The sequence below is a fragment of the Oryx dammah genome, unplaced genomic scaffold (genome assembly GCF_014754425.2).
Source record: "Oryx dammah isolate SB20612 unplaced genomic scaffold, SCBI_Odam_1.1 HiC_scaffold_19, whole genome shotgun sequence".
Taxonomy (NCBI): Eukaryota; Metazoa; Chordata; class Mammalia; order Artiodactyla; family Bovidae; genus Oryx; species Oryx dammah.
Window position 1 is genome coordinate 30,232,065 of NW_024070203.1, and position 72,089 is coordinate 30,304,153.

Consider the following 72,089-nt stretch of genomic DNA (forward strand, 5'->3'; position numbering starts at 1 on the left):
CTATTGCAGGAGACCTGAGACATGGGTTGGATCTCTGGATTGGGAAGATCTGCTGGAGGAGGACATGGCAACTCACTTCAGAATTCTTGCTTGGAGAATCCCATGGACAGAGGAGACTGGCACGCTACAGTCTACAGGGTCGGACACCATTGAAGCAACTTCTGCACACACAAGGCCACAGGATGAACTGTCAGATTTGAAAAGCAATAAATACAGTGCATTTCAGTTTCCTGGGAAAGATCAAATGTTTTGAGTTTGACTTCCTTTCTACCCCTAAAAAATATTTCAGAAGGAAAAGACTGATGAATTCTTCAGTGATCTTTCTCCTTTGTATATTTTGTTAGTTTTTTTTTTTAAACCGGGCTGTGAAAAGTTGTTGTTCATTAACGAAACTCAGAAAGTAGTCAAATCCCTTTGAAGTTTAAGATAGCATCTGTTCCACTGTCCAAAGAGAATAGAGAAATTAACATCTCCATCACATGGGTTTCGATGTAATTCAAGTTACTACCACCCAGAAGTAGCAGGTGCAAGAATATAGCTAGCTTTGTTTTATGCAGCATATTCATGTTTGTATGTGCGTGTATGCACATGCACAGTAAAGATGAAATTTTACAAAATGCATTTTTTTAAAAGATAAGTTATAAAAGTTTGAGATTAAATTAGAACTGCTCTTCAGGTATATTTTTCTGTTACTGTCAAAACCGTTTAGAGTTCAGTCAATAATAATCTAGGTCTTGTACAAAAAAATAAATCAAAGAACAAAATTAAGCCTTCTAAGAAACAACTTAAAATTTCTAGTCCGGCTAATTAGAAAGAGTATATTTAAGAGTAGGAAATAAAATTCAAGCAGGATGCTTATCTCTCCTATCCTTCCCAATCAAGATTTCAAAAGTTAGAGTATTAAAAATAATCATAAATATTATATTTTAGGTTTGCATATAAATGCTTATTAATTTGTCAGTCTTTTGATGTACAGTTATGGCATTTAAGGGGGAGTGAAGCACATATCAACTAATTTGTGCCATCTAACCTTTATAAGCCATGCCAGTAATGGAATTCCTATTATTTCTGTTTCTGGTTTCCTTAGAATGGAGTGAGAACTCTGGAAACATTTGAAACTCAAATCTCAATGCAGAAACCTTCAACCTTTCTTCTCATCCATACCTAGTTGGATAACAATTATTTCAAACAATTTTAGTTTTACAGATCAATTAATCCCCCAAACACATTGCTTTCTTGTATAATTTACTAAACTAAGTAATCATAATAATAACTATCAAAAATGGAGTAAGGTTCTACTTTTGAAAAGATGGAATAAGCTTCTATTTTTAAAAAGATGGAATAGATATGTTTTTCCCTATTCCTTCTACTAAGTATATACCAAGATAAAATTTTGGAAATTATATGCAAGGCAGGAAAAAAAAAAAGACCTTGAAAGGTCTGTTTTTGAAAAACAGAAAGAATATACATAATGGATAAAAAAAGATTAACAGAGCCCTATGAATCAGTGGGACTGTCACAAATCTGATATTTGTGAAGAGAAAATGTTTAGAACAATTATAAAAATAGAATTTAAGGAAACACAAAGGGAAATAAAGTTTTAAAATTTCATTCAAGCTAATAAACATCTCAACACCAGTTTTCTGTGATAAATTATATATATATTATAGTACCAGTGTTGTGCTGTTCTTAGTCGCTTAGTCATGTCCAATTCTTTGCGACTTCACGGATTGCAGCCTGCCAGGCTCCTCTGTCCACGGAGATTCTCCAGGCACGAACACGAGTGGGTTGTCATGCCCTTCTCCAGGGGATCTTCCCAACTCAGGGACTGAACCCAGGTCTCCTGCATTGCAAGAGGATTCTTTACTGATTGAGCCACCAGGGAAACCCAATGTAGTACCTAGAGCAACCCTTTAAAAAATCATATAAAAGGATACAGTGAAAAAAACTGTAGATGAAACAAAATGGAATTATTTTTTAATGTTTTAGCAAGCCATAAGAGAGAGTGGGAAAAAGAAATACACAAAAGAGGCAGAAAACAAAGATTTAAGTGGCAGGCTTAAGTGCTAACATACCAATAATAACTTTAAATATAAATATTCTAAATATACCAATCACAAGATGCAGATAAGCAGAGTAGATAAAAAAAACATGATGCAAGTATATGCAGTCTATGAGATACTCACTTCAAATATAATGATAAAAGCAGGTTGCCGTTGCTGCTGCTGCTAAGTAGCTTCAGTCGTGTCCGACTCTGTGCAACACCATAGACGGCAGCCCACCAGGCTCCCCCATCCCTGGAATTCTCCAGGCAAGAACACTGGAGTGGATTGCCATTTCCTTCTCCAATGCATGAAAGTGAAAAGTGAAAGTGATGTTGCTCAGTCGTGTCCGACCCTCAGTGATCCCATGGACTGCAGCCCACCAGGCTCCTCCGTCCATGGGATTTTCCAGGCAAGAGTACTGGAGTAGGGTGCCATCACCTTCTCTGATAAGCAGGTTAGAAGTAAATGAATAAAAAAAGATATATCATGTAAATGGAAAACAAAGTGAGAGTGGCTATATTAATATCAGTTATGGTAGCTTTCAAAGCAACAGAAATATCACATACTAAGAGACAGATAAGAAACCATAGTACTCCGAAATGTACATATATTAAACAATAGAGCTTTAAATTCTGTGAGGGGAAAATTAATAGAATTGAAAGGAGAATAGAATTATTCACACTTTTAGTTAGAAACTTCAACATCTTTCAAGAATTGTTGAAATATGTACCAGTTAGAAAACCATGAAATTAACAGCACTGATGACATCAACCAACAGAATCCAATCAACATTTATGGAACATTCTACCCACAAAAAGCAGAATATATTCTTTTAAGTACCCACAGAACACATTCCTAAATGGCCCACATTATAGCCATAAAACAAATCTCAAAACAAAAAATGTAAAAGAAATAAGGTCACACAGAGGGTGTTTTCTGACCACAATGAACTTAAAACTAGAAATTGTTAACACAAAGGTAAGAAAATCACCAAATGTGTGAAAACTAGGCAACACACTTTGAAATAATCCATGGGTCAAAGAGGAACTTTCAAGGTAAATCAAAAGTACACTTAACAGAATGAAAATAAAAATATAGTATAACAAAACTGTAGGATATAGTTAAAACATAGATGAGAGGGAAGTGTATAGTTCTACACTCTTACATTAGAAAAAAAAGATATATCCAAGTAATCATGAAAGAAAATTTTAAAAGTATAGCTATTAATTTAGATTAATCCATATTTTCTCTTCTGAAGGAAAAAAATGTATTTATTTATTTGCCTGTACCTGGTCTTAGCTGTGGCATGCAAACTCTGGGTTGTGGTATGTGGGATCTAAGTCCTTGTTTGGGAATCAAACCCAGGCTCCCTGCATTGGGAATGCAGAGTCTTATTCACTGAACTACCAAGGAAATCCCAATCCACATATTCTTACAATCCTACCAGTTGTTACTTTATTCTACTACTACTACTAATTTATAAATTTAGACATCTAAGAGACAAAAAAGCATATTTCTAATTGCCAAAATGAATAACAAATAAAAAATGTAAGAAATGTGCCTACAATTTAGGAGTAGTAGAATAAAGTAGCAACTTAAATTATCTTTCATTTTCTGTATATCATTCATCACTTCCAAATTTCTGCTAATTCCCTCTAAATTTCTTTTTTTGGCTTGGCTTTCTTTTTTTGGTGAAAATTTGTCTATTTAGGGGAAAAACAGTAAAATCTTTTGTGTGTGTGTATATGTGTGTGATAGAATGGAAATCTGTCTTTTCCAGGTAAGCTTAATATGTGTATTTATATTTATTACATTCTTTAGTAATTCAGATGAAAGAATCTGGCCGCAGTGCAGGAGACCTAGGTTCAATCTCTGGGTCAGGAAGATCCCCTGAAGAAGGGAATGGCAATCCATTCCAGTGTTCTTGCCTGGAGAATCCCGTGAAGAGAGGAACCTGGTGAGCTACAGTCCATGGGGTCACAAAGAGGTGGACGCAACTGAGTGGCTAACACTTTCACTTTTCTTTTGTTATAATTGGACTTATTTTTATCTCTGGTTTTATGTATTCTAGCTATCATACAATATGCCAATAACTTTCACTATTATCTTATAGAACATACTATTTATGTTAGCTGTAGGGATCAACACCACTTTTTTCTCCCAAACTCAAATTTGCATGAATTCTATGATATATATTAAGTGAATAATTGTTTATAATATTTAAAATTGAAACCTTATGAGACAAGCCAGCTCATTGGAAAGGACCCTAATGATGGGAAAGATTGAAGGCAAGAGGAGAAGGAAGAGGCAGAGAATGAAATGGTTAGATAGCATCACCAACTCAATGGACATGAGTTTAAGCAAGCTCCAGGAGATAGCAAAGAACAGGGAAGCCTGGCATGCTGCAGTTGTTGGGTTCACAAAGAGTCGGACATGATTTAGTGACTAAAATACAACAACAATAAATCTTCACCATGTGGTCATTTCACTGAAAAAAATATGTCTGGATGAGAGGATGAATGGATAATTATTTCACCTTGATTGTATTTTAATAGTGATAGAAAACATTTTTAAGCTTGTCTCTACAAAGGAAACAAATATTTGTAAAAGTTAGACTAAGCACAATCTATGCCCATTTGTTTAAATAATTTTTAAAATATAATTATTTTCTCCCACTCATCTTAAATGTTTTCATTTCAAGAAGAAAAAAAAAACCTCTTAGCCTTTCAGATTGGGTCCCCTATTTCAAAATATAAATAGGAGCATTTGGAGAAAGGAAGAAGAACAAAGAAAATTTGAAAGCTGATTTAACCTTATTGGATCAGTCACTTGTAGAGGCTTGATTAAAATTTTATCTATCAAAATAAAAATAAGCTAATAACAGCCATTGCTAAAGATGAATGCTTTGTAGAAGATATTAGACTCTCTCCCTTCTCTTCCTTTCTGCATATATATATGTATATATATATGGAAATTTATATGTGTGCATGTGTGCTAATTTGCTTTAGTTGTGTCCCACTCTTCAGGACCCTAGGGACTGTAGCCTGCTAGGCTCCTCAATTCATGGGATTCTCTAGGCAAGAATCCTGAAATGGGTTGCCATGCCCTCCTCCAGGGGGTCTTCACAATCCAGGGACTGAACCCTCATCTCCTGGGGCTTCTGCATTGCAGGATTCTTTACTGCTGAGCCACTGGGGAAATATATATATATATATGTATGTATGTATGTATGTATGTATGTATGTCAGTCAGTCTATCATGGTCCAGGCAGTATGCTTGGTGCTAAGGATTAATCAAAAAATGGGGTCATTCTAAAGTGAACTACATGTGTTTAAGTCAGCAGGGCACATTTCTTCCTCATCTAAACAAGGTATAAAATTTTCAACAAACCAGCTGGAAAAAAGGCAAAGCAGGTTTTTTAGTAAAATGATTAGTCATGCTCAGGTGTAACTGGTCAGTTAGAGGTCACTGAAGAAACAAAGGTTGTTAGTCTTCTCCAGTTTGTGTTTCCTGGTAAAAGAGGATCCTCCGTACAAACAGCTATTCTAAGAAACCAGTTCCTGACTCAGAGTTCTTTATTAAGATGCAATGGTGGAAAACTGTTATTTAGCTAAAGGTCAGAGTGGCATATTTAAGAAAACACGGTGAGGGGGCTGGAGGTGGCAAGAAAAAGTGTGAGGCTCTTCCTTACTGTAAGTCCCGTGGCCTCAGGTCAATAATTTGTCTTAATGGTAAAATGCTTCCTCTGCAAAATGGATGCAATGGTATTAGTTTTAGCTTCTCATAACATTGCTGGGAAGGAAGAACAAATAAACACTTGTAATATTCACTGCAAATATCTCTCACTCTATTTATTTCATGCCTTACTATTTCTTCTTTTTTTTTTTATGAAATTTTTTTCTGTGTAAAAAGGTAGCATAGCTCTGGATTGGCTCCTTCCAGAACATCTAATCACAATACTGTATTAGATTAGTTATGTAAATAGATATTAACCAGTCATGAATTTACTCTTGAATGCATTTAGTCAATATTTATGAAATATCTGTTGCTTTTAAGGCTCTGTACCCAGTGCTTCAAGAGATATAAAAGCGAATGAAACAATTCCTTTGATATTTTATAGAAACATTAGTTTTAAGAATTTATCATAAGGGGTCACTTGTACCTAGTGGCTCAGACACTAAAGCGTCTGCCTGTAATGCAGAAGACCCAGGTTCGATCCCTGGGTTGGGAAGATCCCCTGGAGAAGGAAATGGCAACCCTCTCCAGTATTCTTGCCTGGAGAATTCCGTGGATTGGGGAGCCTGGTAGGCTACAGTCCACGGGGTCACAAAGAGTCAGACACGACTGAGTGACTTCACTTTTTTGCTTTTTGTATATACCTGAAAAGATCTTAAATGAAGGCCATGTCTTCAGTGCTTTCATAACAGATAAGAAAGAACAGAATAAACTATCAAATAAGAAAGATTGGTTAGATATATTCCCAAAATATTACTAGTATAGAATCATACGCAGTCATTAAAAAGGACTATGTAGATCTCTAAATCATTAACTGAAAACACATAAAATACTTAAATGAAGAAAAGAGTTGCAAAAAGTAAATGCACCTCTTTGTGTAACTTCTGTACATTGATTCAGTTTTTTCTACATGAAAAAAACTGGCACCATTTCTGAGTTTTTACCCTTTTTGAACTCTTTTATGGTGTAGCTTATTTACAGTGAATAAATAAGATTTCTCCAAACCAGTAAAACTATCTTCAAAGAATTGAAAGTAAATAAATGGCATGGGACTAGTCTTCAAAGCTTCCACAACCAAAATTAGGAGAGATTGTATATATAAACACAACTATAAAATTGTTGTTTAGTTGCTAAATCATTTCTTCTGACACTCTGTGGACTGCAGCCTTCCAGTCTCCTCTATCCGTGGGATTTCCCAGATGAGAATACTGAAGTGGGTTGCCATTTCCTTTTCCAGGGGATCTTCCCTACCCAGGGATTGAACCTGCTTCTCTTAAGTCTTTTGCATTGACAGGCAGATTCTTTACCACTGAGCCACCAAGGAAGCCTAACTATAAAATTATAAAGGGAAAAGAATGATATGAAAGATAGGTATGGGTAAGACTCAGCACTCCCAATGCAGGGGGCCCACATTCGATCCCTGGTCAGGGAGCTAGATCCCACATACCACAAACTAACACCCCACATGCTACAACAAAGAACCTGCATGCTGCAATAAGACCTGGTGCAGCCAAAAATTAAAAAAAAAAATAAATAAAAAACAAGAGGAAGGAGAGATAATAAGAATTTTTACACTTGGACCAAGGTGAGAAAAGAGCAGAAAGGACAAACAGACTAAGGTATTGAGATGGAAAAGTGCTGTAAGTTGTTTAAACCAGTGTACTTTACACGGAAAGGCTTGCTGTCAGGCTGGAATGTTCAAGGCAACATCAGACTGAAGCACTGGACCTATGCTGAGCTGACAATGGAAAGTGGTGATATTGTACAATAGAAGAAGGATATGCTCAGATTATACTGTGGAGCAGTTTCTCCTCATGGATGTCCTGGTGCGGTGCCTGGAAGTATTACCCTGACACCCAGGCATGAAGGACCCTGGTACTAAGCCTATTTTCAGGGCCAGCATAAGCTTCTACCCCAGAATTGGAAGTCAGAGGTCAAAAGAATGGTGCAATGGGTGCCTGATTTGGGGAACGATGAATGTGCTTGAATGTGTAAACTGGTATAGTCAATGCATGTCTGCACGGCCCATCACATTATAGGATATAGCCAGGAGTGGGGGAAAACAAACATAAACGGTTGTCAGACCAGAGGCAGTTCACTGGCACCAGGTGGCTGGTGGCTGGTAGTGAGTTTTCAGACTGTGTTTCTGGCACAAAATGCTGAGGCACTGAGAACTCTAAATTTGAAACAGTCCTTGCAAGTTTGTACAAGGGTACCTTTTCAAGGTAGGAAGAGGAATTAATTTATTGAATACTTTGCCCAATTAATTCATCAACATGAAGCATTTAGACATGTGTTATGTGAGCCTCTGTTAATACTTGTGCTGAGTCCTATGAAGGTTGGTGGTCAGGGTAGATGAGATCGCAGGTGGCCTCAGCTTGCAGCAGTTTGAAGCAGGGTTTCGGTTCCCAGCCAGACTGAGGTCAGACAGCCAGAAGTAGAGCGCTGAATTCTAGCCGCTAGACCACCAGGGACAGGGGTCAGTGGCAAGGCCCTGGCCTGTCAGCTGTGTAGAAATGAATTCCCACATAGAAACAAAAAGTGGTTGTGTGTTTATTAGGAGGAAAAGAGCACAGTGCATGTGGACATACACAAAGGTGGGTTCAGAGAGGGACAGTCTCGCCCTAATGGTAGTTTGAATTATATTTATGGGGCATTTCTTCTGGGTTTCCTTTGGCCAATCATTTTGACTTCTCTGGTTCACAGTCCATATTTGATGTATCTCAGGATCCTCCCATGTGTGCTCATGCATCTCTTAGCCAAGATGAATTCTACTGCAAAGGTCTGTGGGTGATGAGCCTCCCTTGGCATAACTTCCCTTTGACATCCAAGAAGCTTTTCTGCATATGTGTGGTCAGCGAGGTCTCTTGACTTTGAGAATGAGAAATCTGTGGTCTGGGCAGGGCCTAACCTCTTCCCTTAATTGTCCTGTTATTCTTGTCATGGACTGTCAGTCTATAGGGAGTGAATGTCCAATCACTTTACCCTGGGCAGGGAGGGAGTCAGCTACTGCCTGCCTCAGCATCACTTACTATGAGGTGATGCCCCTTTTCTTTTGACCTCCAAGGAGCCTTTCTGCACATCTCTGGTCAGGGAGGTATCCTTGAGTTTGAGAATGAGGAATATATATTCTTTCATCTCTTGTCTGGGCAGGGCCCAGCCTCCTGCATCATCCTGATTTTCTGGTGTTTCTGCTATTATGGAGTTTCTGACCACAGGGGATAAACTGTTCAGCCTGGGGCCCATCCATCTCCTGCCTTAGATGGCCCATAGTAGATGCTCAATCAACTTTTGATGAATGAATAGTCGGTAACAATGAACACAATGATTCCAAATGAGGAGAGATGACAGACAGATGACAAATTGGCCAGAATTTCTTAGACAGAATCGTTATATTTCCAATTCAATATAGTCAGTAAACAGCCTAAATTCAGTTATTTGGAAGAGAGTTGGGAAGTCATGCTCAAGTTGTTATATTTAGAAATATCTTTTATTTTATTTAGGAATTTAAATTAAATAAAGATGTGAAAAATAACAAATATATCCCTTCTCTTTGCTCTAAAAACAGAGGTATAAAGATTTATTTTCAGTTAACTATTTATTTTTGGACACTCCTACCAAAGAAACTCCTTGATTCAATCTGGCCTGAATCACTGACTCATTGTGTGTGACGTGGGGCAATTCATTTGACCTCTCTTCACCTCAGAGCTTTTCAGCTGGAAATATAGGTGTAAAGCAAGAATGTGCTGAAAACCAGATGCTCCATCTAAGTAAGCTTCCTTGGGTAAATACATTATGCAAAAAAAAGAACATTCAACTCTTTCAAAGAAGTATTTTAAATTTGGCTTTTAATTCTTCAACCTAGGGCTTTTTATAATTTAGGTAAACTCAGTGAACGGTCATATACCTTCTGAACTATATACTTATGGCTGGTATTCAATGAGTACTTTAAAAGGATTTTCTTTAAGAATTAAAATCGAAGTCTGCAGCTTTTACATCTTCAAAAAGATTTGACCAGCTTTTAAAATTTTTGAACTCTGAGCATATTCTAGAAGTACACTAGCAGAAAGTCTTAACCTGAAGAAGAGAAATTGAACATCTCTATGACAACGGAGGAACAAGTTCTTAAGCACTTTCTTTTCAACAACACCGGTAATTATGGTTAACTTTTATCGCACAATTATCAGAATCTGCCTGCAATGTAGGAGACCTGGGTTCGATCCCTGGGTCAGGAAGATTCCCCTGCAGAAGGCAATGGCAACCCACTCCAGTATTCTTGCCTGGAGAATCCCATAAACAGAGGATCCTGGTGGGCTACAGTCCATAGGGTTGCAAAGAGTTGGACACGACTGAGTGATTAATAGGGTATCAGAGTGTTATGGGGATAATTTTATTTACTTTCAACATGAGCTTCTAAGGTAGGGTTTTAGTAATCTCCCCATTTTACATAAAGAAAGAAACTGAGACCTTAGAGAGAGAAGCAATTTGCCCAAGACCACACAGGTAGTAGCTGCGTGGGTGCCAAAAACACATAGTTCTAGTCCAAGAGGCCTCAGGTCTGTATGTGATATTGCCTCACTTGTGGTAGAAATCACTAGGTTAATATACCAATGAAAACTTACTGATTATACAAACCTTATCATGTTCAAGACTATCATAATGTCATTAAATAAAGAAATTCTTTGGTATTCACAATTTGATTGCATTTTGCAAAAGAGTTTTTGCTCTTTTGTTTCCCAAGTACAGTTAAGACCAAAAACTGAATTTTAAAGAGCTATGTGTAAAAAGCCCAAGAAACTCATAAAGCAGAAGTTCCCAAGCTTCAAAGTACATAAGAATTATCCAAGGATGCTTTCAAAATAGATTCTCAGGGTGTGTGTGCTCAGTCACTTAGTCATGTCCAAATCTTTGTGACCCCTTGGACTGTCTGAGCCTGGCAGGCTCCTCTATCCATGGGAATTTTCCAGGCAAGAATACTGGAGTGATTTGCCATTTCCTACTTCAGGCAACCTTCCCAAGCCAGGGATCGAACCCATGTCTCTTGTGTCCCCTGCATTGGCAGGTGAGTTCCTTACCACTGTGCCACCTGGGGATCCCTGATTCTCAGGACTCACCACTATAAACTCTGGTGAACTGGGTCTGGAGTCTGGACACGGACATGTCTGTATTTTTAAAAGCAGCCAGGTTACCGCAATGGAGGCTGACCTCAGTTCATACTTTGAGAAGTCTAAGTTACTTGTCACCTCTGATTCTTGGAACCACCTGGCTTTTCAAAATAAACAATGAGGCAACTTCCCTAATTGCTTCATTAGAAGCCTGGCAAATTCAGTCTGAACAAATAACAGGTGCTGTCTACAAGAGACAAGTCAAAATAGGTTCTAGTTTCTTAGCTTAAGCATAGTTAAATAGATGGCACCCCTCCATACTAAGTTCTCAGATCCACATGGATCTGGGTTGAACTTTGAACTATTAAAATACTGGAAAGCAGTCCTATGGGAGAGATCATTCCTACAAGCCGGGAGAATGTAACTCCTTTGACTAGCGTGACAATGGCCTGCTTTCATCTTCAAGTTATATTTAAGCCTAAGGTAGGGAGGATGTGACTAAGGCAAGGCAAGATGTCCCATTTCTTAATGGCATTTTGTAGGACAGAGAGTGCAGTGCCAGCCTGCAGTTACCTTTGGAATGATAATTCTACTGATTGGGATTTGGAGCTTACACCTCGCTTGGACAAAGGTAGGAAGTCTCACTTTACTGAATTGTTTCAGCATTTTCCTCCTGATAATTTCAGGCACTTGAGTTAGAAGGCAGTCTTCTTACTTCAAAAGCTTGAATTAGAATTTGGGCTTTTGTTATTGTTGCTGTTGTTCTCTTAAAAGTATAAAAGTATAGACTCAGATTTCAATTCCCAAGGAAAGGCAAATGATGTATTCTTTAAAAATCTTCTATTTCCAGTTTCCTATTACCCTTGGATGACTTTCTCTCAAATGCCTGATTTCCTTAATTTGAGATTTTACCTTCCCTAAATTGATGCATGAAAAAAAAATTACTGTGAATTACTAGAGGAAGTAAAAGGCTTGTTTAGTTTTTTATCCCTTTGTCCTTTTAAAAAACTTTTAAATATATGATATAGTTGCTAAAGAATTAAAGGTTTAGGGTATGTATTATAGTATTTACAAAGACCCAACAACACTCCTGTTGGACAAGGACATTTTAAATTTGCTCTTGAACAGATTTGGGGGAAGGCAATCGGTGAACCCCTTGAAATTGTATGGACATTTTTGAGCATATATTCACTTTTCTGAGAACAGTTATTTTTTCCCCCCTTAATTATATATAAAAAGAAATTTCCTCTACCTAGAAGACTTTTAACTACCCCCTTTAATAAGAAATACATTAGTTTCCAGAAATTAAGTAAATCTTCAAGATTTTTTTAAAGCTGGAAATATTATTAAGCTTTTCAGGAAAAAGGTGAAATGCCACCCAATATTCAAAGAAGATAAGTTAAACAATGTAGCTATATTTTCACAATTACAACTATTAGCAATTGCTTGTGAGCACTTCCATTTCAAAATCTCCTTAGTCATTACAATTAAGACTATTAAAATATCAAAGGATAGTTAGATTTAGACTTCCCCTCAACTATCTCTTTCTGCTTTTATTGTTTTGTCATGTAAAATATAATCCCTTACTGATGGAGCTGTTTGTATTTAAATTGAGAATAAACAGTTCTGTCCTTTTCTGTAATCTGGGTCAGAAAATGCAAGTAATAAAAATGTCCTTTAGGTTACATGAAACAACTCTGTCCCCCTCTAATCTGAATCCCATATGAGCCAGGGGATAATTCTTAAAATTTAAATAGTCCAATAACATGAAAGCAAAGCTCTCATCTATTTGCTGCTTTAAGATAAAGTTTTAAAATATAAGGTTTTCTCTTTTTTTTCTTTTTCAATAATTCATTCAGATGGTTGTATTTGGATATTGTGACGCCAATCAAATCATAGTCATTCGTCTCAGATACTTTTGAATAATCTTTTAGACTAAGCCACATAATAGTTTAAAGCTAGTTTCCTTATCCATGGAAAGGGATAGTGAAAGAAGATTATAAAGAGAATATCTGATGAGGAAAGGGAGTTTTGTTTCTTTTCTTTCTTTTGGGTAATCTTTAATGCACAGCTTTAATAATACTCAAAATCTAATTTAAAATTATCAACAACTGAAAAATTATTATTCTGCCTGATACAGTGAGATCTCCAAAAACTACAATGAGATTTAAAGCATCCTCTTCTATATATTAGTGAATTAATCTGTTCATTCTGATTTCCTGGGTGTCTAATAGATGCTTCAATATCTCCCTGTACCCACAAGTGAAAAACCTGGTCTTACCTTCAAAATTTCATCTGAATTAATCCTGGAGCCTCAAGAGTTCAGCCTTGGAATTAACATTAAAAATATGCAGTCCAATTTCAATGAACTACTGGAAACCTTCATATTATCTAAACTGGGAACTATTAATAGAAAACTAAATTCCTGATGGGCTTCCCAGGTGGCTCAGATGGTAAAGTTCTATCTCTGGGTCGGAAAGATCCCCTGGAGATGGGAATGGCTACCCACTCCAGTATTCTTGCCTGGAGAATTCCATGGACAGAGGAGCTCATTGGGCTATAGTCCATGGGGTCACAGGACAGACTGAGTGACTAACACTTTCACTAAATTCCTGAACAATCTTTTTCTATCTTTGCACAATACAGAATCTTACAAAATACTACCTTTTATGAGGCTGAGACATATTGTTTTAATTCCCTTTGGCTCATAGAGAATATGCTAAGACTCATATGTATATGCCAGCATTGTGAAAGCTTTCCATGGCTGTTAGGTTCTCTGAATCCTTCCTGTTCTCTGAAATATCATTCTGAGCATTGCTGTTTCCTATAGGCATGCTTCATATGACAGAATTACTATTAATATTTCTCTTCCTGTTGCAGGAAAGAGGACCTTTTCCAGGGCCTGAAAGTGGGCTCTTGTCTAACACTCAGAAATGAATTGTCCAAGGAGACACATGTGCTGACAAACAAGAGAGTTTATTGGAAATGGCACCTGGGTGGTGAGCAGTAGAGTGAGGAAACCCAGGAGAACTGCTCTCCCAGTCTTGGATTTTATGGTGATAGGACTAGTTTCTAGCCAATCATTCTGACTCAGAGTCCCTCTTGGTGGTGCCAAGATGGATGCCAGTGAGGATTCTGGGAGGCGGTCGGACATGTGGTGTCTCCTTTTGGTCTTTTCTGAACTCTTCCAGTTGGTGGTAGTTTATCAGTTCCGTGTTCCTTACCAGGACCTCCTGTCATAAAACAACATACACAAATGGTTTCTAAGGTGCCTGGCCAGGGTGGGCCAGTTCCAGTCAATGTGCTTTGCCTAATATTCCCACTGGTAGATCTCTCCTCAATGTGAAAATTTATTTATATTCTTAAAATGAAACAGACAGATTTATATACTGCTATATTTGCTATGCTTACTGTAAGCTGGCATTTTCCAAAGTGTAATCTGAAGATGCTTGGGTACCCCAAGACCCTTTCAGAGGACCATCAAGATCAACACTATTTTTAAAATAAGACTAAGAAATTATCTGCATCTTTCACTACATTGACACTTACACTGATGGTGCAAAAATAATGGTGAATAAAGCTGCTTATACCTTAGCATGAATCAAGGCAGTGGCATTAAACCATACTCTCAGTCCCACCAGTTTTTGTATTCTTTTCCCCCACACAGGAAAAAAAGAAAAAAAAAATTTAAGAAAGTTCTTGAGGGACTTTCCTGGTGGTCTAGTGGTTGCTACTTCACATTTCAATGCAGGGCATGTTCCCTGGTTGGGGAGCTAAGATCTCTCATGCCTTATAGCCAAAAATCCAAAACATAAAACAGAAGCAAAAATGCAGCAAATTCAATGAAGACTTAAAAAATGGTCCACATCCAAAAAAAAAAAAAAAAACTTTAAGAAAGTTCTTGATAAAACAGTAAAAAAATTATTCATTTTATTAAATGTCAGTCTTTGAGGGTATGTCTTTTTAGCATTCTTGGTGAAGAAACACCAAGCTACCATGTTTGTCTGGTGAAAAAGCTGTGATTGAGCTGTGAGCTGAGAGGGTCACGTTTATCCTGGCATACCATTTTCACCTGAAAGAATAATTCACAAGCAAACTATTATTCAGACTTGGGTGTTTTGGAAGATATTTAATTTTTTTGAAAAATAAGTGAACTTGCCACTGTGATGATAATGATTGACATTATTTGATGCTAGCGAAAATATATGAGCTTTTGAAAGAATATTAGAATTTCAGTAAACTTTATTTGCCACCATGACCATGATAGCTTCCCAATAGTGGAAGACTTTTTGGAGAAGGTTGGTGGTGATTCAATGGTTATGATTTTTAAAATATGGAATAATGAAATATACCAACAGTTGGGAAATTTATATAATTTAGTGAGCTGATATTTTATAAATGACTGATACATGATATCACAAATTCATTAACGGTTGTAAAAGATGCATTTACGGTGTAAGATAAACCAGCAGATTTTAATTTGACAGGGTACACAAAGTTCATTCCTGTTGTTTCAGATTCAACATTGCCATTTACCTTTATTTAAAACATTTTTTTTTTTTTTTGGTTCCTCTAGGTCTTTGTTGAGGCTCAGGCTTTCTCTAGTTGCAGCCTGGGGGCTTCTTTTGTTATGGAGCATGAGCTCTAAGGCTTGAAGGCTAAACAGTTGCCATTTGCAGGCTCTCAAGTTGAGACATAATTGCCCTGAGGCATGTGGGATCCAGTGTGTCCCCTGCATTGGAAAGTGGTCGGGCTTCCCTGCTTGCTCAGTGGTTCAAGAATCTGCCTGCAATACAGAAGACCTGGGTTTGATCCCTGGGTTCAGAAGATTCCCTGGAGAAGGGAATGGCTACCCACTCCATATTCTTGCCTGGGAAATCCCATGGACAGAGGAGCCTGATGGGCTACAGTCCATAGGGTCGCAAAGAGTCAGACATGACTGAGTAACAGGTACACTTTCTTAACCACAGGACCGCCAGGGCAGTCCTTGCAATTTACTTTTAAAAAATTACTCTTTGAAGTTTTGACTTAGCATCAAAGAACAACAACAACAAAAAAGCTACACACAAAAAAAAGCTTCTGAAAAAAGCTATTAAAATACTCCATTTCCCAATTACACGTCTGTTTGAAGCCAGAGTTTTAAAATGTCAATCGTTAATTCAAGTAACAGTTGAATGATGAAAATCCTTTTTCTTTTTCCATTAAACTGGATAGTAGAGAACTGAAAAGATGGACTACAACACCACATTTCACAAAAATATGTTATTAAGTTGACTAGTCATTGTGTGTAGTACTTTAAATGAATTAATATTTTTAAAACTCTTTCAGTCAGCTTTTCTTTTTTAAAATTTATTTTATTCAAGTATAGTTGATCTACAATGTTGTGTCAGGTTTTATTCCTAACATGCTAAATATTGGTGCCTATAACCCACATAGACATGTTTGTTGAAGTCCTCAATAATTTTAAGAGTATACAGAGATCCTTTACCCCAAAATGTTTGAGATTCTCTTATGCAGAGAATTATGAAGGTAGTCAATCCTTTTTCTGGGGAATTCCCTGGTGGTCCCCTGGTTAGGACTCTGTGCTTTCACTGCCAAGGGCATGGGCTCAATCCCTGGTCGAGGAACTAAGATCCTGCAAGAACTTCATGGTCAGTCAGGTCAGTTGCTCAGTTGTGTCCAGCTCTTTGTGACCCCATTTACTGCAACACACCAGGCTTCCCTGTTGATCACCAACTCCCAAAGCTTACTCAAATTTCATCCTCTGTCATCCCCTGCTCTTCTGGCCTTCAATCTTTCCCAGAATCAGGGTCTTTTCCAATGAGTCAGTTCTTCACATCAAGTAACCAAAGTAATGGAGTTTCAGCTTCAGCATCAGTTCTTCCAGTGGATATACAGGAGTGATTTCCTTTAGGTTTAACTGGCTAGATCTCCTTGCAGTCCAAGGGACTCTCAAGAGCCTTCTCCAACACCACAGTTCAAAAGCATCAATTCTTCGGCACTCAGCTTTCTTCACAGTCCAACTCTCACATCTATACATGACTACTGGAAAAATCAGAGCCTTGACTAGACGGACCTTTGTTGGCAAAGTAATGTCTCTGCTTTTGAATATGCTGTCTAGGTTGGTCATAGCTTTTCTTCCAAGCAACAAGTGTCTTTTAATTTCATGGCTGCAGTCACCATCTGCAGTGATTTTGGAGCCCAAGAATATAAAGTCTCTCATTGTTTTCATTGTTTCCCCATCTATTTGCCATGAAGTGATGGGACTGGATGCCATAATCTTAGTTTTCTGAATGTCAAGTTTTAAGCCAACTTTTTCACTCTCCTCTTTCACTTTCATCAAGAGGCTCTTTAGTTCTTTGCTTTCTGCCATAAGGGTGGTATCATCTGCATCTGAGGTTATTGATATTTCTCCCAGCAGTCTTGATTCCAGCTTGTGCTTCATCCAGCCTGGCATTTCACATGATGTTTTCTGCATATAAGTTAAATAAGCAGGGTTAAAATATACAGCCTTGACCTACTCCTCTCCTGATTTGGAACCAGTTCTGTTGTTTCATGTCCAGTTCTAACTGTTGCTTCTTGACCTGCATACAGATTTCTCTCCATGGTAGAATTTCACCTCACTTCATGGAAGAGTTTAAAAAAAAAAAAAAACCCTTGTTATGGAAACTTTGTCTCTCAGACATATAAACACTTACTTTGTGTTGTGAGAGGGAGGAGATCAGTAACAACTCACTGACTCCAGTAAATCTGCTTCTGAAGTTTTTTGCTACATTATCTTGCATAGTTGAAAATGTAATAGATATAGGTTGTATGAAGCTGGCTTTAGAATATCAAAACCTGAAAACATCTGTCACTTTCTGGTCCAAACAGCTTATGTTTAAAATAGAAAGCTAAACTTTAAATTAATTATCAAATGTTATTCAGTTGGCCAGGATGAGATGGATGGATGGATGGCTTCACTCACTCGACGGAAATAGGCTTGAGCAAACACTGGGAAATACTGAAGGACAGAGAAGCCTGGCGTACTGCAGTCTTTGGGGTGGCAAACAGTTGGACACATCTGAGTGACTTAACAACAACAACAGCTTGTTTGTGAACTGGACTTCATGTCTTTTAATTTGTTGCTTATGAATCAGTATTAGTTGGCTAGTAGCTGTAATTCAGGCCTAGGACTCAGAAAGGAATTTCAGTTAAATGTGAAGGTTTGGGGTATATCTAGGGACACCCAGAGGAATTTAATTTATGAGTCAGTGATGGGACAGAAGAAAGCTGAAGTAGGTCCAATCAGTGAGCATAGGATAAAACTTTAGTTAATGCTTATCAAGAATAGAAATGCTTATAAAGAATAGAAAGCAAGAAGAAGGGCACTAAAGTTTGTTTTTTTAAAAAAATATCCAGATTGGTTATATTAAGAATCATTGGGTTACATTCAGAAGCTCTATCTAAAGGAGAGGTAACACATTAATCTTCTAACATTGGATTGGCCAAAAAGTTCAAGTTTTTCCCTAACATCGTGCAGAAAAATCTGAACAAATCTTTTGGCCAAGCCAATATAACTTAATACATTCTATCTTCATAACCCTGTAATGTAGGTATTTTCTCCACTGATCAGCTAGGTAATAAAGGTCTAAAGAGGTGAAATATGATTCCAGGATTATACAAATGGATCCTATATCATGTAATCTTGCATCAAAAGTGGGATTTGTGAGGTCTTTCTTATTCTGAATCCCCTAAGAAAGTCTGTCAGTTAACAATATTCTGCCTTCAAGGAGCTTTCTCCTCTGACTTTAAATTGTGCTATTCTTTTCCCTCTCTTTTTTGGGGGAGTGTTGTTAGGCTCGGGGGAGACTGATAGAAATGCATGGATGTATAATTAGCTTTTATATCCATCTAGTGTTAGGAGACATTTTACTTTTGCTTTATGAATCATGAATTACAAGTAGAAGGGGACAAATAACAAGTGTATTTTTGTTTAAGAAACTCAATTTTACTAAATGCTCTCATTGCTCGAACTCTTAGCACAGAAAAAAACTAAATGCTACCAAGGAATAATCAACAACACTGTGTTATATATAATATTCATGGAAATTTAGAGCTGAGGTTGTGTTCCTGTGGGGTTCTACAGCTAGATACTTGACATCCCGCAATTTCCACCCTACTCCTAAGTCCGTTTAATTCACGTTATGTGTAAGAATACTTAGGTTAGATAATATATTTTCAATCATAACTCAGCATTTAAAAACAACCATACAACTACAAATCACTAATTCTTATTCAGTGAGATGAAACTGGGCTCTGAAATTTAAGCCAGTTTCTCACGAGTTGACCACCTAAGACAGAAGGCTGCAAAGTTTGCAGGAGAAAATTAGAAAGTGGGTTTCCCCGGCGCGTTGTAGAGTCATCAGGCCAAGGTAATACTTGCCAGAGGTGTGACCGCTGTGTGTGTGAGGGGATAGGCGGAAATGCGTAGTACTTTGCAAGTCGGCCCCTGGGGACTGGGTTGGCTGACACCAGGTACGGCAGTAAAATTCTTGACCTCTATTCACAGCATTCTCCCCCCACCCCGCCCACCACCACCACATCCTGCGGGACGTGTTGAAAAAGCATCGCTCCCAGGTTACTGACTTCTCCGATTTGACTTGTTCGTTATTATACAAGATACGTGATAAGGAGCAATAACCTAGCTTTCAAGGCCTAGTCGGGTTCGAAGTAAGTCCACATCTCAGATGAACGTTGGAAGGAAAAAGAAATCTCTTTTATCCTATAATAACCGGCGAAATCTCCCCAAACCGAAATAGTTAAATTGTAAACTCACTTTCATTTTTTCCTAAACAGTGCCACCTACTGTCCATTTGAAGTCATCGGGAGGCTTTTGACGAGGACCAAAAAGAAATAAAGAAAGGGGGAAAAGGAAAGGACAAAATTAACCCCCAGCCTTGGGGCCTTGGAAGAAAGATGCGAATAGGCCATCACGAAGCAAAAATAAGTATTTTGACTTGTTATCTTCTTAAAAGTCTCTCAAGAAGCAAAAGCCACTTACGCAGCTTCCTTAGACACGGCCCTTTTTTTTTTTTTTAGCGCGCTATTCTGGAGTTCTCTAGAGGACGACTTTTATTTTGTTATATTTTATTTATAATGCTCGCTGCTGGCGTATTTTAATGTTAGGGGATCAGGTTAAAGAAAAAACATAATTATTTTTCTACTCTTTCGCCTACCCAAGGCGAAACTTCTATGTAAAGGAGAGTTTTGACACTTGACATCAGTTCAGAAACTTTTGAGTTGGAGGGAAGAAAGGGTTAACCAGTGGGAGACCAGTCACTGATTTTTTAGAGTTTCAGCCGGCTTTCGGAGGCTCCAGGTGTACACACACACACACACACACACACACACACACCCCAGCTCTCCCTTCCCAGGGCCGTTACTTAGCCTAAGGGCACCGTTTGGTCTTAAAGCAAATTACTTAAACAGATCTGGCAGTGCATCGCGAAGTGGGAATCCCTGTAAGTCAGAAGAGTCAGGGATGTCTACGCAGCCTGGCCTCCCTGCTCCTCCGCTGGAGGAAAGGAGGGACTCAGGTGGTGGGTCGCCTGTGTGCACAGCATTGCTCTGCACACGTTTGCAATCAAGTTAATTGAATTCATTGGCGTTTAGAACCGGCCTCTAGCTCAGAGAGAGCTTTGAATGGCCAATTTCTCTCGCCCTCTCCCCCTCCCCGCCTCCCGCCCGCCCGCCCGCGCTCCCAGTTCCCTCCCCTCCGGTTTCCCAGTCCGCACCTCCCTTCTCCACTCCCCTCACCCCTATTCCCTCCTCCGCCCTATTAAAACACCCACCAGCTCACTTGTTAAGACCCCCTTAAGTTGGAGGAGGCAGAAAGGCAACAACCGCGAGGAAGGAGAAGTCAAGACGTCTGGAAAGAATTACCCAGTCCTGGCTTCCAGCAGCCCATTGAACCAGGGACTTGAACCAGCCCCAGCCAAAGACATTCTCCTGATTCTACGCTTCCTGGGTTCTGCTGACTTTTCACCAGGCTTTTTTTTTTTTTTTCTCTTTAATACAAAAAGAGAGCAGAGACTTTCCGATATTAGGGGGAAGGAACTAGAGCATAAAATAAAATAAAGTTAATTTATTTTCAAAGCACAGATAACATTTTCTTTTAAGAGTTAGAAGACTGAAGTGCAACGGAAATATTAAAAAATACTAGTGATTTTATTTTAAGTAGGGGAGACCTAAACATTTGAGACTCCCCTATCCTTTTTAAATGTTGTTTTTAAATTTTTTATTTTTCTTGGCCGGTCGTCTCAAATTCATCTGATCTCCTATTACCTCAATTTTGGAAACTGCCCGCCACCGACCCTTCAGGACCACACAGACAGGCTGAGGACAACTTTATGACCAAGAGCTGAACAAGGTACGTTACACTGGCGCGATTCGGTGAACGGTGAGGGTCCTCGAATAGGCCAGGGAGAGGGAAGTCATTACCCCACGTTAAGAGTTAAACCCAATTTTAAGTCAGTGATCGACAGAAAAGTTTGAGGTCTGAACATTTCCAACAGGCTGCAAATCAGGGGATATTTCGGGTCCCTTGCAAGCTTAGTAACCTATCTCGGGGCTTGTCCCATCTCTGTGGCGCTCGCCAGAAATCTGCTGCCTTTATGGGAACACAGGTAACCTCTTTGCCTGGGAAAGGCTGCACTTCCCGGGATGTACTTTTCCATTCCACATCTTCCGGAGCTGCCGAGGGGCTCCCGAGCTAGGAAACAAGCATCTCCACTGTGTAAGGAAAATACATTCCCCACTGCCGCCCCCTTCCCCCTTCCATTCTCATCACCTCTCCCTTTTTTCCCACACTCTGTGTGGGGAGAAAAGCCCTGAACAGCCTAGCGCGTTTTCCTTCTAAGTGGGAAGGGAGCCTGTTTCTTGGAATGCAAAGGGTTAAAGCGATCGCGGGTCCCAGTTCTGGCCCCAGGGAGGGAGGGTCCTTCGCCACCTCCGCGCGGCTACCGGCCTCGCTCGGCCACTCCCCTTTTTTCCCCCTACACCCCCTCCCACCTCTTTGCACTCTCTGCACCCCATTTAAGTGTCAGAGTGGGTCTATCTGGGCTCAGCCCGGCTCCGGAAGCCTCACTACGGCCAGGGGTCCCCGACCCAGGCAGTGGCACTGGGAGACCCGAGCGGGAGGAGAGCGCGCATCCATACAGTCGGCCGCCGAGCTCCCCGGGGGCAGGGCGTGCATGGGGACCGTGTGTGGCGCGCAGGCAGCTGCATCGTCCCGGGAGCCAATTCCGACGTGGCATCGGGCACGCTGGCGCCTCTTTCCGCAGCTGCAGCGGGGGGCACAGTCGGGTGGGGGCTTTGGGGTGCCGTGCCCAGCGCCCAGCCCCGGGCTGGGGATTGGGGGTCCACTGGGAGCCGGGGGTGAAGATGGGAGGCGAGCCAGAGGCTAGGTTGGGATGGGTAATCAACACCTTGGGCGGAATTCGTCAAGCTGGTTCCCGCCCAGCGTGAGCGAGGGCTACAAAATGGGTCCCTGTGAACAGGAGGGCGGGTCTGAAAGGAGGGTCTGTGTGAGGGCGAGGACTGGGAGGCGAGAGGCTGTTCCTCTGGCCCAGGATACGCAGCCGAGGGGAAATGGCTCTGAAGGGATAATTAAGTCTGGAAAGAGGGCCTGAGAGCTGAGAGGCGGTGCCTGGAGAGGAGGGTTTACAAGACCCGGGTCCTATTACACAGGCTTAGGTGCCAGCTTCCCGCGGCCACTCCCTCCATCCCCCAAACGGGCCGCGCTAAGTACTTGGAAGTCACCAACCCCACGCGCCTCGGGCCCCAGCGAGCTGCTGCAGCCCTGCTCCCAGGAGGTGGGTGTAGGAGCTCTGCCGGCTCCTCCCAGCCGGGTTCCTCACCCTTGGGGACCACTGCTGCCTGGTGTCTCCCGAACAGCTGCCCAGAAAGGCTGCACTTCTACAACCCACGTGGCTGGCCTGGGATTGCCTTTGACGTCACACCCAGGGGGGAGGTGTGACGCAATAGAGCGGGAAGCTCCGATTGGCTACCGGGGGCTTTCCCAACTGGCGGTCTGAGTATATATAGACTTTCAACTCGGCCTGAGAGCAAAGCCAAGCAAGTTGGTTGTTGAGCTTTGCTGGGAAAGGGAGGCGACAGATAAGAACAACTTCAATGTCCACTGTAGATTTCAAGGTTCTTTCCGGCAGATTTCTCTTTTCAGTTGAAGACATATGATAATGTACCTTTGAAAGTTTAAGAAGGATTATGATTTTTTAAAGGTCATTTTAACAAAATATTTTGGGGGTCAGCACACATTCAAACATGCCAATGATGAAAGGCTAAAAGTTAAAATGTATATTTGTGTAGAATTGGGTAGAATAAATAGTTATGCCCATAAAACTGTTTGTAGATACAATTGAAAATGTTATAGAATATGTTTGAAAAGAACTCCTAAATTCTAAACTTTGTCCTTTCATTCCAATATGCACAAGTTGAATCATTAAACTGGTTTTCACTGCATTTTTCCAAAGGCTAAATTAAATAAGATTGTTCTGAGTACCGAAATACTGTTTTTAAAATGCTTACTATATTCCAGCGGAGGTTTTCCAAACATTTTGGCTATTCTTTTAAATTTTCAATAGTTTGACTCTTTAAAGTAAGAATTTTAGTATATATATTATGTTGTGAATGAAGCAATATTGGGACTAATGATTCAAAATTCTAAGACATTTCTGGATTATAGCACTATAATGAAGATATAATTTCTCCTCTTTTCTTTTTATCTATATAATAGCTGAGCTGGGTGAATAGAAAAACTTTTTGTAGAAGTGTGTCAAATGTACATTACGGAGTTACTTGTACTGTACCTAGAACTGGATCCTTTGTTTTCAGAGAAAGCTATGGCAACTGTAAGAAGAATTCAAGGTCTTAAATCAGTGACTAGTACCAAATCTGAATGCCACTCTCCTCCAAACAAAGATGGTGTTTAGTCACCTACCTTCTTGGAAAACAAGAATTGTGCAATGAATGGGTAACAGACTTACTAGAAAGTAAGGCATATCGAAACTAATCATTGTTGTAAAGTCTGTAGAATAGTCCCACAATATTGAATTTCAAATTTTTTTTTCACACATGGATTCCTTACCAACTGAGATTGTTTTAAGAAATATTTCTTGAATTGTTAAATTCATACCTTCCACTGATTCATTTATTTTCTATGAGGAAAGGCCTTATTTATGGATCACTGGGAGAGACCGTTTAGCAAAGTTTTATTACACAGTTGTATTTTTAATCTAAGAACAAGTAGCATATTATTAACTTCTTGGCTTTTATATAATGTGGGAGCTATAAGTTAATGTAATTGGAGAATAGAGCATAAGCCCCACAGTCCTTTTACAGGTTCTGTTTTTACCCATGTTCATCCAGGCTGTGCTCCACTAACAGGCTGTAAGGATAGAACCTGTGGCAGCTTGTATGACACTGAATGGGGGGACAGCTCCCTGCAGAAAAATCAGTTTCATCACCCCCAACTTGGTTTTAATCCTTTCCTCTGTAGCAGCAGTCTGCATAGACTAAGTATTATCCCACTGCATATATCTTAAATTCAATAATATTTCGAATGTTATCTATGTGGAGTTCATATACTGCTGTGTTCACAACCTAGAAAAATGTCATTGAGTCAAAGTAAATATAACTTCACACTCTTAAATTTTTCTTCAACTTAAATGTAAAATATTTAAATATGAATGTCTCTTAGAAGCACACAACTGTACTGCAATTTATTTTAAAAATGAACAAGATGTAGCACACATCTAAATGGAATGCATCATAGGAAAAGCATAGTCAAAGAAGTTTTTAAATAACCACAGTGTAAGGTAAAATGCAGTCTGGCCCGTAAAAAAGTAAAATAATAGCTACTATTTATCACCTGTTTAATATGTATCAAGCATCGAGGTAGATACTTGATATGAATTGTATCTAGTGCCCTGCCATGCCCCCCAACAAGAAAATTTTATGGGAAAAAAACTTTGCCTCAGAAAAGTAAAGTAACCCACTCAAAATCACAGGGTTACTAAAGAGAGTGAATGGAATTTAATCCAAGATTTCTTGACTATAACACCCTTAAGCTGGACTATGCTACAGTTGGACTAGTAAAGTTTTGTGAGGGTTCAAACTGAGGAGAAATCACATCTGATCGAGAAAGATCAGGAAAGATTGCATGTAAGGATTTGACACTGGTATATATGGCCACATAGGAGTGAGGATTTCATGTCAGGTCTTTGTGTAATTTCCCCCCTTTGCCACAGTGAATTTTAGGATGAAGCTTGCTGCTGCTGCTGCTGCTAAGTCGCTTCAGTCATATCCGACCCCATCCCTAGGATTCTCCAGGCAAGAACACTGGAGTGGGGTGCCATTTCCTTCTCTAATGCAGGAAAGTGAAAAGTGAAAGTGAAGTCGCTCAGTCGTGTCCAACTCATAACGACCCCATGGACTGTAGCCCACCACGCTCCTCCATCCATGGGATTTTCCAGGCAAGAGTACTGGAGTGGGGTGCCATTGCCTATTCGGGAACAAATAGACAATTGGGAGAATGGGCATCTTAGGAAGCCATTGATCAACATGGTACAAAAGCAGAGAAATCTGAAACCTAAAGTTCTGGATCCAGAGACAACTCAGATGACAAGGTCTTTGAAAGGTGTTTTGCTAAACCCCTGCAGAATTAGCTCCAGGGTCTCTGCTAGAAGAAGTGCAGTGGTACTGGAAAAGACAAAGGTCAACTTCAAAACCAGAGAAGAAGAGCAGGTCAGAAGGGGAGAAGGAAGGGGTGGGTCAGGTGCTCCAATGTGAAGACTCCTGGGAGGCGTCATCTGGGTACTTCTCTTAGGATTTCTAGCTGAGGACAGTAGGAGAGGCAATGCACCTGAGGGATGTGTATCTGTCCAAATGAAGTCGTGAAAGTTTTCTTAGACTTTAACCTAATGATTACCAAACTTTGTTGCAATTAGTGTTACTTAAGGAGATTTAGAAACTCCTGACACCCTTGTAGCACCCCATGCCAATTAACTCAGAATGTTGCGGGAGCCACACTTCTGTAATTTTTACAGATTCCCTGGGAATTGGATATACATCAATATTTGGGAACCACTGCTTTTTAGCCTTTTGTTGACCATCCTTTCTAATCCACCATTTGCAGGCAAACGGCCAAAGGCAGAATATGTCTTGTTACAAAGAAATACATTTCCAGATGTCTTGCTAGTGTCACCTACCTAAGTTAGTATTTCTAACTCTAATCATTCTACATATGACTTGATCTATTTCTTCCTCCTCCCACATTAAAGAGTAAGGAAAACCTATGTTCTAAAACCTTTTCTGCTATTAGATGTGACCTTGAGTCATGCATTCACTAACCATATTAAAAAATATATCTCCTCTTGTCCTTTGTGCTTCTGTGTGTTTAAATATCAGCTGTAAGTGAAGGGACATTGACCTGGTCTGTCTTTATTATATTTTGGACTATAATGATGCATCCTTTGTGTCAGTCCCTGAGGTCAGTCTATTTCCCTCAGTAAAGCTGGTTCTAAATGTGCCTTATAACCCTTTGTATTGAGATCCTAAGCAAAACTCAATACTTTGTAGAAATAGAAAGTGCAAGTCACTTTACAATTTGAATTATGTTCCTATATGTTAAGATACTAATGCCATTAATATTCCATTGACTCTATAATAAATATACATATTCCTTACCAGTAATCCTGCAAAAAATTATCATTCCCATCTTGCAGATGAGGAAATGAGGCTCAGAAAGTAGAGACCAAAAGGAATTTACACTTAATATTCATCCTTGTTCAGGTGACTATGTTGAGGAGACTACCTACAGTGCAACCTATATCCATCCTTCTAGACACTCAGCTGTGGGCAGCTGTGGGTTAAAATCATTAAAATGAATAAAGTTATCTATACCACTAAACATTTTTAAGTTCAGAGGTATCAATTGTCCAAGGACACATGGCTCATTCATAGAACCCTCAAGTGGTTTGTTGAATAGCTAATACGAGGCAGAGGGAGCTTGGACTTGAATCCATTTCTTCCCTGTCCTGCTATCCTTTCCACTATGTCAAAATTATCCCTTGTTAAGTAACAAACAACAACTTAAAGGGACGGAGAGTCAGGCTGTGTAGGTGATTACTAGTAGGGTAGTAACCCACAGAGAGCTAACAGCACTGAGCTCTAACTTGATAGTTTCCTTTCAGGTATTGAAATGAGATCCATCTTTTAATCTCATAATTAGGTGAAGTCACTATGATTAGCTCCATTTTAAAGATGAAGAAGTGTTTCCCAGCTGGTGCTGGTGGTAGAGAACTCACCTGCCAATTACAGGAGATGTAAGACGTGGATTTGATCCCTGGGTTGGGAAGATGCCCTGGACAAGCTAATGGCAACCCACTCCAATATTCTTACTGGAAATTCCTATGCACAGAGGAACCTGGCAGGTTATAGCCCATAGGCTGCAAAGAGTGAGACACAACTGAAGCTACTTAGTATAGATGAAGAAAGTGAAGATGACAAGTATTATGTAACTTGTTCAAGGCTACCCAACCTTTAAAAGAAACCACTGAAAAATAGTTGGGAGTCTATTCCAACTCAGTGTGATTCCAAAGGCCAATGTATATGGGTGTGCACACTCAAACACACACAAATGCATATACTCATTCACGATCATTAGCATCAAGACACAAAGCAGTGTGTAGATTAATGGACAATAAATATTGTAAGACTACTTACAATAGAGGTTAAGTGGAAAACTACTTATAGTTCAAATGGAAAAAAGATGACCTCATTATCCCTTATACCCCAAACTTGACCCCCAAATTCATCAGCTTGCTCAGACTGCAATTTACAACTTCAGGATCATTTGCCTTTTCTAACTTTTTTATCCAGAGGTCTTCTAGAGCTGGTTGGATACTCCCCGCCCCTGCCTCCCAACCTTTAAATAGCTGGGCAAGAAATTACAGAACTGGTTTTAAAAGAGTGAAAAATCTGCTGGATGAAGGATACCCTGAGGGCTCAGCATATTCACTGCCTCTGCAGCAAAGACAGAGTAAGGCCCTGTGCTCTGTCAGGCTACACTGACTACTTGAGACTAAATGAATATTCACTTATTTAAAATGTATTTATTGAGTGCATACCTTGTTTTATGGGCTTCTAAGAGCTTCCCTGGTAGTTCAGACAGTAAAGAATCAGCCTGTAATTCAGGAGACCTGCATTCAATCCCTGGGTTGGAAAGATCCCCCGGAGAAGGGAATGGCAACCCACTCCAGTATTCTTGCCTGGAGAATTCTATGGACAGAGGAGCCTGGCAGGCTACAGTTCATAGGGTCGCAAAGACACAACTGAGCAACTAACACTCGACACAGGTGGTACAGTGGTTAAATACTCTGCTTACCAACACAGGAGCCCCGAGACTTGGATTCCATCCCTGGGTCGGGAAGATCCCCTGGACAAGGAAATGGCAACCCACTGCAGTATTCTTGCTTGGGAAATCCCATGGATGGGGGAGCTTGGTGGGCTACAGCCCATGGTATTTCAAAGAATCAGCCATGACTTAGAAACTAAACCACAACCACCCTGTTGTATAGCACAGGCATATACAGTTGATTGAGATAAACAAGGCCCTGTAGTCAGGAGTGTTCTTAGTGTAACATAGAAAATTAAGTAGAGTCGGGAGCAGGCGTTAGGTGAGATGAATTGGGATTGGGATTTACATATGTGCACTATTGATACTATATATAAAATAGATAACTAATGAGAGCCTACAGTATAGCACAGCGAATTTCACTCAGTGCTCTGTGGTGACCTAAACAGGAAGGAAATCCCCCAAAGACGAGATATATGGATATGCATAGCTGACTCACTTTGCTGTACATTAGAAGCCAATTTAGCATTGTAAAACAACAATACTCCAATAAACACTAATTAAAAAAATAGAAAATCATGCATGGTCAAAGGAGATAGTGACAGGCAGTGACGAGATGTCAGGGAGGAGGAGTTACTTTATTTTCATTTATTTTTAATACTTCCTTTTATATTTTCCTTTTTAAATTTTTTTGTTGGAGTAGAGTTGATTTACTGGGGGAGTTACTTTAGAAGGAGCAGTAAGCTAGGACCTCTCAGAAGAGGTGTCACTTGGCCTAATGTCCACAGCCTTTCCCTGATGTTGACTCGACTCTTTAGAGTTCACTTTAGCTTCTCCCTGATCCAAAATGGAAGCCCCCATAATGAAAGCTGTGGGAACTTAGTTCTCACCACTGCACTAGGGCAATGAGAGCAGTTATTCTCTCTCATCCACTGTTTGCTCTCTGGTTAATAGAGGAAAGTCAAAGGGAAGGAATGATGCCCAGTGCAGCCCAGTGACCTACGGAGTCCCACTTGGGGTCTATGAGCAAACAGCAAGGTTTATATCTGCTCTACAGATGGGACCTATGGCACTGTCTCCCCTTGAGTTTCTAAGTAACACTAAGTACACACTGTGGCTATAGATGGACTTTCCTGGTGGCTCAGTGGTAAAGAATCTACCTGTAATGCAGGGGCCGCAGGAGACTCAGATTCTATCCCTGGGATGGGAAGATCCCTTGGAGGAGGAAATGGCAATCTACCCCATTATTCTTGCCTGGAGATTCCCATGGACAGAGGAGCCTGGTGGGCTACAGTCCATGAGGTTGCAAATAGTCAGATATGACTAAAGTGACTTAGCACGCACCCATAGCTATATATACTTGTGTGTCGCAATCAACTGTGTACTCCTGTATCCAAAAAACAGGTTTAGCACAAAGTAGGTATTCAATAAATGCATTTTAAACAAGTGAAAAATCCATTTAGACTCAAGCAATCAGTGCAGACTGGCAGAGCCTAGGGCCTTCTTCTGTCTTTGCCTTTGTTAGAGTAAAATAGGATTTTGACTGTTAGCATTAAGAACAGCACTGCTGTTGCCTAAATGGAACCAGCAGCCAGTTCCCTTTGGCACCACATCTTTCCAGGTTCCTTTGGTTGTAGCCATGTAGGAAAATACATGAGCCTAGAAATCTCTGGGAATTGGCTGTTGTATCTGTTCCTGAGTGCATATCAATACTCATTTTTCTATTACAGCTGGAAAACGGTTTTCAAGTTCTTTTTTAATCTTTCCTTATACAACACGCATATTAACCAGAAACAAAAGAACACCACCTAATTTTTCATGAAAGTTCAAATCTATTCAGCCAATATTCACTGAAATTATGCCATTGTGTGAATTGGGCAAGTTTTGTGATTTGGGGCAAGTTACTTAAATATTCAGTCTTGGCTGCCTCATCATATGTATGTGTGATTTATAACATGAGATTAACAGTATTTTATATTTACTGTTAAAATTAAGTAGGATTGTTCCCTAGTCAAGAAAACAAAACTTGACTCTATGCCTAGAGCTTAGAAATGATGAATTAAAAATCATTGACATTACAATGATGCTAATGATATTTATGAATAAAGTTACATCTATCATTCAAATATTTTCTGAATACCAACTGTAAGTCCAACAATATTTTATGTCCTTGAGGGACATTAGTGAAGATAATTATATATATATGTGACTCAGATGGTAAAGAATCCATCTGCAATGCAGGAGACCTGGGTTTGATCCTTGGGTCAGGAAGATCGCCTGGAGATAGAAATGCAGCCCACTCCAATATTCTTGTCTGGAGAATTCTATGGATAGAGAAACCTGGTGGGCTACAGTCCAGGGTGTCACAAAAGAGTCAGACACGACTGAGTGACAGATAACTAACACATACAGATACACATTGTATATATATACACACACACATATATAATCTGTTGACTTGGAGTGTACATTATGGTGCACCAAACTGTTTTTTAACATTTGGTTTGGCCCAGAATTCTGTGCAGCAAGTTAAAAATCAATAAAGTCTAATAATGGGCAAAACGAAGTTTTATATTTTCAATATCTTGGGGAGGCAGATTTCTAAGTCTTTCTATCCGCAAATGATCTAGGATGAAACTAACCATATTTTCCAGTTTAGCAATAAACTATGTGTCTGACAAGGAGGGTTTGCTTATGAAACAGAGTGTTTGAATTGGGGATTGTCTCAGAAAGTCTCACACATATGGTGCCCATATCTCTGAAATTATAAAGAAACACATCCTGTGTGTCAGTTCCTGAGATCAATCTATTCCCTCAGTGCAGCTGGCTCTAAGTATGCCTTTTAACCCTTTGGGCTGCACTGAGATGCTGCTTGTGTCACACTAGGCAGCAACCCAGACTTCCCAGAAATAGATTCTACTGCTGCAGTTTACTAGCAACTTTTCCCAGGCTGCAGAAGGACATTCTGTGGACTTCTATGATGTAAGAGGGTGTTCCCACTTCAGCAGCGGCCAGCAGATGCTATGTGAACACGCTCTGTGTCTACATGTGCTGATAAAAGCAAGGAAAATGTGAATAATGGAAAAGAATGGCAGGCAGTTCTTTTGCTGGCTGTGGTGATTTGAAACACAAGCAGAACACACTTCTGAGCTTCTCCCAGGCAGAGTGTTTTCGTCCCCTTGAAATTTCTCACTCTCGTGAGAATGACTCATGTCTTGGAAAAGCCAAGTTCCTAGTCTGGCGCTCCCAGCACCTTCGCCATTGGTTAATGTACACTTTGGGGAGTTTTCCGCATCCGGCCAGTGGTTTCAATTAACAAGGGATGCTGTGCTCTGAAAACTCAGCATTTCACCATTGTCCAGCAGCTTGCACTTTCCATCTGTGCCATGATTACCTTTACCAGGCCCACATGTTACATATTATGGTGTCCTATATAAGTGCCAAAAGTGGAATGCACGTTTGGATTTTTGTTTTATTTCTAGCTTCCATGTTAGCTGATATTTTAAATTGTAACACTTGGATTTTGTTCCTGATTGTTGTCCTGTGAAGGGTCCTTGACAAGTATCATCTCCAGTTTAGCAAAGGAAAATAATGTCTACAAGCTCAAAGCCTGGTCTCCAGTCTGCTGTGCATTGCTTGAATTGTAATGAGCTAGAGACACTAAAGCCAATACTCGTAACAGGCACACAAACACAAACTCAGAAATTATTTCTTGTGAACGTGAATCCAAGGCAGTTATTTCTGATTGATGGCATCAGTGACTGATTTCCTTCCCATGTGGCAGTTCAAGGAGCAAGCTCCTCCTATCCTTGGGCTTTGCAATCTCCAAGGACCTGTTAATATGTACATCAAGATTGTGAAGGGAAAAAGAGATATTGCAGCACGCCCACTGTATCCCTTAAAAGCCCTACTGGAAATGGCACATTTCAGAATTCCAAAGACTGGAATGCCATGGCCACATCAAGCAGTCTGCTCAGGAGTGGAAATACAGTTGGTGAGCAGTCACAGTAAATTATCCTAAAGCATAATGCACTCAGGACCACCTCAGTGATGACCACAGGGCCTAGAATGTAAATGGTATCACTTAGGGTTGAGTGATGTGATGGCCACACAACTAGTAACAACCAAGATGTTAACAGATTTTATGTCAACACTCAGTTTTAAGTCTTAATGTGGAATAGGAAAATATAAATAATATATCCAGGAAGAGATTTTTCAGAGATAATTACTTAACCCAAGGTACTTTTGAAATAAATTTACTTAACTTTTTCAAAAACCAGCTGAACTAAAGGGAAAGGTTAAATATCAATTATATGCAAATATGACAAAACCCCTGAAGTTGGTGTAAATGATTGAAGGTCATACAAATTATATCCCTCGTTAGAGTTCATCATTGGAAGGGGAGGAAAAAAGAAAGACTTCAGGGGGAAACCTATGATATTCTAATAAATATAGACTTGGTCTTTGGCAGGAGGCTCTTAAGATGCTTGGCATTTCTTCCTACAGATTTAGAGATGTCTTTTGTTAGGTTCATGAGATGACTTTTGGAATAACTTCCATTTTTCTTGCCCAGATAAGTGGAGAGGGGAGACAAGCTAGAGATGGAGTTGAATTGCCAGTGGTCAATGGTATAATTAATCATTCTATGTAATGAATTCTCCATAAAACCCCAAAGAAGAGGGTTCAGCAAGCTTATGGGTTAAGGGACATGTGGCAATCTGGGGAGAGTGACGCGTGGAAATTTCCCCAGACCATGCCCTGTACATCTCTTCCATCTGCCTATTCCTAAATTACATCTTTTTATATTAAACCAGTAATCTGATGTATAAACATGTTTCCTGATTCTGTGAGTCCTTCTAGCAAATTAATTGCACTCAGGAGAAGAGCTCATAATCCTATGAGTTTTAACTAGTTTGTCATAATTGCGGGTGACGACTTGGGCTTGCAACTGACATCGGAGTGTGGGTCTGTGAGGGGCCAGTCTCGTAGGATGGAACCTGTGGAATCTGATACTGCAGGCATATGATGCCAACACTGATTTATTTGTTGGACACCCAGCAGGTGTCCAGAGAATTGTTTGTGGCATGTATAGGAATGGGATCCAGGAAACAAGACCAAGCACCTCATCTGTGGTCATAATTGGAGATGCTTTGAGGAATACAAAATGTATGATCCTCTTGTACTCACATTCAAAATATTTCAGGAGATTCGTAAACTGGGGAAGAGTACAAAACTGGATATTATTAAGAACTGAAATGTGTTTTTAAAGTCTAAGTTGTTAAAGTTCTTCAGACAACAGAAAATTTACCTGTTACATTAAGCGTGATGCTATTTCTTCTTTAATTATATAACTTATTTCTGCAAACATTTATTGTGTTTCAGTAAAGTTCCTGATTACCAGGTTCTAACTGGCTGGTGTGGATGATGGATGAAGGAGACAGTCATCTAAACAAAGGACTGAAATTTGGAATTTCAGGAGCTTTGATAAATGTCTGTGTAGGATATCTATGCATAAGGAAGTTTTAATGGCAACAGAGATGTGGGAGATAATCCAGTCTAAATGCCTATATTTTACAGATTTAAATTTTTTAAAATTTTATTCTTTATATTTATTTATTTGGCTATAGTTGTGGAGTGTGGGATCTTTGATCTTAGTTGCAGCATTTAGTACCCCCACCAGGGATCAAACTTTGCCCCCTTGCATTGGGAGTGCAGAGTCTCAGCCAGTGGACCAGCAGGGAAATCCCTAACAGATTTTTCAAGGCTGAAGCCGAGAGAGGAAAAATGACTGGCTCAAAGTCACGAAAACTGATGGAAGAGCTAGAACTGTAGAATCCATGTATTTTTATGTTCAACCTCAGCTAGCTGCATGGGAAAGATGTGAGTTGAGGGATTTGCATCAGAGCTGAGATAAAATAATACATAAGAAATTGAGCAAGGCCTATGAATTTTGAACTTTCACTGGTCAGTATTATGAGTGAAGGAATATGATGGTGCAAGAGTGCCTTGCTCACTAAAAATATTAGGTGTTATGCTTAGCTATGACTACACACACAGAGTACATCCTTAGGTAAATGGTCTAATGTACTAAAAATGATGCATCCATGTATTTGTTTCATACATTATAGTTTTCTTTTTTTTTTAATTTATTTTTATTTACTTATTTTTACTTTACAATTCTGTATTGGTTTTGCCATACATTGACATGAATCCACCATGGGTGTACATGCGTTCCCCAAAATGTTTCATACATTATAGTTTTCAATGGTACAATGCACTACCATCTCATATGATGTTTGAAGGAATCCTCTGAGGTATGCCAAAAGGACATTCTTTTTCTTTTTTCTTCAACACTTATTTTTCCAGATCATTTATTTGGCTGTATCGAGTTTTAGTTGTGGCATGTGGGATCAGTTCCCCAACCAGGGATCGAACCTGGGTGCCTTGCATTGGGAATGCAGAGCCTTAGCCACTAGACCATGAGGGAAGTCCCCAAAAGGACATTCTTATTTCTTTTGCCAATGAGATGCCAAACTGAGATGCAGAAAGTCACTGAACTAGTTAAGTGAGAAACTCAGGGTCAGAGCACTTGGAAGCAGTGCTCCCTGTGGTACCTTGTATGTAAAGAAGTGTGGGACAAGAGTGGTTAACCAAGTGTATCATGTGGTTATTTTTACAGATGCATTGTGAGAGATTTCTATGTATCCTGAGAATAATTGGAACCACACTTTTTGGAGTCTCTCTCCTCCTTGGAATCACAGCTGCTTATATCGTTGGCTACCAATTTATCCAAACAGATAATTACTATTTCTCTTTTGGACTGTATGGTGCCTTTTTAGCATCACACCTCATCATCCAAAGCCTGTTTGCCTTTTTGGAGCACCGGAAAATGAAAAAATCTCTAGAAACCCCCATTAAGTTGAACAAAACTGTTGCTCTTTGCATTGCTGCATATCAAGAAGATCCAGACTATTTGCGGAAATGTTTGCAATCTGTGAAAAGGCTAACCTACCCCGGAATTAAAGTTGTCATGGTCATAGATGGAAACTCGGAAGATGACCTTTACATGATGGACATCTTCAGTGAAGTCATGGGCAGGGACAAGTCAGCCACTTATATCTGGAAGAACAACTACCATGTGAAGGGTCCTGGAGAGACGGATGAGTCACACAAAGAAAGCTCACAGCATGTCACCCAGTTGGTCTTGTCCAACAAGAGTATTTGCATCATGCAAAAATGGGGTGGAAAAAGAGAAGTTATGTACACAGCCTTCAGAGCACTGGGGCGAAGTGTGGATTATGTACAGGTAGGTCTCCACATCTGCCAGGACAAACATACATTTAAATAAAGCATCTTTTGTATCTCTCCAGTCATATGCTATAGCCCATCTTTGTCCCTTCTGGACACAGTACTTCTTTCAGTTCATCTGAAAACAGCATGACTGTTGAAAGAACATTCTGAAAGAGAGAAAAAAAAAATATTGTAAAACGGTTAAAACTATCTATGAAAATGCTTACTTCTTGCAATGTGATTGGTTGCAAGTAAAGATTATTTTGAACAGGAGACCCTTCCCTCTCTTCCCCTCCCTTACCTTCTCTTCCCCCTTGGTTCTGCGAAATCAATTCCAACATCATTTTCCACACTCTTAAACTCTCCAGCGATGTAAGAAAATACTGTGTGCCCCAGCAGAAGGAGCTGGAGAAAATCTGCAGGACTGAAAGAAGGCTATAAAATATTTTTCACAGAAGCTAGGCAAAGTGGGGGCAATGAAAATTTTAATTGGAAAGTATAGAAATTCAAAAGTAAGACACCAAGAAAAAGAAAAGAAAGGGAGAAAAGGAAAACAAAAACAAGACCAAAAAAAAAAAAAAAACAACGCCAACCTTCTCAGAACAAAATCTAAGTCATGTTTATTTCACTCCCCAAACAGCATTACCTCACTCCTTGCAACTTGACCTTTGAAAGTGTTTGTGATGGTGTTTGCTTGCATGAAAATTAGACAGGCTGTGTCTCTTCATTAATTTCCTGACTGCTGACTCGGGGGCTTTTTCTCTTCTAGTTCTCACCGGAGCTTGCTTCTTTAGAACATTAGTAGGGCTCCTATGAGTTTTCTAATTGTAATTTTCTGCAGATATTTAAGTTAGACTTTGTTCACAATGATACTGAGAAGGGAGAAATTCTCTGACTTCAGATATATATTTGACACTCTTCCTCTTTTAAACATGAAAGCCTTGCTTTTGGAAGATCCATCATATATTTCAGGGCAATTTATCAACACAGAGTGATGCCCATTGGGTCTCTGAGTAATGGATCGGGAATGAGCACTGGACTCAATTCAGTCAGCTGAGATTCTAGTCCCATTTATTAGTAGCTGGTTGACCTTGAGCAGGACCACCTCCCAAATCTCGGTTACCTGGTTAGAAGATAGCAATCTCTCAAAGGATTTCAGATAATTATTTCAAATTATGAATCCAAAAGGGCTTAGCCAAAGTTGCTGATAATGGCATTGTTCATACTATTAAAGCATTTGCTGTTAATCATATAAAAAAGAATACTCTATTAACAGCAAATGCTTTAATAATATTATGTAGTCCTTATGCAAATTGTAGTAATTTCAATTGCTAATTTACATGTCAGTTGTTAATTTCACTAATAGTTGAATAATTTGAAACATTTCTTCAGTTTATACCATCTGTGTAAATCTCTCTTCTAGGGAGTTGATTTCAACCCCCAAGTGTCTCCTATTTTCTAAAACTTTTGCAAATAAGGCTGATTTAGTTAACTCAACATTTTACATACATGACCAGATGAGAGGATAAGATAAAACTTTTACAGTAAGGGATGGCTAGGGACTTTACAGAAGATGTGAAGAATGAAGCTCTGGCCCTAAAATGAGAAAACATCTGTTTTGATGTTTTGCCTTTAATTCTAGTTAAAACAATTTACGTTTGTCCTTTCTAATCAACACGTCATTGTGTAGTTTTTCTTCTTTTTTTTTTAACCTGCTTCTCCCAAAGCCCCTTCTCCCATCATTTTGTTTGGAATTTTGTTTGTATCCTTGGCAACTTGACTTGGGCCTGTCCAAGAAAAAATAATACAAAATTTAAAATGTTAGAATAGACTTTTTGCTGGTGCCCTAATCAGGCTTGAGAACTTTCCTTCCTTCAGCATGATGTGTCCAGGTAGACTGACCCTAGCAACAGCTGTTAATTGGACCCTGAATCCTCCTGAGCCTTATGGTCCATTCAGAACACTCAAAGGAAGGTGAAAAAATCTTTTGGAATTCTGAAACCAGTAAACTCTATCTTGCCATGCTTCATCAGATCCCTTGCTATTTTAACCATTTGTGCCCTATAAAAACAGAAACTGTGTGAAAGTCACTCTCATATAGTATTCTTATCCTTTCTTCTGACTGACCCAGGGTCCAAGAATTGCAGAGCAGAAGCCCCAGGAAGACCAAGGGGGAGGGAGTTGAGGTTTTTGGCTCCTGAGCATTCCAAGTACTTGGATGTGGAGTTCAAGTTGGTTAGGAATGGAAGGAAGCAATGTTCAGGTGCTAATACACGAGAGAGAATGGGGACTAGGGAAAGAAATTGACCATCTGCTCATACTTGCTAACCTGGCTGGAGAACACTGCTTAAGTGTGCAGAGAGATGGCCAAAATGACTGGCTTCCAGTTGCAGCTGGATCCTCGGCACTCATCAGCACTCTTTTCACTTGATCTTGAATAGATGTCTTGCTTATTCCTCTCGTATCTGTTATTTCATATCTCCGTCACTCTCCCAGGGCCTTACCCAAACTCCTCCCTGCTTAACTACAAACAGATGATTTTGCCTCCTACAAAAGAGATTGGCAAAGGCATGGGCTTTGAAGCCTGTCAAGACCTGACTGTCTTCTGCTTATAATTTCAAGGGTCCCCAGCCTCACTGCCTATCTCAAGGTTAACCTTTCTACCTGTACTTCTGAGCTTTCTGGGTTAGCTCCCTCTGGTCTCTTTCAGAACAAGGCTTTATTAGTTATCACCTCTTTATATCTCAAATAATAAGTGCCAACGTGGAATTTTTAGGGAAGCTGTAGTCTAAGACAAGCATGGTAGGAAATTCATCTGTGATTTTAGTGGCTGCTTCCAGAGATGAGAAGATAGAAAAGCAGCAGAAGAAAAATAACAGAGAAAATAAGGTATAGGGAATGAGAAAAAAGGAGAATAAGGAAGATTTTCTTAATTTTCAATCAATGTATTTTCTGGAAAAACTTTCAAAGATGTAGAAAAGTGCAAAAAGCAAAACTAAAATCATCTGCAACAGAGATGGGAGAGAGAAATTAGGAATTTGGGATGAACAGATAACCTACTATATATATATATAGTATATATAAAAGATAATATATATATATTATATATATATATATAATAAAGACCTCCTGTATAGCATAGGGAACTATATTCAACATGTTATAATAATCTATAATAGAAAAGAACCTGAAAAAAAAAAAAAAAAGAAAAGAACCTGGAAAGAATACATAGGTATATATTTATAACTGAATCACTTTGTGGTATACCTGAAACGCTGTAAATAAGTTATATACTTCAATGAAAAAGAAAAATAATCTGAAGCAAATACCTGACCCATGTATAGATTATCAAATTTAATATCTTTCAGCATATACTTTTCTATTTTTCCTTATTTTAAAAGCAATTTTGAGATTATTAATTGCCTTTTGTATTTACTGAAAAAATCAGAACTTTTAAAGTATCTTTTGACATCTAGATTTGATAATCATCTCTCTTTTCACTGAACATAGATATAACCACATAAGTAGCTACCAGTCTATGTGACAAAGGAAAGAAAGAAAAAAAAAACAGTATCATCTGATGTCTCTATTAAAAATTTCCCAGTTTAAAAAAATACAATAAGTATGAGCATTTTCCCAAAGGGAAGATTATAGGAAGCAATTTTATTATTAATTTAATTTGGCAATACCCTTGCTATCCAACATTTCTTTGAGAAGGAGAATAGAAAGATTAAATCATTCCTGATAGTGGAGTTGACCCTAATTGTTCATGGATTCGGTGTTTGCAAATTAGCCTAATGAATAAAAATGTATTTATTACCCCAAGATCAATAGTTGCAGTGCTTTTATGATTGTTTACAGACATGCTCAAAGTGGAAAAAAAAAAAGAGTCACCTGATGTAAATATTTCCAACTGAGGTCAAACAAGATTATGCTTAGCCTTTTTGTTTCAACTTTTATACTGTAAACAAGCAACTTCTTTAGTCTCTTTAATAACATGCTTTTCATATTTCTGTGCTTTTTGTTGGCGATGTAGCTATTTAAATGGTCCTGAAGTGAAGTGCTGTCTAGTGTTCTGAACAAAGGCTGTTAACCGGAATGCCCTGGCAGGCCAGTGGTTAGGACTCCTCATTTTCACCACCAAGAGTGCAAGTTCAGTCTCTGGCCGGGAAACTAAGACCCCGAACTGAGTTATGGTGCTGTTGGACATGAGTTCGATGTGAACGAACCAACAATATATATTAAATAAGGTGACGCAAATAAACACAAATAAAACAAGTTTAGGAATTGATCACTAGGCAAAACTGTTGTGATCAGAGGCTTTGAGGAACCTAACTCTTCTGTACTTCTGCTGGAAGCAGTTTCCTGATGTATGCTAATTCATTGTTCATGGAAACTTTGTAGTGCATAACTACCATGGATAATGAGAATTGACGGAATATAACATTTGATTGGTTCCTATTTTCTGAAAATTTCTGTTGGGCCTTGTTGAGAATGTTAACGCGACTTTATGTTCTTCATTTAAGAGGATGAAATTAAGAGCACATTGACATAAGAATGGGGAAATCTGAATTCTTGATTTAACTGATAACTTGCTATGGGCCTCAACTGGTACAACAGATGATTTCTGAGATCACTTCCAGCTCAAGACTCCAGTTAGGGCTGTCTTAATTTACCAGCAACCTACCTATGCTTTGCAAGAGTATATCATTAGACTTTTCTTTTCATTTTTAATCTACACTTTTCCCCAAAGTCAGGTTCTTGAATGTAGTCTCTTATTTAAGGCCACCATTATGCAATTTCCTGATTCCCTTCTTGAGAATGGGAATTCCAACCACTTGTAATAAAGGGTGTTTCCTGGCTTAAGTCTTAGAGGTGACAACATTAGGTTTCTCATTTTCCAGCTAGCTTGTCACCTTTGCTTTTGCACTGTCTGTAACTTTCACTCATGTCTAAACTTTCCTGAAAAAGACAAGAGAATAACCAAATGACTCCTTTTTCACCTTAAATAAATATTCTGGGGTGCCTGAAGGCAAATATTTTATAACAGTTTGGGTAACATATTCTACCAAAGAGCAATAAATAACAACCAAATTGTTTAGGTATCTGATTTAGAGGCTTCCTCTTGGTTATATTGAGATCTTTTACTGTAAACCAGATTACCGTAAGAAAGAATTTTCTGAGGGCATTTATTTTTTCCTAGATTGGTTTCATAGATTAATTTCAAAATGTCTTTTCAGTCCTAAAATTATTAGATTTTATGATTTTGTTTTTGCCACTCACAGCCTGCCATAAACTGCTCTCTAATCTTTTTCCTTAGCAGACAGCCCAAACTAAGGACTTTCATGGTGCCTGCTCAATAATCCAACTTGTTTAACTTAAATTTGTTGGACGTTGGATTAGGCATTAGTTTCTGCCCTCTGAGTGAGTTTTGGCTTATTTACAGCAATGATAAGAAGGACTCTTTCCTTCACTGGACTAGTGTTCTTCCTTTTTGCCTCTGGTTTTAATATTTCTTTATTTGGCTGCATTAGGTCTTAGCTACAGCATGCAGAATTTTTGTTGGTGGCTCTGGGACCTCAGTTCCCCGACCAGAGATCGAACCCATGTCCCCAGCATTTCAAAGAAGATTCTTAACCACTAGAACCCCAGGGAAGTCCCAATTTATCACTTCTTTTTATTGAGCATTTACTATGAGCTAGCCCTTATAAGTGCTATACATACAGTATCTAGTTTATTCTCCATTACAACACATTGCTACGTGGATTGACTTATCCTTATTTTTCAACTGAGAAGTGGAGACTTATAAAGGTAAGGTAAGGAGTTTAGGCTACAAAGCTAGTACCAGTAAATACAACTGGTCAGTGGTGGATTGAGACTCCAGTTTGTCTGATTCTAAGGTTTTGCGTGACACTTTCTTTGCAGTAGTATGTTTACTCTGGCATTGTATTGTTATGAGTTCAGGGGCCTAACACTGTCTTATGTTTGCTAGTGAATAACTGCTGGGGAATTTCAGAATTCTGGCTGACTTCTTTCAGGCAATGGCCTGAGGGAAACAGGGTAGGAGGGTCTTTCCATTTACTATGTGGTTAAGTTGTCGAAGGGAAAGTAGTAGTGGGATCCTGACCAAAGGTAAATTTCGAACATAATAGCAATAAATAGTATCGCTGCATCCAGGTTAAGATGAAGGGTCAAGGTTAAGAAAGGGTTGAGCCTTATAAGCAGACAGAGGATGAAGGCAGCAGCAACAGTAGGGGTCTGGATTTATTTTCAACCTTGTTTCCTCATTGAAGACAGGCTGAAAAATCAAGACTTCCTCTTGCTGCGTAACTCTCAGGGCCCTTTGAAGTGGTTTAGAGCAAGCAGATATGGAGAATCCACCAGTCAGTCTGAAAGGAAATATGTTTTTTTTTAAAGGTGAAACATGGGGAACTTGGCCTTTTAGACCTGAGTCAGAATTTGAAAAGACATTTGATAGAAGATGTAACAGGAGAGTTTTATTTAAACTGTGGTGAGGTAGATTAATGTTACGTGAGGTACGCTAGAGTGGATTTATAGTCTGATAAGTTATGAATAGACAATGTTAGTCTATACCTATTATAGATAATTCCAGGCATTTAACTTTGTTCACTGTGGTAAGAGATTCTTAATATATAATCAATTTTCATGTTCCTTTTAGAGATTCTCTCTATCGAGTTATCTATTTGTGGTAAAGATTGCTATGCTCTTTTACTTACAATATAAAAACGTAAAGGTTATTATCCTATACAAATGAGTTTAAGCAAATTCCGGGAGATAGTGAAGGACAGGGAAGCCTGGCGTGCTGCAGTTCATGGAGTCGCAGAGTCAGACACTTAGTGTCTGAACAATGAACAATGAATGGTATACTTCCCTATGATCCTTTGTAATCACAAGGTACTTTTCTATTTGGTGTCTGACTCCACTATGACTTACTGAAAATCGTAGAAGTGAGATATAGGACTCACTATTTAATTGAGGCTTCTTGATTCTGAGGATATTTTGCTCTTATAATAGGCAAATATTGGCTAAAGAAGATCTAGTTTATTAATATTTTATACTTTTTATGCAGTTACTCTTACTAATTATAACACGTGGAGATGGAGGAAATCTTTTTTAAAAATCTACTAGAATTAAAATCGAGGCTTAGAACATATTTTATCTCAACTTAAAAAATTTTTTTATGACAGAGAACTCTCCTGCAACCAATTATTTGAGGCCCAGGGTTGGTAAAGTTTGCTTGTAAAACACCTGATAGTAAATTTAGGCTTTGCACACCATATGGTCTGTGTTGTAACTGTTCAGCTTAGCTGTTTTAGGGTGAAAGCATTCATAGATAATATGAAAGTAAATGTGTGTGACTGAGTTCCAATAAATCTTTATTTATGGACACTGAAATTTGAATTTCATAGTATTTCCATGTGTCACAAATTTTTTTTCAACTATTTAAAAAGGTAAAGATCATTTATCTCATAGACCATCCCCAAACAGGTGGGAAGGCTGACTTGATTCTTAGACCTTAGTTTGCCAACTCCTGTTGTAGCTATGCAGAAAGGGGCAGCCCTAACTCTTGGTTTGAGCATGGATGGAGGGGAGCCATGGCCTTCTGCACTTTAACTGATGATTCTGTGGTTATGACTGAGGTAGCTGGTTCTGCCCCATAACATCTTCTTTCTTCACATTTTCCATTCATTTTAATCAAAATTTGGTGACTGCCTTGTTTCCATATCTCCCAGTGCTTATGACTGGTGATCATGTAATTTAAACAAATCAGGAAGATACATTCAGGGTGGACAGAAAGGCAGTTTGATTTGTGCTCAGTTTCCTGTGTGCAGATCATGCCCTGTGGTTTTCCCCAGTGTGAAGTTAAGCTCTTCATGAACTGGTGTAGTTTCCCCCACAGCTTCTAGCCCAGAGCTAAACAGCCAACCTTTGTGAAGTTATACACTTGTTATTAATGGGTGAAGAGACAGCTAGAAATTCTGTTTCTACTAGACTGGTTTCAAGAAGGGCTAGAGTTACAGCCTTTCAGTTCAGTTCAGTTCAGTCACTCAGTCGTGTCCGACTCTTTGCGACCCCATGAATCGCAGCAGGCCAGGCCTCCTCCCTGTCCATCACCAACTCCCGGAGTTCACTCAGACTCAACGTTCATCGAGTCAGTGATGCCATCCAGCCATCTCATCCTCTGCCATCCCCTTCTCCTCCTGCCCCCAATCCCTCCCAGCATCAGAGTCTTTTCCAATGAGGCAACTCTTTGCATGAGGTGACACACAAACAAATCAATAGTATTATGTCCATGAACATACTTGCTTTCACAGACTGTCGTAGATGGTGGTTTTCTAGTTGGCACTCTATCATCAAATAACATCCAGAAATTGAACTTTATAAAGAACTCTTTAATCCCACTATAACAAACCCCTCCCAAGGGATTTCTGAGAGCTTTCCCTTCTGACAGTTAAATTCACCATGTGAACAATCTCTCTCAGAACTTCTGGCACTTTGCTGTTGGAAATTGGGGAGGGGGAGGACCAATTTAAATATGCAGAATCTCAGAAGTTTGGTTCCACTTTGGTCATTTCAGAGAGGCAGTTCCCTTGGCTTGTTTCTGCTCACAAGCAGGAGGAGTTACCTAAACATTAATTCTAGATTGCCACCTTCCTGTTGTTTTTAGTCTTATTTTTAGCTTTCTGGTTTTACCTTTCCCAGCTTGAGTCAATAGAGGTGGGTGTGGCCATAAGCTCTGGATGCTGAGAGGTTGAAAGTTGGGTTGAACTTCTGCCTTCACTTTTTACTACTCTAGTGATTGGCCTGCCAGGCTTATAACCATATATTTACAAAACAGTGATAAACAAGGCAAGAGAGTGGAAAAACATTGCTATTGGAAGAATTTGTTTAGGTTTCTGAGGCTTTGGATGCTTGGGTACAAATTCAAGTATTAGCAAAATTCTGTTTTTTTAATGGAATACTAATGCCTAGCTGCTGTCTATTTTTTCCTTCTCTAAAATAAGTCAGACCATGCTGGACTAAAATAGAATGCACCCCCACTCACCCAAAAGGGGCAAGAAGTTATTTAGAAAATGCATGTTTCTAAATAGGGACAGTAATATAAAAATTCAAAAATTAACTTTCATATAGCTAATTGAATTTAGAGAGGTGATTTCATTTCTGTAATTTTGGATACCCTATATACTCCTTAAATTATAAGTTTCAATAATACATTTAAATTGTTTTTACCAACATATTTGTTATTAATATATATTAATTTTTCAGAAAAATCTATTAGTAAAATTAAGCAACATACATTTTAAAAAATTTTGATATTTCCTAGTTATATATGTGAGGGTCTCCTACAATATACACATAGAAAATCCCTTTGAACTCAAAAGTGTGTGTATGCTCAGTTGCTCAGTTGTGTCTGACCCTTTGGACCCCATGAACTGTAGCCTGCCAGGCTCCTCTGTCCATGGGATTTCCCAGGCAAGAATACTGGAGTGAGTTACCATTTCCTTCTCCAGTTAACTCAAGAGTTCATGCTTCTTTTTTTTTTAATATAAATTTATTTATTTTAATTGGAGGCTAATTACTTTACAATATTGTATTGGTTTTGCCATACACCAACATGAATCCGCCACGGGTGTACACGTGTTCCCCATCCTGAAAACCCCTCCTACCTCCATCCCCATACCATCCCTCTGGGTCATCCCAGTGCACCAGCCCCAAGAGTTCATGCTTCTAAAAATTGTTTTGCTATTTTTTCATTCACAACTGGTATATCAAATTCCTACTATTTTTATAAACCAGTTCAGAGAACTGTAAAAATACTGGCTTTTGATATAAATAAAGAGACTAAGTCTTGATTAAATTAATAAATGTAGCCAGGCAACATAGAAAAACAATGGAACTGCAGCTAACACTCTGGTCTCTGCCAATCATGTTGTTTATTGCTTGGATGGGGATATGAAACTGGTTCATGGTGTGTCAAGTTTGATCACTTTATATCTTCTTGGGCCTGGCTGAGTCCTCCAGAAAAAGATACGATGTTATTAATATAATTAGAGAGGTGACAGCTCTTTCCCTACTTCTGATTTTCTTTGATCATGTGGAAGAATCTCCATCTACAGGTATAACATACCTAATTCCTCCCTAAGAGAAGTGACTTAATCTGGTTGGGAAGTATGGAAGGTATAAGGGGTAGCCTAGCTCCTTTCTTCTGGGAGTGGGCTACTCCGAAGGAGCCATACCTTTCAAAGAGCCATTAACTGTGTCTTCAGGAGGAGACTGGTCCCACTTAGGTGTTGTTCAGAATTGATACATCAGTCTAATTCTAGGGAACATAATTATAAAACTGGCTACTGCATTGATATTAGCCCTATTTTCCGTATCAGCTTTATGAGTATTCAGGTAATATTTTGGCTTCATATCTCCTTTATTCTTCTGTTTCATTTTTCAATAAGTTCATAAATCAGCTTGGAAAGAAAAGTACTATTTGTAACCCTGCACCTTTGGCCTCATAGAATCTTCTGTGAGCCATTCTTGGGTATAGGCAAATTCTAAAATTTCTTGAAGTTGTAATTGGTTTGCTTGCAAAATTGCTTTTGTTTTTTTGGCCTGTATAAAGTTTGTTTTTCAGAATAGCAATTAGCACTTACAGAAAAGCTTAAGATAATTTACATCTCAGTCGGTTCAGTCGCTCAGTCGTGTCTGACTCTTTGTGATCCCATGAACCACAGCACACTAGGCCTCCCTGTCCATCACTAAATCCTGGAGTCCACCCAAACCCATGACTATCAAGTCGGTGATGCCATCCAACCATCTCGTCCTCTGTCGTCCCCTTCTCCTGCCCTCAATCTTTTCCAGCATCGGGGTCTTTTCCAGTGAGTCAGTTCTGCACATCAGGTGGCCAAGTATTGGAGTTTCAGCTTCAACATCAGTCCTTCCAGTGAACACCCAGGACTGATCTCCTTTAGGATGGACTGGTTGGATCTCCTTGCAGTCCAACGGACTCTCAGGAGTCTTTTCCAACATCACAATTCAAAAGCATCAATTCTTCAGCACTCAGCTTTCTTCACAGTCCAATTCTCACATCCATACATGACAACTGAAAAAACCAGAGCCTTGACTAGACGGACCTTTATTGGCAAAGTGATGTCTCTGCTTTTTAATATGCTGTCTAGGTTGGTCATAACTTTTCTTCCAAGGAGTAAGCGTCTTTTAGTTTCATGGCTGGAATCACCATCTGCAGTGATTTTGGGGCCCAGAAAAATAAAGTGTGACACTGTTTCCACTGTTTCTGCATCTGTTTCCCATGAAGTGATGGGACCAGTTGCCATGATCTTAGTTTTCTGAATGTTGAGCTTTAAGCCAACTTTTCATTCTCCTCTTTCATTTTCATCAAGAGACCCTTTAGTCCTTCTTCACTTTCAGCCATAAGGGTGGTGTCATCTGCATATCTGAGGTTATTGATATTTCTCCCAGCAATCTTGATTCTAGCCTGTGCTTCCTCCAGCCCAGCGTTTCTCATAAGATACTCTGGATATAAATTAAATAAACAGGGTGACAATATACAGCCTTGATGTACTCCTTTTCCTATTTGAAACCAGTCTGTTGTTCCATGTCGAGTTCTAACTGTTGCTTCCTGACCTGCATACAGGTTTCTCAAGAGGCAGGTCAGGTGGTCTGGTATTCTCATTCAGAATTTTCCACAGTTTATTGTGATCCACACAGTCAAAGGCTTTGGCATAGTCAATAAAGCAGAAATAGATGTTTTTCAGGAACTCTCTTATTTTTTCAATGATCCATCAGATGTTAGCAATTTGATCTCTGGTTCCTCTGCCTTTTCTAAAACCAGCTTGAACATCTGGAAGTTCACGATTCATCTACTTTTGTATATAAAGAGCTAGATGAATACTTAATACCTTTAAAAACTTAATTTTCCTTTCTGATGGAATATGATCTGCTAAGTCCAGATCAAATGGACATCTTGTTTCAGAGTTATACAACCCGCCTTAGAAGAACTGCTTTCCTGTCTTAATTACTATATTAAAATAGAGAAAAATAATTACTGTTAAACATGCCTGTTATCAATACTGCCATAGGAGTTTTCCATCATCATTCAGACCTGAGAAATAAGATATCTAAAAGCTTGATTTAAGGCAATTAAAAAGAGAGGGAGAGACATATATGGTGACCAACCCAGGGTGTTTTCCAAGACCTGGAAACCTAGAGTGTTACCAGGGATATGAGACTTTTATTGCCAAAATTGAGTACATCCTTGGCGAACCAGGAAAAGCTGACCACCTTTCATGATATACCTAGATCATTAGTTCATTTGTTCTTTTTAGCGATGTCATTAGCTTAAATACTGAGTTTGCAAGTTCTTTGTATTGGCCATCATATAACAAACTCACATCCACATGATACTCCCTTATTTAGGCCTTGTGACAATAGGCTGAAGGCATAATATATATATGTCCAATTTTGACTACATGGAGCATGCTCATTGTCTTATGTAACTCATTTCTTACTTTCTTTGCAGGTTTGTGATTCAGACACCATGCTTGACCCAGCATCATCTGTGGAGATGGTAAAAGTTTTAGAAGAAGATCCCATGGTTGGAGGTGTTGGGGGAGATGTCCAGGTGTGTATAGCTTTGTTTTCCATGAGTCACTTTTAGTAGCATCCTTAGTCATTGATTCTTTGAATATATATTTATTATATACCAGACTATGTGCCAGGTGTTGTTTCTGGAGACTAAGACACATTAGAATGTGTCTTGTACCCACAGTACTACCTCTGCTACTATCTAAATTGAAGTAATTTATGATTTCTTTGCTTAGCTGTGGGTTGTAACACATGTATGTAGTAGCTGATAAATTACATAAAATATAATGTAAGTGTGTAATTTTTGCTGTATCTTCTTAAGCCGTAACTTAATGTTCTGGTGAAATGATGTTGGAATTTAGTGCAAGGATTAAGAAATCGAGGTATGGCAGTGGGTAGTTTTTATTACTATACCATATACCCATATACCTCTATATTTAAAAGCTGAGCGATATATGACTGGTCAAAAATCCAAATCAGGAAAACTAAGGAAAAAAGAGAAACTGCAATTCAAATTTACACTAGAGAGAAAGTCAAAGAAGTGTATTTTCCAGTATTATTTATTTCCCATTATTTTCCAGCAATGGAGAAATAATAAGTGAAAGAAATATTAATGAAGGTGATTAACATTTATGGAATAAGAAAACAATATGTGAAAATATATGAAGATTAAAGTGAATCCTTTGCAAAAGTACAATTAGATTTTAGGAAAAAGTGAGAAGCACAGGAAATTTTGACTTTAAATGTAGGTATTATGTTGCTGTATAACCCATACTGATAATGCTTGGTAGTGAAGGCAAAGAAAATGAACTGGAAGGACAAAGAAATACCCTGGTGATAAAAAGGAAGCATACAAAATCCAGATTAAAATGGAACAAAATTGAGACAGAGGAGGAGAATTAAGAAATATTGCCCCCCTGCAAAGCTAATAATTTTAGTAGCCTTTATGTAGAGCCTTATTTCAGGATTCCAGTTTTGAGCTGAAGCCAGAGAAAACCCTTTCATCACTAGCATTGCTAAAACTGAAGAGGAAGGAGAATAATAGGGTTGGATGAGTAAGAAGATGGGACTTAAAAACTTCAAATGTTGGATGGTAAGAAAGTGACAGAATAATTTAAGGGGTGAGAACTGAAACCTAAAAAAATCCCAGTGTTACAACAAGAGAAAGAAAACATAACAAAAGAGTACAGGGAGTGATGAAGTAGAAAAAAGTTATTTTCAACAAGTCTTAACACATACACACACACCACTTATTAAGTTAATCTAGTAATACATGAAGAAAATAAAGGAAAATCATGTTAAAAAGGAAAGAAATCAAAATAGAAGAATAAAAAATCAAACATGACTCTAGGTAGTAACCTCACAATAGTGCAGATTTTGTTGGTATTTTTAGCTGGGGATTCAGTTTAGTTGCTCAGTTGTGTCTGACTCTTTGAGACCCCATGGGCTGCAGCAGGCCAGGTTTCCCTGTCCATCACCAACTCCCAGAGCTTGCTCAAACTCATGTCCATCGGGTCAGTGATGCCATCCAACCATCTCACCCTCGGTCATTCCTTTATCCTCCTAACTTCAATCTTTCCTAGCATCAGTCTTTTCCAATGAGTCAGTTCTTTGCATTAGGGGGCTTACCTTTATTTACTTACCTTTATTTTTCTTGCAGATTTTAAACAAGTATGATTCCTGGATCTCCTTCCTCAGCAGTGTGAGATACTGGATGGCTTTTAACATAGAAAGGGCCTGTCAGTCTTATTTCGGATGTGTCCAGTGTATTAGTGGACCTCTGGGAATGTACAGAAACTCCTTACTGCATGAATTTGTGGAAGACTGGTACAATCAAGAATTTATGGGCAGCCAATGTAGTTTTGGAGATGACAGGCATCTAACGAACCGAGTGCTGAGTCTGGGCTATGCAACGAAATACACAGCTCGATCCAAGTGCCTTACTGAAACACCTATAGAATATCTCAGATGGTTAAACCAGCAGACCCGCTGGAGCAAGTCCTACTTCCGAGAGTGGCTGTACAACGCGATGTGGTTCCATAAACATCACTTGTGGATGACCTATGAAGCCGTCATCACTGGGTTCTTCCCTTTCTTCCTCATTGCCACAGTGATCCAGCTCTTCTACAGGGGTAAAATTTGGAACATCCTGCTCTTCTTGTTAACTGTCCAGTTAGTGGGCCTCATAAAGTCCTCCTTCGCCAGCTGCCTTAGAGGAAACATTGTCATGGTCTTCATGTCCCTCTACTCAGTGTTATACATGTCAAGCTTACTTCCCGCCAAGATGTTTGCAATTGCGACAATAAACAAAGCTGGGTGGGGCACATCTGGAAGGAAAACCATTGTTGTTAATTTCATAGGACTCATTCCCGTATCCGTTTGGTTTACAATACTCCTGGGTGGTGTGATTTTCACCATTTATAAGGAATCTAAAAAGCCATTCTCAGAATCCAAACAGACAGTTTTAATTGTTGGAACGTTGCTCTATGCATGCTATTGGGTCATGCTTTTGACACTGTACGTGGTTCTCATCAATAAATGTGGCAGGCGGAAGAAAGGACAACAGTACGACATGGTGCTTGATGTATGATCTTACGTTTGATGTTTGCAGTTGCAGACACACAAAACCTTAGCTCCTCTAGGGACTGTACGGCATTGTGGCGTCAGATAACGCCACCAAAGGAGACATATCGCTGCTGCTGGGACTTGAACAGACATTTGTATGGGTTTATTTTAATTCTGCCAAAGGAAAATGATACATCAAGAAGAACAACTCAGATTTAACCTGATATTTCTATGAAAATGGGAAGATTCTTTGTGTATGCACTTTTTCCTTACTGTACATCCGCCTAACAGTGTTTTGCCCTATATACCTCACTAGCCATGCTTTATGTGGGTTATCATGGAAGAAAAGGATTTTGGAAACTCAAGGAAAAGTTCTTTCAACATATACAACCTAACTTATGGACTGTGTTGATAGCTAATTTTTTTTTAGAATGATTTTTTCTGTTTAATTCTACCAAATGAAATGCCAAAGGAAATTTTACAGGCCGTTGGCTGTGCTGTATTTTTATATAATTGTACTGTGTTTTAAAATTTTTGTATGCCAATTTTAAAACAAATTTTGCATATTTTATATTTTACTCCTCTGCCAAAATACACCTGTTTTTCCTTTTTTTTTTTTTTAAATAAAATAGGTTCTTAAAAAATTCCTACTTAAAAAGATTTCTACCCAAAATGTGAAGCTTGGTTGATGTTGTTCATGATAGAAAGAATAAAATGTTTCTCTCTCTACCTTTAAAATTGAATAGTTTATTTCTGTGAAAAAGTGAACTTTCAATGTTTTAACTTTTCAAAAAATTTCTTTTAGAAAAGGCCAATATACATGTCACACTTCGAGAGTAGAAATTCATAATTATCTATACAAAGAAGTCATTGAAAATCAAGGCCAAAGGGGTAGGAAAGTGCAATTTTTTCAAAAAATTGAAAAAGGGAATGTTAATTCTTGAAAGAAAATACTAGGCATCCAGCAGTGGACAAAATCTGGTTATCAAAGATAGTCTTTGGACATTCTCACAGTATTTTCCCAGGCTAAGTAAAGAGGAATGTGGGAAAAATTATCTGTATAATTTGGACAAATACAATTCAGTTCATCTTTTGTTCTGTGACCTGTATTCACTGGATTCTGTCTATATGTGGAACATACTTTACCTCCCTTTTTTCCTCCCAGGTTGTTAGTTTACTTTGCATGTCAGTATGAGGTTTATATGGGTGAATGGGATAAAGTATAAGGATAAAGCATATAAATTCAAAACCAGCAGAATCAAGCTCCAGGTGTCCTCTTTAACTTGCTAGGGAAGATATTTTCTGAATTATACAGATAATTGCTTCATCTCTTCTGTTCTTGGCCTATATAAATGTGTCTACAGAGTAGACATGATATCAAGGTTTAATAGTTGTATCAAGAATAATTGACACATAAAAAATTGAGGGATCAGGTACCTTCAGCCTGGTTAATTTAGCTACTCTGAGGCCTCAGTTATCCAGTTTGACTTTTGGCATGACCCATCTTACCTTGTAGCTGGTGCTGTGTAGACCCATGTTGAAAAAAACAAAACAAAACACATGCAGAGTCGCATGAAAAGCATTGTGATGAAGCAGAAATGTGGAGAAGTATTCGACCATGTTCTTCCTAACTTTCTGCTTCCTTTTAATACAGACATCTATAGTCCATCCATCCTGCCTAAGAAAAAACTGCACATTCTACCCTCAGAGTACAAAAAGGTACATAACTTCTACAACGTAGACTCTCACTGATTGGAGAGCTTGTGGGAAACAAACAGACCATGCCATTAAATGAGACTAAAACTTGAGTTTGCCTTTTTAATTATTTATGTTCTAAGTTAAGCTTGATAACATTCAGATTCTCTCATTCTTATAAAAGATTGAATTAATTGCCTGTATTTATTTTAGCAATTATTCAATGTATTTCCAGTATAGGATGTATAGTATAATTGAATTTTTTTGTAAATAAAATATTTTTGATAAGATTATTGCCTTTTTTTCTAAGGGAAGGGGGAATTCAAATAAAACAATGTTTTATTTTGATTGTAAGGGTATGGATTTAAGAATGGGGTATATAGAAAAATAAACATTGTTAGTCAACAATAAGGGTCATTTAATGTTATTAATCAGAAGGCAGAAATCTCTAGATTGATATGGTTGGGAATCTAGAAAAATGAGAGAGACAGTCCCAATTAACACGACTTTGTCTTTCTTGAATCTTCTTTTTCTGCCTTGTCCCTGAAAAGAGCCCCAATTTAGACAGTTGTTTTACTATAGTAATCTATCATAGTGGGGAAAAAAAAGTTTCAGAGACGTCATAGGCAAGTTTGTTATAGCATTATTTACAAATAATAACAAAATCTTAACATAATTTAAGATTTAATAATGTGGGTAATAATTAAATGAATTATGGCATTTCCAAACAATGGACTATAATTACCCATTAAACATAATGTTCCTGGAGAATATGAGGCTGTTGAAGAAATGTTACATTTAAAAATACAACCATTTTGTACAATAATACCCTGATTTTGTAAAAACAAAAATGTTAAAACATGGTTATCTCTACTCATGGGAATATGACCGATTTATATTCTGTATACGTTTTCTTGTATTTTCCAAGTACCTTAATTATGTATTGCTTTTATGATCAGAAAAGGACAATAAATGTTGCTTTTTTTCAAAAAGTGGGTTGGGGCATCTAATAACATTTCCTGGTTTGAGGAGCTTTAATAGTAATCCATTTTACCACTTATCCCTCAAATTCATCTTATTTCCCAATTCTTTTTATTATTTGCTTCCTAAGAATCCTTCATTACCTTCATACAGTTACATGAAAGAACAAAACACTATAGCCATTGAACATTCCTGCCACTCTGAACACCAACATAGTGATGGTTTTGTCCCAGTAATTTGCTGATAAATGTCACTGGTGCTATACTAGAGGTTGGCAATCTTTTAATGTAAAGCACTAGATAGTATACAAGGCAGACTTTCTTGGCTATATGGTCTGTCATGTGACTACTTACCCCTGCTTAAGTGAAAGTGATGTCGCTCAGTTGTGTCCGACTCTGCGACATCATGGACTGGAGCCTACGGGGCTTCTCCGTCCATGGGATTCTCCAGGCAAGAATACTGGAGTGGGTTACCATTTCCTTCTCCAGGGGATCTTCCTGACCCAGGGATCGAACCCGGATCTGCCGCATTGGAGGCAGATGCTTTAACATCTGAGCCACCAGGGAAGCCCCTTACCCCTACTATTGTAGCACAAAAGCATTCATAGGCCATATGTAAACAAATTGGTGTGTTCCAATAATATGTTTTATGGGCTTCCCAGGTGGCGCTAGTGCTAAAGAACCTGCCTGCCAATACAGGAGACATTCAATCCCTGGGTCAGGAAGATCCCCTGGAGGAGGAAGTGGCAACCACTCCAATATTCTTGCTTGGAAAAATCCCATGGACAGAGGAGTCTGGTGGGCTACAGTCCATGCGGTTGCACAGAGTTGGACATGACTGAGCAACTAAGCACTTACCCAGAACCATATCTATTTACAGTTGCATCCACTTCCTCAGCATAAATTCTTTGAAATTAATGTTTTTATTTCCCAGATGTGTACTGAGGCTTTTTGCCTTTTCATACTGTTCATGGGGCTCTCAAGGCAAAAATACTGAAGTGGTTTGCCATTGCCTTCTCCAGTGGACCACGTTTTATATTGAGTCTGCTTTTTGAGAGAAAAATAAAAAAAACAAGAACAGAAGATAGTGTGAGAAACAGGAGTGTACAGAGAAAAAGTTGTTTAAGATGCAGTTGCAACCAAGGCTCCAGCCTATCCATCAGAGTTTCTAGAAATGGAATGGCCCTCCAGAGTTGTCCTAAATTTAGACAAGGGGACCATGCTTTTGTTAATACCCTTCTCCCTTCATATCAATCAGTAATTGGGTGAAAGGTGTTCTGGGGTGGGAGACAGGAGAAAAGACTCAGCCATGGGCAAGGAAGCTCACTTCAGCAGTTGGAAATTCCAGGAGAGTAACTCAACTCATTTAACGGCAGTCAGTACTAATTGGTCTGTGTCCAGTCATGTCCGACTTTGCAACGCTTAGCCCGCCAGGCTCCTCTGTCCATGGGATTTTTCTAGGCAAGAATACTGGAGTGGGTTGCCATTTCCTCCTCCAGGGGATCTTCCCAACCCAGGAATCAAACCGGCATCTCCTATGTCTCCTGCAGATTCTTTGCCACTGAACCACCTGGGAAGCCCCCAGTACTGTTGGAGCACAAGTACCTCTGTCCTAAAGCAGAGAAATAGGAATTGCCTTTCCTAGAGTGTACCCATTAAGAATCAGATTCCTAGGTAGTTAGTGCTTCTTAGCTAATAGACCCTAGGTGGACCTTAAGAATCTGTGAAAGTGAAAACACATTAGTTGTGTCCAACTCTGTGCGATCCCATGAACTGTAGCCTGCTAGGCTCCTCTGTCCGTGGGATTCTCCAGGTAAGAATACTGGAGTGGGTTGCCGCGCTCTTCTCCAGGGGATCTTCCCAATCCAGGGATCAAACCTGGGTCTCTTGCATTGTAGGCAGATTCTTTACCATCTGAGTCACCTGGGAAACCCTAGGAATCTATACATCCAGCCACAGTGATTCTCATGTACTTTGTGCTTCTGTCTGTTTTGGCAAAAAATGATTCTGATAAAGGTTGAAGTCAATGTCTCAACTGGAAAAACACTTTTCTTAATATTCTTCTTCTCCCCATTCTCCATCAAAATTTTCCTGTTCATCAGAAGACCTTCTGCTTGCCAGATTACCCGCAACGGATCACTTAAAAAATATATATATATGTATGTATGTATAAATATTTGGCTGTGCTGGGTCTTAGCTGTGGTGTGAAGGCTCTAGTTCCCCAACCAGGGATTGAACTTGGGCCCCTCTGCACTGGGAGCACAGAGTCTCAGCCACTGGACCACCAGGGACGTCCTCACAATGGATCTTTAGATTTAGGACTTCTCTAACACTTGAGAGTTCCTAAGTACAAGGTCCTTTCATTTTTCCTTACATTGCTTCTCACTCATAATTTTTTCTACTTTTTTTTTCCCCTGAAGAGGTTGTAGAATAATGCCGATTACTCCAAAAGACAGTAAGCCTAGCTCTAACCAACTTGTGATAAAATATTGCAATTTATTACCAAAACTTGGGATGAAATTCCAGGGTCTCCTGGAGGTCTGTCACTTAAACTCTTGGCTTTTCTTGAATGAAAATTGAGTAAGTAGTTGTCCCAAGACTTGCTCTGTAAAAATATGCTTTATGACACAAGAGTAAGCATGGTGCCTCCAGCTGTTTTCTTCAAAGCCCAAATGTGGAGGGTTATTTGTGCCTATAAAGAACATTGGTACTAAGATTGGAAGTCCAGAGTCACAACCTTTTAGGTGAAGTTGGAGTTAGAGAGATTGTCTAGTCATTGTCATTCTTTATGTTCACATCTTCTTGTATTTCAGAAGAGTAAACTAAGGATGCTGTGGACTCTGGATCTGAAAGGAGGAGCAAAGTAAATTTGGTGCCATGGCCTAGACCTACATTTAGGTTTTCTGAAAATACAAATCCAAGAATCCTCTCTACCAAGCTAAGTAGGCATAGGCAAAGGTAACTCACAAGTGCAACAAAGAAAATCTGTGCCTCTTCTCTTATTGTGGAGCAGGAGAATCCTCTATGGAGCAAGACAGCTTAATCAATTCCAATCCCTCTTACTTAAGAAAAGAGTCAGGATAATCCTTTCTCAGATACGATAAATCCTTTTTCTAAAGAGTTGTGGATACTAGAGTCAATCAGGCTTCCCACGTGGCACTAGTGGTAAAGAATCCACCTGCCAATCCACCTGCAGGAGACACAGGAGACACAAGCTCAATCCCTGGGTTGCGAAGATCCCCTGGAGAAGGGAATGGCAGCCCACTCCAGTATTCCTGCCCGGAGCATTCTGTAGACAGAGGAGTCTGGTGGGCTACATACATTCCACGGGGTCACAAAGAGTTGGACACGCCGAATGACTAACACACAGACCCAAATTCAGAGGAATCTGGCAGGCTACAGTCCATGGGGTCGTAAAGATGCTAGAGTCAACAGGTCTGAGCACAGCACAGCTGGCTAGAGTCAACAAGAACTGGACTAGGATGATGCTCCACGTGTCAACCGCAAAACACTTCCTTTTGGAGTCAGCTTTTTTTTTTTTAATTAAAATTTTCATGTTAAGATAATTGTAAATTCAACAACATTGTTAGAAATAATACAGAGAGGAGTGGCCAAGAAGGCAGAATAAGAAGACCCTGAGCCCACTTTCTCCCAAGACACACCAAAATCACAACAGTTTACAGAGCAACTATCATTGAGAATGATCTGAAGACTAGATGAAAATGTTTTCACAAATTGAAGATATACAGAAGGAGCCATAATGATACAGGTAAGAAGGGTGGAGACACAGTATAGTTCATAGCCACATCCCTGGGTTAGTGACCTTCAGGTGGGAGGATAATTACAATTGCAGAGGTCATCCCCATGGAAAGAGAGGCCCAAGCCCCATGGCGGGCTCCATAGCCCTAAGGTCCTGCACTGGAGTGTGAGCCTCCAGAACTTCTGGTTTTGCAGGCAGATGGGATTTGAGTACAAGAGAATCAGAAGGTTGTAGGAATCAGAGACCGATAAAAGCTCCCAAGTTCTGAGACCTAGAACAGAAGCAGCCATTTGAATGGAGCCTGGGTCACGCTCATCTGCTGAACTTAGAGAACCTTCCAGAGAGAGGCAGGAGGCAACTGGGACTTTCTCAGGATGTGGCAGCCATTTGGGGAGTTTATTCTGCCCTGAGTCCACTGCTGCAGGCTGGTGCCATTTTGGAGTCCTCCATCTAGGCAATTAGCACTGTGGACTTAACTTAGCCACAGTGCACTAGTACCAGCTTGAGATACCCTAGACCCTATAGCTAGATATCATGGGACCATACTGACTCACCAGTGAGCCTGCATCAGCCCTGTGACCCCTGGACACTGAAGCCAGCCATGCTGGTATCCAGCCTCACCCATCAGTGAACCCCACTAGCCCCAGATCTCCCAAAGTCCTGATGAGTTTCAAATACTGTACCAGCAGGTATGTGTGTTTTCTTAGTCACTCAGTCTTGTCCAACTCTTTGCAATCGCATGGAGTGTAGCCCACTAGACTCCTTTGTCCATGGGATTTCCCAAGTAAGAATAATGGAATGGGCTGCCATTTCATATTCCAGGGGATCTTTCTGACTCAGGGATCAAACTCTCATCTCTTGCATCTCTTGCACTGGCAGGCAGATTCTTTACCACTGGCACCACCTGGGAAGACCAGGCTCAGTTCAGTTCAGTTCAGTCGCTCAGTCGTTTCTGACTCTTTGTGACCTCATGAACCACAGCACGCCAGGCCTCCCTGTCCATCACCAACTGCCGGAGTCTACCCAAACCCATGTCTATTGAGTCGGTGATGTCATCCAACCATCTCATCCTCTGTCGTCCCCTTCTCCTCCTGCCCTCAATCTTTCCCAGCATCAGGTGGCCAAAGTATTGGAGTTTCAGCTTTAACATCAGTCCTTGCAATGAACACCAAGGACTGATCTCCTTTAGGATGGACTGGTTGGATTTCCTTGCAGTACAAAGGACTCTCAAGAGTCTTCTCCAACACCACAGTTCAAAAGCATAAATTCTTCGTGCTCAGCTTTCTTTATAGTCCAACTCTCACATCCATACACGACAACTGAAAAAACCATAGTCTTGACTAGACAGACCTTTGTTGGCAAAGTGATGTGTCTGCTTTTTAATATGCTGTCTAGGTTGATTATAACTTTCCTTCCAAGGAGTAAGTGTCTTTTAGTTTCATGGCTGCAATCAACATCTGCAGTGATTTTGGAGCCCAAAAAAATAAAGTCAACCACAGTTTCCACTGTTTCCCCATGTATCTGCCATGAAGTGATGGGACTGGATGCCATGATCTTAAATTTTCTGAGTGCTGAACTTTAAGCCAACTTTTCACTCTCCTCTTTCACTTTCATCAAGAGGCCCTTTATTCCTTTTTCACTTTCTGCCATGAGGGTGGTGTCATCTGCATATCTGAGGTTATTGATATTTCTCCCAGCAATCTTGATTCCAGCTTGTGCTTCTTCCAGCCCAGCGTTTCTCATGATGTACTCTGCATATAAATTAAATAAACAGGGTGATAATATACAGCGTTGACATACTCCTTTTCCTATTTGGAACCAGTCTGTTGTTCCATGTCCAGTTCTAACTGTTGCTTCCTGACCTGCATACAGGTTTCTCAAGAGGCACGTCAGGTGGTCTGGTATTCCCATCTCATTCAGAATTTTCCACAGTTTCTTTTGATCCACACAGTCAAAGGAAGACCAGGTACATGCACATAAATTCCATGGTAACCACAACACAAAAGTCTAGAATAATATAATACATATACACAAAAGAAATCCAAATAATACACTAAAGATAATCATCAGTCATAAGGGAGGAGTGCAAAACAAGAAGAAAGGAACAAAAAAGAATACAGAAACAACCACCAAATGATGTAAGAAAAGGGCAATAAGTAGATTCCTATCAATTACTTTTCATGTAAAGGGACTAAATGCTTCCATCAAGAGATCTACTTCAGATGTGAAGAGACACACAAACTGAAACTGGGGGGATTTAATATTGTTAAAATGACCGTACTACCTAAGGAAATCTACAAATTCAATACAACCTCTATCAAAACACAAATGATGCTTTTCACAGAACTAGAATAAATAATTCTAAAATTTGTATGGAAACACGAAAGACCCCAAATAGCTGAAACAATTTTGAGAAAGAACAAAGCTGTAGGTATCACACTCCCTGATTTCAAACTGTACTACAAAACTGGTGTAAAAAAGACACATAGCAATAGAACACAATACAGAGCCCAGAAATGAGCCCACACTTACGTGATCAATCAATTTAAGACAAAGGAAGCAAGAGTAAACAATGGAGGAAAGACAATATCGCCAATAAATGGTTTTGGAGAAACTATACAGCTACATGCAAAAGAATCACAGTGGGTTACTTTCTCACCCTATATACATTTTCTTACTCTAAAAACTCAAAATGGATTAAAAACTTCAAGGTAAGACTTCAAACAATAAAACTACTAGAAAAAACACAGGCAGTATTATTTTTGACATCAGTCATTTATTTTGGCTATTCTGGCTAGGGACTCAAAAACAAAAATAAATAAATGGAACTGCATCAAACTAAAAAGCTTTGTACAGTGAAGTAAACTATTAGCAAAATTAAAATGCTGCCTACTCAATAGAAGTATATATTTGAAAACAAAATATCTGATTTAGGGGGTCAATTCCAAAATATACACAAAATACAGAAATCAGTGTCAAAAAAATTAAAAATGGGCAGAAGACCTGAATAGACATTTTTCCAAAGAAGATATACAAATGGTCAATAGATCCTGAAAAGATTCCCAACATCACTAATCACCAGGGAAATAGAAATCAAAACCACAATAATATATCACCTCACACCTGTCAGAATGGCTATTATCAAAAGGACAACAAAAAAAAGTGTTTATGAGGATGTGAAGAAAAAGGAACCCTTGCTCACTATTGATGAGAATGTAAATTGGGGCAGCCAAGATGGAAAACCATATGAAGGTTCCTCAAAAAATTAACATTAGAACTATCATACAATCCAGCAATTCCACTTCTGGGGATTTTCCCAAGGAAAACAAAAAAAATAATTCATAAAGATGTAGTCTCTCCTAAGTTCAGCATAGCATTATTTACAGCAGTCAAAAAATGGAAGAAACCTAAGTCCTCATTGATAGATGGATGGATAGAGTAGGTGGTATTCCATAACCACTAATCTTTATTTCATTCTTTATTATGGCTGGAATATTACTCAGCCATAATAAAGAATGAAATCATGCCATTTGAGACAACATGGGGTGACCTGGAGAGTATTATGCTAAGCTAAATAAACAGAGCCAGACAAATACCATGATTTCAGTTACAACATGGAATCTAAAACAAACAAACATAACAAAACAGAAGCAGAGTCATAGTTACAAGCAACAAACAGGTGGTTGCCAGAGCATAAGCGTTGGGGGGCAAGTTAAATAGGTGAGGGAGATTAAAAGGTCCAGAGAGACAGTTATAAAATAAATGAGTCATGGAGATGAAATGTATAGCATGGGAAACACAGTAGATAATAAAATAATACCGTTGTATGATGACAGATTCTAATTAGACTAACCATGGTGATCAGTTTGTAACGTATAGAAATATCAGATCACCATTTTGTGAACCAAGAATTAACATAGTGTTGTAGGTAATTATACTTCAAAAAATAAACAAGAACTCATAGAAAAAGAGACTGTATTTGTGGTTACCAGAAGTGGGGAGTAGGCAGAGAAAGAATTGGATGGAGGTGGTCAAAAGATATAAACTTCCAATTATAAAATAGATAAGTACAGGGAATGTTATGCAAAATATGGTTAATGTCATTAACATTGCTCTTTGTCACAGATGAAAATTGCTACGAATGAATCTTTAGAGTTCCCTTCACAAGGTAAAAATTTTTTTCATTTCCTTTTATATCTGTATGAAATGATGGATGTTCACTAAACTTAAAGTGTTAATTATTGCATGATGTATATTATTTGTTATGCTGTATACTTTAAGCTTATGTAATGCTGCATGTCTAGTAAATCTCAATAAACTGTAAAGAAAAAAACTTTATTAGCTAGTTTTTTTTTTTTTTACTCAATTAAAAAAGGAAAAAGAAGAAAGAATAAAAAGAGATCTTACTCATGTTACCCAGTAATCCTCATGGCCCGATGGTAGCAACTTACAAAATCATAGTACACTATCCCAATAAGGAAATTGACATTGATATAACCCATTTATCTTAGATTTCCAAAGGTTTTTTTTTTTTTTTTTGTACTGCAGTGTTTGTGTGTTGTATTTAGCTCTTTGATGGGGAAAGGAGCTTGCAAAAGTTATTTTACAATTTTATGGACAGCTTGGGACTCAAAAGGTCAAATGAATGAAGTAACAGGCTGAAATCCTTTATTCAGACATGAGATTCATCAAGTGAAAGTATACTGGGGTCTTTTGGATCCCAAGTCACGGCTTAGACACCCTGAAGATGAGACATATATCAGGGGTCAGAACTCGTGAATCAGTGTACAAAACTCAACACAAGACCATGCTCTGAGCAAAGAGCCATAGCCAGTTTGGCTCCCTATGAGCTGTGGAAAGGAGCCAATGAAACACTGAGAGGTGGTCTGAGGAAGAGACTGATGCTACTTTATTTAATTCCTGCAGACTGGACTTTCATGTATTCCAAGGTTTCCACTTAGCTGAAGGGGTTTCTTAAAGATGCCCAAGTCTCTGTTTTCATTTTTGGAAAAAAAAAAGGTCCCAAATTAAAAAAATAAGTCAAGGAGCCATATGCTGTGTACACAGATTTCTAGAGGCTCAGCCTCGAACATTCTGGAACACCTAATTGAGTATCCTAAGATCTTTGTATCCAAGAGGAAAGTCCCTGGCATCTTGCCCCCATTACAAAGCATGTGTTCCAACTTTAGTCTCCCCCCACCAGTACTTGCCATGATGGTTTTCATTTAGGGCTGGCTGGACCCCCCAAGTAGACTACTTGGAGAATGCTTCTGAATCAACTTTCCCATGCTATACTTGGGTGCTAAATTTTAGCAAAGAAAAAGGAAAAAAAAAAGTAATACTCTTGAAGTCCAGAAAAATTTGGCTCAAGGACATAATAAAAAGTAACAAAGGGAAAAAGTGTGCTTCTTCTTTTAAAATATGGAATCAGTAACTTAATTCAGTCACACTTCTCTGTTAAACTTCAATCACATTTTTAAATGCATTTGAGAAAGAGTCGCGAGGTGAGTGCCTAGGTTGGGATTATATGAATCACTGCTTGACAACGCTGTTGATTCCAAGATCCAGACTAATTACTCAGGCAGGGCAACCAGATCATCGACTATCTCCAACAGAGAGAATGGACTCCACATTCAGTTGAGTAACTTAAGCCTCTCTGGATGTTCAACCCCTGCTCTCTACCCACACTCAGAACAGGCTGTCCTGAGGCTTCATCTCTGAACCAAAGAGAACAGGGAAGGCAAGGAGGGATTTCTGTCTGCCCCTTCACTCTCCATCTGAGCTCAAGCTTCAAAAGGCAAATGAGAGATTCCTTTATCCCTACTCTTGACCTTTTCTGCAATTCAATCTCCAGGATTTGAAGGGTTTTAAATTAGTGAGTCTTACACAAAAAAGAATTCTAATTTTTGAAATTTAGTAATGTTAATCTTTTTGCCATTTTTTCTAAATGTCCTATGGACATCTAACAACAACGTTTGAGATACAAAATTTTAAATATATTTGTGTAGGATAAGATTAATATAAATTAATTAAATATAAATCTATTATATTAAAATTATTAATGACATCATTCTAGACTCTCATTATTCTTATTTTTTCTGTACTTGATAAAATATTCTCAGAGAATTGTTATTATGTCTCACTATATATATGGACTTCCCTGGTGGCTCAGAGGTTAAAGCGCCTGCTTGCAATGTAGGAGACCTGGGTTTGATCCCTGGGTCGGGAAGATCCCCTGGAGAAGGAAATGGCAACCCACTCCAGTATTCTTGCCTGGAGAATCCCATGGACAGAGGAGCCTGGTGGGCTACAGTCCACGGGGTCGCAAAGAGTCAGACACGACTGAGCAACTTCACTTTCACTATGATTATATATATTTTTTCCTTATATTTCTTCTGATTTTTGCTTTATGTATCTTTGTTTCTTTATTGTTAAGGTGTTTAATGGTTTATGATGTCTGTCTTCTTTGTGAATTGTGCCTTTTATCATTAAAAATATTCATCTTTTTTTCATTTTTAAAAAAAGAAAAGAAAGTGCACAATAAATGAAGAAAAAGTTATTAAAAAAAAATTAGTGTGTCTCTGGGTCTTCCCAGATGGCCCTGCGGTGAAAGAATCTGCCTGCAATGCAAGAGACATGGGTTCGATCCCTGGGTTGAGAAGATCTGAAGTAGGAAATGGCAACCCACTCCAGTATTCTTGCCTGGGAAATCCCAGGGACAGAGGGGCCTGGCGGGCTACAGTCCGCAGGGTCTCAAAGAGGTGGACACAATTTAGTGACTGAGCACATTCACAGACATGCAAATCAGTGCGTCCCTACCCTGTTAGAATCATGGAAATTCCAAGCCCAGTTGTATTTCGATTCCACTCCAGCCTGTGGGGATACGTGATGCCCTGTCATCTGTGCCAGTCCCAGGCCCTTAGGTTTAGATGTCATGGTGCTGGTTCTCCGGTGGTTGACGGATTTAGTGATTAAACTCTATTTAGATGTAGAGTGTAAAGGTTTTAAACAGAAGTTACAGAGTCAGATTGCCTATGGCCAAATCTTAGCGCATTGTGTTTAAAAACTGCATAACCTTATTCTAGTCAGTTAAACCCAAGTCTATTTCTCCATCTAAAATATAGAGATAAAAAAAATAGTGAACATTGGTGTAATTCTTACTCTCTGAAATATGCTTTCCACTCATGTAATCTTTTAAATATTCTTACGAGTCAGGTACTCTTATACCAATCACTGTTTTATTGAGCATAATAATTCTATTAAGAATAATAGAGCACAAAGAGATTAATTACATGTCCTGGGTTAGCACTCAGTGGACAAGGATTATACACAGCACATTTCGCTCTAGTGACTTAAGTGCCCAATTACTATGCTGTATTGCTTTTCCAACTTTGATAGAAATGAATAGTGCCTAACTGAAAGGGGTATAGTGATGTGTGAATGAGCTCTATGTAAACAAGTAAGGATAGGGCCTGGACCATACTGGAGTGGGTAGCCATTCTTTTCCCCAGGGCATCTTCCCGAACCCCAGTCTCCTGTACTGCAGGCAGATTCTTCTTTACCATCTGAGCCACCAGGGAAGCCCTCCTAAGTGCTAGCTATAATTATTGATGAAGATGATGATAATATGGTGGTTATAAGAAAGTGATGATGGTGATAATGATGCAGTTTGAGAAAATATACATCTGTCTTTCCCAAGCACAGGTCAGCTTCTTGAGCACAGGTATCTAGGACCATGGAGTTCCTCACCATCTTAATCTGATGGAAATGGAAAAAAGCTCCCACTTCTTGAAAAATAAACCCGAGCTAGGACCTCACAGTCATTGGGTTGATGGTGAAAGAAAAGGGACAGAGAAAAAAGGAATCAAACAATGGCTTCTCTACCCTCTTTCTTCAAATTTAATTCATACTCACACCCTGTATTAGGTGACTTCCCCAACAAATTTGCTGGATAGGGATCATTTCACAATTTTATCAGTGAAGACACCAAAGCATTAAAGAGGCTAGGAAACCTTCTGAGTACGGCAAGCAGAGAATCTCTGAGCCAAAGTTTAATTCAAGCCCATGTGCAATGCAGGTGTGGCGGTAATCAGTACTTTTATGTGAAAAATAATTGGATAACCTGCAGAGAGTCCCCAGGGCTAGACGCATCCCTGTCTCTGTGCCACCTCTCACTGACAAACATATAAAGAGCATCTTTTATAATCGGTACAAGGCCTGGGATGCCTGACGGCTTCCACACACCATGCACAGCAGGCTTCAGAAAGTGTCTGGTCAGTTGAAAGCAGGGCTCCAGAGTGGTTAGGCAGAGCCAGCTGTCCAGGAAGATATTACACAAGGACACAGGCTCATAATTCCTAACAGTTGGGAATTTGTTGTTTTAAATACCCTCCAGCTCCGCTTTAGTTCTCTGTAGGTAAAAATAGTTCAGTTGCCAAGAAACCTGCAAGTGGTGATAAGGTCTCACCAAACAGATGGACAAATTTGTTGTTAAATGAAGCTCTAAAAGACACTCCTTAAAGCTTCAACTCCTGTTGCCCAATATAAGATGGGTCCATCACAAGATGCTACAATGTGTTATTATATTTAAGTAATACAGATTAATAGAAGACTACACTGACCACAGAAAGTTAGAGTGTAGCTATAGTTCCTCTTCATCTTATCCCAGAGTCACAGCTTTCCTTCCCTCCTATAGTAGACGAGCCAGAGTCAGGGTTGCAATGAACTGAATCAACATCCTGAGTGGAGTTTTTCTACTGGTTCCTGCCCAGCATGAGCAAGGGCTCAGAAATAGGTCGGTGTGCACAAGAGGGCAGGTCCAAAAGTGGGATCTATGTGAAGGACAAGGATGGGGAGGCCAGAGAAACTTTTCCTCTGGCCATCAAAGCACCATGAAGAGAATATGGTTCTGATCATATGATTAAGGCTGGAAAGAGGGCCTCGGGAGCTGGACGCAGTGCCTGGGGAGGATGGTTTACAAGACCTGGGTCCTATTGCACAGCTTTCAGTGTACTTGGACTCACCCATTGTGAGCTGCTATAGCCCTTCTCCCAGAAGGTGCACGGAGGAGCCCTTTGACCTCTCCTTGCCCAATAAATTGCCCACCCTTGAAGACCTTTGCTGCCGGCTGTCTCCCAAACAGCTGCCCCAAAAGGCTTCACTCCTCTAATCCACTTGGCTGGACCAGGATGGTCTTTGACATCGCACCCAGAGAGGAGGCGTGATGCAATCAATCTGGAGGCCTTGATCAGCCAAGGAGGGCTTCCCGGAATTGGAGGCGTCACTCCATGCTGACTTTCAGTTCAGCCTTAGAGTGAAGCCAAGAGGTTGATTGAACAAAGGAGGCAACTGAAAAGAGGCCGAGCTACTTCAATGCCCTTTGTAGATTTCAAAGTTGTTGCTGTTGTTTGTTTGTTTCCCCTACAGATATCTCTTTGCTCTAAGGCATATGATAATGTACCTTTGGGGATTTTAGATAGGATGATGATTTATTTAAAAGGTCATTTTAACAAAATTTTTAGGGTCAGCCCACATTCAAACATGCCAGTGATGAAGGACTTAAAATGTGGATTTATAAAGAATTGGCTAGAACATATAGTTATGCCCATCAAACAATTTATAGATACAATCTAAAATGTTACAGAATAGAGTTGAAAAGAACTCTTAAACTCTAAACTTTTTCCTTTCATCCCAATGTGTGCAAATTCATTCATTCCTTACATTAGTTTTTACTATATTTTTCTAGAAGCTAAATAAGACTATTCAAACAGTTGAGATACTGTTTTTTTAAAAATAGCCATCACACTCCATCAGAAGTTTTCCTAGTATTTTGCCCATTATTTTATATTTTCAATAAAAAATTTCTCTCTTTAAAGTACCTATTTTAGTGTGTATATTATGTTGTGTATGCATTAGAATTTTGGGATAAATTCAGAACTCTAGGTAGACATTTCTGGATTATAGCATTGTAATTATGCTATAATTTCTCCCATTCTCTTTTTCCCAATATAATATAATATGCAGTCTAGGTTTTCTATAGCTGTCCTTCCAAGGAGTGGTGTCTTCTAATTTCACTATCTACAGTCACTATCTGCAGTATAAGGAGAAATATGATTTGGCCCATAAAAAAGTAAAATAATAGCTATTATTTCAACCTAGTTCAGTTCAGTTACTCAGTCGTGTCCGACTCTTTGCGACCCCATGAACCACAGCATGCCAGGCCTCCCTGTCCATCACCAACTGCCAGAGTCTACCCAAACCCATGTCCACTGAGTTTGGTGATGCCATCCAACCATCTCATCCTCTGTGGTCTCCTTCTCCTCCTGCCATCAATCTTTCCTAGCATCAGGGTCTTTTCAAATGAGTCACCTCTTTACATCAGGTGGCCAAAGTATTGGAGTTTCAGCTTCAAAATCAGTCCTACCAATGAACACCCAGGACTGATCTCCTTTAGGATGGACTGGTTGGATCTCTTTGCAGTCCAAGGGACTCTCAAGAGTCTTCTCCAACACCACAGTTCAAAAGCATTAATTCTTTGGCACTCAGCTTTCTTTATACTACAACTCTCACATCCATACATGACCACTGGAAAAACCATAGCCTTGACTAGACGGACCTTTGTTGGCAAAGTGATGTCTCTGCTTTTTAATATACTGTCTGGTGCTGCTGCTAAGTCACTGTCTAAATTGGTCATAACTTTCCTTCCAAGGAGTAAACGTCTTTTAATTTCATGGCTGCAGTCACCATCTGCAGTGATTTGGGAGCCCAGAAAAATAAAGTCAACCACTGTTTCCACTGTTTCCCCATCTATCTGCCATGAAGTGATGGGACTGGATGCCATGATCTTAGTTTTCTGAATGCTGATCTTTAAGCCAACTTTTTCACTCTCCTCTTTCACTTTCATCAAGAGGCTCTTTAGTTCTTCTTCACTTTCTACCATGAGGGTGGTGTCATCTGCATATTTGAGGTTATTGATATTTCTCCCAGCAGTCTTGATTCCAGCTTATTCTTCTTCCAGCCCAGTGTTTCTCATGATGTACTCTGCATAGAAGTTAAATAAGCAGGGTAACAGTATACAGCCTTGACGTAACCAGTCTGTTGTTCCATGTCCAGTTCTAACTGTTGCTTCTTGACCTGCATACAGGTTTCTCAAGAGGCAGGACAGGTGGTCTGGTATTCTTATCTCTTTCACAATTTTCCACAGTTTATTGTGATCCACACAGTCAAAGGCTTTGGCATAGTCAATAAAGCAGAAATAGATGTTTTTCTGGAACTCTCTTGCTTTTTTTGATGATCCAGTGGATGTTGGCAATTTGATCTCTGGTTCCTCTGCCTTTTCTAAAACCAGCTTGAACATCTGGAAGTTCACAGTTCACGTATTGCTGAAGCCTGGCTTGGAGAATTTTTAGCATTAATTTACCAGTGTGTGAGATGAATGCAATTGTGCAGTAGTTTGAGCATTCTTTGGCATTGCTTTTCTTTGGGATTGGAATGAAAAGTGACCTTTCCAGTCCTGTGGCCACTGCTGAGTTTTTCACCTAGACAGCATATTAAAAAGCAGAGACATTACTTTGCTGACAAAGGTCTGTCTAGTCAAAGCTATGGTTTTTCCAGTAGTCACGTATGGATGTGAGAGTTGGACTATAAAGAAAGCTGAGTGCCGAAGAATTGATGCTTTTGAACTGTGATGTTGGAGAAGACTCTTGAAAGCCCCTTGGATGGCAAGGAGATCCAACTAGTCAATCCTAAAGGAAATCAGTCCTGAATATTCACTGGACGGACTGATGCTGAAACTCCAATACTTTGGCCACTTGATGCAACTCAATGGAAAAGACCCTGATGCTGGGAAAGATTGAAGGCAGGAGGAGAAGAGGATGACAGAGGATGAGATGGTTGAATGGCATCACCAACGTGAGGGACATGAGTTTGTGTAGGCTCTGGGAGTTGGTGATGGACAGTAAGACCTGGTGTGCTTCAGTCCATGGGGTTGCAAAGAGCTGGACATGACTGAGCAACTGAACTGAGTATTCCTCAGGCATGGAGTTAGATACTTGAGGTGAGATCTCTAATCTCACTTAACACACAGAGAAAACTTTATATAAAAGAAAACTTGCTTCAGATATGTTAAGAAAACCCCTCAGAGTGACAGTGTTAATAAGGAGGGTGGATGAAATTTAATTCAGGAATTCTCAAATATAACACCCTTGAGCTGGACAATGCTGCAGCTGGATTAGCCAAGTTTTATGGGGCCTCATATCAAGGAGAAAACACATCTGACTGAGAGACCAGGAAAGATTTCATGTAGCGATTTGACACTGTGGTACATATGGCCACATAGGAAGTGACCTATAGAGACAGAGCCCAGAAGCTGATGAGGGAACATGTAGAACTAGGATTTCATGCCAGGTCATTCTTTAACTTCCCCCTTTGCTACTGTGAACTTTAGGGTGAGGTTGAGGATGGTGAAGTTCAGGAACAAATAGGGCAGTTGAGAGAACGGGTCTGTTAGGAAGCCACTGATCAATAAGGATGGTGCAAATGAAGAGGAATCTGAAATCTACAGTCCAGCATCCAGAGACAGCTCAGATGACAAGGTCATTGAAAAGTGTTTTGCTTAACCCCTGCAGGCTTAGCTCCAGGGTCTCTGCTAGAAGAAGTGCAGTGATACTTAAAAGACAAAAGCCAACTTCAGAACCAGAAAGGAAGAGGAGGTTAAAAGGGAAGAAAGGGAGGGTCATGTGCTCTCATGTGAAGACTCCTAAGAAGCTTCAGTTGGGTACTTCTCTTAGGATTTATGGCTTCCCATGTGGCTCAGTGGTAAAGATTCCCTGTGGTTCAATCCCTGTGTTGCGAGGACCCTGGTGAAAGAAATGGCAACTGGTTCCAGTATTCTTGCTTGGGAAACCCGAAGGACATGGAGCCTGGCAGGCTACAGTCCCTGGGATCTCAAAGAGTAGGACACAACTAGCGACTAGACAACAATTTAGGATTTCTAACTGAGGACAGTAGCAGAGGCAATACATCTAAGGGATGTACATTTATGCAAATAAGATCATGAAAGTTTTCTTAGACCTTAACCCAATGATTACCAAACATTTTTGCAATTAGAATTACTTAAGATTTAAAAAATCCTGATGCCCCTGTAGCACCCCACGCTAACTAGCTCAGAATGTTTCAGGAGGCATACATCAGTAATTTTTACAGATTCCCTTGGGACTGGATGTACCACAGTATTTGAGAACCACAGCTTTTTAACCTTTTGTTGACCATACTTTCTAATCCACTGTTAGAAGGGAAATGGCCACAAGCAGAATGTCTTGTAACAAAAAAGCACATTTCCACATATCTTGCTAGTGTTACCTGCCTAAGTTGAATGATAATTCTAATCATTCTATCAGTACATATGACTGGAAGCCTATCTCTCCCTACTCCTACACAGCAGTAGCTTAAAAGTAAAGGAAACCTTCATTCTAAAATCATTTCGGCTATTCATTAGAAGTGATCTTGAGTCATGCATCCACTAACAAAATATTTTTTAAAATATCTCCTTTCGTCTTTTGCGCTTTTATGTCTTTAAATATTGGCTACAATTAAAAGGACATTGATCTAATCTTTCTTAGATTTTGGACTATAATGATATATCCTATGTGTCATTCATTCACTGAGATCAAGCCATTCCTTCAGTAAAGCTGGTTCTAACTGTGCCTTTTAACCCTTTGTGCTGAGATCCTAGGCAGCAACTCGATACCTTGTAGAAATAGAAAGTGCATATGCATCTATAACTCGAGTTACTATTCCTTTTTGTTAAGACACTGAAGCCATTAATATCCCATTGAAGTTGTAATAAGTGTATGTATTCCTTACCAGTAAGTCTGCAAAAATATCATTCCTATTTTGCAGATAAGGAAATGAGGTCAGAAAGTAGATATCAATTTGCTCTTTGTATTCATGCTTGTTCAGGTGACTATGATGAGGAAACTGCCTACGTGCAACCTACATCCATCCTTCTTCTAGACACTCAGCTGTGGATTAAAATCATTAAAATTAATGTCGAGACCAGTTCGACAAGCAGGGTTTCCAAAAGCTCAATACAGCAAGAAAATGAGAAACAAGACACAAGGATTCAGTGAAAAGTGAGGATCAGGGGACCAACACTGCTTCAAGGTGAAGGTGTTGAAACTGAATCCAAGCCAGCTTTATTATACTTTCAGCCATGAAGGAAAGAATATGCGGGGAGGTAAGCTATAACTCATGTGGCCTTCAGGGCCAAAGAACAAAGTGATCAAAACCATTGAGTAGCTAAGAAACAGTAACCAATAACAAATCAGTAACTCAGACTAATATTCTTATCTGTAGATTTTCCACCAGATACGTAAAACATGTGACTCTGAGACGCCAGTCAAGAAACAATCTGGGATCGGTTTTCCAACCCCAGGATCATATTTTGTTTTCAAGACTATGAACCGTTCCCTCTGAACTTGTCCCAAGAGTCTCATGCCTTATAACATCCAGTTAATCAATAATTATAAATTTCTTTTGTGACCTTTGCTGGGATCTTCATTTCTTTTATTCTTCCTGTCTCCTAGAAATTAATAAGTTAATTATACCCTAAACAGTTGATGTTAGGGATATTAATTGTCCAAGGACACATGGCTTATTCATAGTTGGACAGCTAATAGGAGGCAGAACTTAGGCTTGAATCCACCTCTTCTCTATTCTTCTATTCTTTCCACTATGTCACAGTTATCCCTTGTTAACTAGCAAACAGCTTCCCAGGTGGCACTAGTGGTAAAGAACCAATTGCCAGTGCAGGTAGACATAAGAGACATGGGTTTGATTCTCTGGTTGGGAAGATCCCTTAGAGAAGGGAATGGCAACCCA

At 39.3% G+C, this 72,089-nt stretch overlaps 1 protein-coding gene across 1 annotated transcript; it reads left to right on the top strand.

Annotated features, from left to right (window-relative positions):
- Positions 1–19,952: 19,952 nt before the first annotated feature.
- Positions 19,953–53,465, top strand: HAS2 (hyaluronan synthase 2). The gene is made up of 4 exons (XM_040261889.1): positions 19,953–21,296; positions 34,981–35,607; positions 48,145–48,246; positions 49,870–53,465. The coding sequence occupies exons 2-4, from the start codon at positions 34,981–34,983 to the stop codon at positions 50,797–50,799; spliced, it is 1,659 nt and encodes a 552-aa protein (XP_040117823.1). The 5' UTR covers positions 19,953–21,296; the 3' UTR covers positions 50,800–53,465.
- The last annotated feature ends 18,624 nt before the right edge of the window (positions 53,466–72,089 follow it).

What these genes read in the sequence shown, in the direction of transcription:
- HAS2 (XM_040261889.1), top strand. Translation starts at nt 34,981, where the DNA reads ATGCATTGTGAGAGATTTCTATGTATCCTGAGAATAATTGGAACCACA. An exon ending in GAAGTGTGGATTATGTACAG is followed by an intron (nt 35,608 to 48,144) that starts GTAGGTCTCCAC and finishes CTTTCTTTGCAG; the next exon opens with GTTTGTGATTCAGACACCAT. An exon ending in GTGTTGGGGGAGATGTCCAG is followed by an intron (nt 48,247 to 49,869) that starts GTGTGTATAGCT and finishes TTTTTCTTGCAG; the next exon opens with ATTTTAAACAAGTATGATTC.